This window comes from Glycine soja, chromosome 1, assembly GCF_004193775.1.
Source record: "Glycine soja cultivar W05 chromosome 1, ASM419377v2, whole genome shotgun sequence".
NCBI lineage: Eukaryota > Viridiplantae > Streptophyta > Magnoliopsida > Fabales > Fabaceae > Glycine > Glycine soja.
Genome location: NC_041002.1, coordinates 44,243,649 through 44,315,737, shown reverse-complemented (window position 1 = coordinate 44,315,737; position 72,089 = coordinate 44,243,649). Strand labels below are relative to the sequence as shown.

The 72,089-nt window shown below is 35.8% G+C and overlaps 2 protein-coding genes, 1 long non-coding RNA gene, 1 other non-coding gene and 1 pseudogene across 5 annotated transcripts; 2 read left to right on the top strand and 3 right to left on the bottom strand.

The window, feature by feature from the left end:
* The first annotated feature begins 1,462 nt into the window (after positions 1–1,462).
* Positions 1,463–1,569, top strand: LOC114369006. Its single transcript, XR_003657474.1, has one exon. It is a non-coding gene; the product is annotated as a small nucleolar RNA R71 (small nucleolar RNA).
* Positions 1,570–5,802: 4,233 nt separating this feature from the next.
* LOC114416589 lies at positions 5,803–11,186 on the bottom strand. Of its 2 annotated transcripts, none has more exons than XR_003667486.1 (6): positions 11,062–11,186; positions 10,856–10,952; positions 9,701–9,782; positions 6,259–6,851; positions 6,031–6,177; positions 5,803–5,936 (listed from the first exon to the last, which is right to left on the bottom strand). It is a non-coding gene; the product is annotated as an uncharacterized LOC114416589 (long non-coding RNA). The 2 variants fall into 2 exon arrangements; XR_003667491.1 differs by having other exon boundaries at positions 6,259–6,837.
* A 9,064-nt stretch (positions 11,187–20,250) lies between these two features.
* Positions 20,251–21,181, bottom strand: LOC114416583 (dirigent protein 22-like). Its single transcript, XM_028381503.1, has one exon. It carries the CDS (start codon positions 20,987–20,989, stop codon positions 20,423–20,425), a length of 567 nt encoding a protein of 188 aa, XP_028237304.1. The 5' UTR covers positions 20,990–21,181; the 3' UTR covers positions 20,251–20,422.
* Positions 21,182–36,794: 15,613 nt separating this feature from the next.
* LOC114381380 lies at positions 36,795–44,060 on the top strand (the record flags this gene model as incomplete). Its single annotated transcript, XM_028340657.1, has 4 exons — positions 36,795–38,033; positions 38,307–39,776; positions 43,261–43,437; positions 43,839–44,060. Coding segments are annotated over 4 exons (3,108 nt in total), but the record flags the coding sequence as incomplete, so codon positions are not given.
* Positions 44,061–51,346: 7,286 nt separating this feature from the next.
* LOC114405236 lies at positions 51,347–51,862 on the bottom strand (annotated as a pseudogene).
* Between the last annotated feature and the right edge of the window lie 20,227 nt (positions 51,863–72,089).

The window sequence follows — 72,089 nt, the reverse complement described above, 5'->3', positions numbered from 1 at the left end:
CTTATATTTTCCAAATGAATCACCACAGTTGTAGATTGCAAAGGTCCAAGAGATAAAGAATTGAAAATGGACAGAGGCATGACACTAACTGATGCTCCTAGATCTAGCATGGCATTCTCAAATTTATTGTTCCCAATAATGCAAGGTATACAGAAAGTACCTAGGTCCTTACATTTCTCAGGAATGTGAGGAACAAATTTACCTATCAATGTTAATACATTTCTGCCCATGCTAATCCTTTCATTGCCTTTGAGCTTCCTTTTATGGGTGCACAGCTCCTTTAGAAACTTGGCATATCTTGGAATCTGCTTGATGGCATCTAGAAGAGGTATGTTCACCTCTACTTTCCTGAAGGTCTCCAAGATCTCCTTTTCCGCTTCTTCCATATTTTTGTTTGGAATTGCTCTAGGTGGGAATGGAATAGGGATAGGAGGCTGCTGTAAGTTAGAATTACTAGAAGAAGGTCCTCCTACATGAAAATTTTTGTTAGGAAGCTTCTCTTTTGTGCAACTATCTCATCCTCTTTTTCAGGTGTAGAATGAAGCTTAACAGGTTCAAGTGCAGGTGCTGCTACTGATGGAGGCACTTGAATTTGGTTACCAAATCTCAAGTTGATGGCACTCACATTTTTCGGATTCTGTACAGTTTGTGAAGGCAATTTGTCAGAATTTTAGGACTGAGCTTGGTTCAACTGAGTAGCCATCTGCCCCATCTGATTTGTCAGACTCTGAATGGAGGCTCTTGTCTCTTGCTAAAATTGCATATTCTGGATGGTCATTTGCCTCACTAACTCTTCTAAGAAGGTTGAGGAGGAGCCTCAGTTGCTTGTTGTCTTTGTTGTGACTACTGTTGTTGCTGCATTGGAGGAGGAACATAAGACTTGCTTGGACCAGCAACATTCTGGAAAGGAGCGACAGACTGTTGTTATTGTGGAGGACTTGCCCATCTTAGATTTGGATGATTCCTCCAACCTGGATTGTATCTATTGCTTGAAAGGTCATAATTATTCTGTTGTTGTTGGTTTTGCTGCTGAGGGGGTCTATTATAAATGTTTGCAGCATAAGCTTCAGATTGCTCATTGACTCCAGATTGCTGCAAAGAAGGACAAAGATCTGTATGGTGATCTGCAAAAGAACATAGACCACAGACTCTTGCAACAGGTGCAGATTTCTGATTTATGGCAAGCTGAGTTACTAGGTTGACCAAGGCATCAAGTTTTCCCTCAAGCTTTTTATTTTCAGCAGATGAAGATGAATCCGTGGCCACCTCATGGACTCCTCTAAGGACAATAGCATCATTTCTTGCACTGAATTGTTGGGAGTTGGAAGCCATCTTCTCAATCAAATTCCTAGCCTCAGCAGGGGTTATATCACCAAGAGCTCCACCACTGGTAGCATTAATCATACTCCTCTCCATGTTGCTAAGCCCCTCATAGAAATATTGAAGAAGAAGTTGCTTAGAAATCTGGTGGTGAGGACAGCTTGCACACAATTTCTTGAATCTTTCCCAATATTCATACAAGCTCTCTCCACTAAGTTGCCTAATGCCTGAAATGTCTTTTCTGATGGCAGTGGTCCTAGATGCAGGGAAGAATTTCTCCAAGAACACCCTCTTAAGGTCATCCCAGCTGAAAATGGACCTGGGAGCAAGGTAGTATAGCCAATCTTTTGCCACTCCCTCCAGAGAATGAGGAAAAGCCTTTAGAAAGATATGATCTTCTTAGACATTAGGGGGCTTCATGGTGGAACAAACAATATGGAACTCCTTAAGATATGATCTTCTTAGACATTAGGGGGCTTCATTGGGTAGCAAATGTATTAGTCCAGTCTTGAGAACATATGGAACACCCTAATCAGGATATTGAATGCACAAGCTTTCATAAGTGAAATCAGGTGCAACCATCTCCCTAAGAGTCCTCTCATGAGGTGGAGGTTGAGCCATGTTCTCAGTATGAAAGTTAGTAGTGGAATGTTCAAAATCAGAATATTCAGAATCACCCTCAACGGAATGCATAGAATGACCAGGATGCACACTATGCCTCACTAATCTATGAAAGGTTCTATCTATTTCAGGATCAAAGGGTTGTAAATCACCTGGATTTCCCTTAGTCATGCACTATATGCAACAAATAATGTGTTTCTCAACAAGCACCTAACAAGGGGGTAAAACTACAGCTATACTCAAAGAATATCAAAATGAGCTGAAATTTTGTGAGGAGCACCCTAAAATCATGAAAAGATTGCAAAAAAAAATTTCAAACAAAAATTCAAAGTCTAACTATGAAAACTACCTAAGCAAAGTTTAGAAAAATAGGACAATAATACTTGAAAAATAAGAAATACTTAGTAAATGGCTGATTTTTGGAGCTTGGGAGACCCCAACCTGCTAAAGAAGGATAACATAGTATGGGAAATTTTTTTCTACCCCAAATGCATATATAATAATAGTCATTCTAATACCTGGAGCAAAAGTTATGGCTGTTTTAAGTTTTGTTAAAAACAAGTTCCCAAAATTTTTGTCTCTCTCAAATACTGCCACACCAAGTGCTCCTGATATTTTTCACACAAAATATGGATCAATAGAAGCTACCACACAAAAAATCATCCAAAAATAACAACTCTAACTATCAAAACAAAAATCGCTAATCAAATTGCAAAATCAGTCGCTAATCATTGTTCAGCACCGTTCACAGCAAAACACAAAGTTGAATCAGTCGCTAAAAACATTCACTAAACAGGGAATGCAACTGAAATGCAAAACAGAACGCTACACAAAATAAGATAACTAAACACTATTATGAACCTTTGGCCCACTGCTCCCCGGCAACGATGCCAAATTTGATCGAGGCCATACCTGAATCAAATAAACATTAAAAATGCAGTATCTAGGAAGTGATCCTAAGTCGTCTCCCAACGAGCAATGGTCAACCAAACGTTCATTACAAATAATAATAAGATAGGAGTGAATAGGCAATTTAGTCCCTGAGATTGTACCCATTTTGCATATTAGTCCCTAACTTAATATTAAATTCAAAATAGTCCCTATCTTTGCAAAAGTGTTGCAAAATAGTCCTTCCGTTAAATTTTAAAGTAACGCCGTTAATGAGGTCAATTTTAGTGCCACTTGGACTATCCAACGTGGCACTAAAAGATGACGTGGCATGACACATGGACGTGCCTCTTAAAAGATGCCACGTCATTTGATGATAACAAAACAAGTAAATAGGCAATTTAGTCCCTGACTTTGTACCCCTATTGCATATTAGTCCCTAACTTAATAAAAATTCAAAATAGTCCCTATCTTTTGTATAAGTATTGCAAAATAGTCCTTTCGTTAAATTTTAAAGTAATGTTGTTAGTGAGGTCAATTTTAGTGCCACATCATTTGATGATGATAGAATGAGTGGCTTCTTCAAATTTGATGGTTCTGAACCAATTGAGGCATATATACGAAAAAGAACCCAAACACACTTGCACAAATAAAAAGAACCAAATATCTACAGCAACAACCTTATCTCTGTAGCCGTCAACACCAATGGGCGAGGTCTGCATAACCATTCTCTTTTCCTTTTTTCTTTCTTCAATTACCATCAATATATCATTCTGGGTTCTGATTTTTTTGTGTGTGTTTTGAATAGGAAGAGAAGAAACCAGAGGAAAACAAAGTGGAGGAGAAAAAAGCAAATGAAGAAGAAAAGAAAGAAGAAGAGAAAAAACCAGAGGAATCAAAAGATGACAAGGAATCCAAGGAGGAATCTGCGCCGCCAGAAATCATGCTAGGCACAACCTTTGCAATGCATGGACACTTTAAGCACGATTTCCGGCATCTTTTAAGTTAGGTACTATTTTGCAACACTTATGCAAAAGATAGGGACTATTTTGAATTTTTCATTAAGTTAGGGACTAATATGCAATAGGGGTACAAAATCAGGGACTAAATTGCTTATTTACTCGTTTTGTTATCATCAAATGACGTGGCATCTTTTAGGAGGCACGTCCACGTGTTATGCCACGTCATCCTTTAGTGTCACGTTGGATAGTCCACGTGGCACTAAAATTGACCTCACTAACGGCGTTACTTTAAAATTTAACGGAAGGACTATTTTGCAACACTTTTGCAAAGATAGGGACTATTTTGAATTTAATATTAAGTTAGGGACTAATATGAAAAATGGGTACAATCTCAGGGACTAAATTGCCTATTCACTCAATAAAATAGTAATGAATTGGGGGGGGGGGTTGTTTGTTTTTGTAATTTAAACAGGAAGCAAATTTTAATTAGAAAATAATAGAATTAAAACATGTTGTTTTCCCTTGATTCACACGCAAGTCTCTTATCCTAGGTTACGAGGATTTATCCCTAACCAGTTCAACCACTTAATCCAACCCTAAATTAAATTACTAGGTGAAAATTAACATAAGGCTGTCATTATGTGATTAAGCAGCACATACACCAATTAATCATGAACGAAACTGATCATTAAGCATGAACGTAAATTAAGCGCAGAGACAACTAATCAAGCACTAAGCATGCATGGATTAATAACAACAAATACAGAGTAATTGGTGAAGGGGAAAAACTGATCAGTATTCAATAGTAATAACAAAACCTCAAAGAGAGTTGTGCTTAATCCTCAAGAGAAAATAACGTTGGAGACTTAGCCTTCCATTAATCAGCAGAAAACGAAATTATAGATTGAAGTAGAAACGAAATTGCAGAAAACAAATTTTATTCTACGTGAATAGTGTGCATGAACAGTAAAAACTGGAATTCTAAAATCCTAGAATTAGTTTCCTCTTCCAAAAAACGAAAAAAAAATCCTAAAACTAAAACCTTGGTGCTGTTATATAGATTCTCAGCCCCAAAGCTTACAAATCTGTTTTAAGTCCAAGCCCATAAATAAAATAAAATCTGGACAAGATAAGATAAGATTTGATAAAATAAAATCTAGATGAAATAAAATCTAGATAAGATAAGATAAGATTGGATGAAATAATATCTAGATGAGATAAAATCTGGATAAGATAAGATTTGATAAAATAAAATTGTCTGCTCTCTTCAAGTCCAAGCCCAATTTCGGATTCAAGCCCAATTGCTTATAATTCTCCTGAAATTAAATTAAAAACACAAAATTAGTCTAATAGGCCCAAATGATAAAATTGCACAATTAATTTGACAATTAAGGCTAATCAGTAATTAAAATGGTGACAAAAAGGGTTAAGAAATAGGAGAAAATGATAATACATCACCAACACCCAACTCTAATAGAAGTGGTAATATATGTTGAAGTGAAGGGCAAATGTGCAGTGAACCAATTCTAGGAAGCTGATTACTAAAGAAAACAAAGACAGACTTAAGGTTAACAAATAGAATCAAGTTCAACAAATTTGACATGATTCTTATTTGTTCTTGATATATAGTCTCAATGGTCCAGTACAGATTCTATCATTCTATAGTTATTTATCTCCATCCCCTTATAGTTATATCATTATATGAAAACCGTGCAGCTTGAGACCAATGGGATTGTTCTATAATATAAAAACCTATCTCATGCAAACAACGAGAGAGAGAAACTCACTTGGTATATTAGGAATCATCAGGTTTTTCTTTGCTAACAATGAGAGAGAGAAAGAGAGAGAGAGAGAGGTAAACCACTAAACTAGTAACAAATCAAGTTAAAAGTAAAATAGCATAGGTAACTAAGGAGTTAGCAACAAATTTCACTTCTCTTATTTTCTGCATTTACTTGTTCCATCTTAAAAATCATAACATCAAAATTACTTATTCTTTACACATAAAGAGTTTAAACTTTTAACTACTATATATTATATGGATATAAATTTCCTCAACAAGAAATATCCCAATTGCTAAGCCATAAAGAAAATAAATGTTTGCCTCAATAAATAGATGATCTACTGCTTCTACTCTAGAGTGAGCTGGCAAATACATATATTGTGTTTTACAATGATGCTTCAGTAGAACAAAGACATCAAAATCAGAAAATTAAGAATGAAAAAAATATAGGCTTACCGTTTCCCCAGGTTCAAGAACATTTGCAATGCGCCTCTTCATGATTCCAATATCTTTAGAGGAAAGGTCTGGGGGGCTCTCATCTTCATCATTTGTTGCTACAGCAGCATATTATGGATCAACTTCAACATTATCAAGCCACGCATCCTATAAGGCTCCTTAATTTATTAATAGAACTCAAATGAAATAGTCACAAATCAAAAATGAAAAACAATATAAATCCCTCACCTTAATCTCGTTCTCTCTTATATATTCAACAAAATTTCCTGTAGCATCAAAATAACCTTCTTCCCTTTCTTTCTCTATGTTGAAAGGCTCAATTTGAATTCCATCATCAACAAAATTGTCATTATCCTACCACATGATATCACCTATCGCTGCCTACTGCCAACCTATCCTTTATGTGGACCCAATAATAGATCATTGCGCCAATACCTTTACTATAAAAATTGCTGCCGATTTAGGAATGAATCACGCTACAAAAATACATTTGAACAACAACCAACATATGACAAGATTTACCAGGCATACAATTGACGCTACTAGAATCTATAAAAAAAAAAGCATCCAACAGAAATGATAAAGATTAATTTAATGACTGAAAGGTTCATCCGAGTCCATAAGTAAGGACAAACTTCAAAACAAACCTCATATGCCACTTGGTTTACCTCTTTCTCTCTCTCTCTCTCAAGGAGGCAGGAATTGAACCAGCAAGGTTGTTATGAGAAAGAGAAACTCACTTGGTTTTGTAGCAGTAGGTAAACAAAGCCGAAGGTATCTCCACAGTGAAGCCATTCTTGGACAAATCTACAAAGCAAATGCTAGGAAAATCACCAATGAAGTCAGGGATTGAACCAGATAAAGCATTGGAACTCAAATTAATCTTGGACAACGACTGAAGTTCACCAATGACAATACTAATTAGAGACATAATGCTGACTTGATCTTTGATGATGATATCCCCAACTCTTAAATTATGTTGGCTAATGAAACCAGGAATGTGTCCACGGCCATAAGGGATCTTTGAAAAGTGATGGTTTCTCTACTGCCAATGGACTAGCATATCTAGAATAACAAGTGATATTTGTTTCTTGTGTTGGATTGACTACCTTGTAGCTTAATTCTACATATATTTCTTCTGTTTTTAATATTTTTGTGTGAGAATGAGAATAAATGTATTTGGTTAGAATTGTGTACAAAATGAAACTGAACATCATTCAAAAACTCATAATAACAAACAATTCTAGGAATGTACAAACCAGATGGTGTCAGGAAGCAAACACAGGTAATTATGCACTGACCACTAACAACAAAAGAATAGAGTGGATGGCCAATGACGGAGAGATGCCAAAGCACAGCTCAGCAGACGACCAGAGTGAGTGAGGGCGTAAGGGAGGCCAACGAGTGGTTGACGGAGGGGAACTTGGAGAAAGCTCGAAGGAGAGAGTGTTCAAGGGAGGGACAAGAATGAGGTATGTAGTGCTTTTGGGAATGAAAACAAAGACGGTTTTATGAAAACCGTTGTCATTTTCGTTCCCCCTAATTATAGGATTGCCACTAAGACACATTCTAAGAGTTTTTGATAACCGTCTTAGAATGTGCGTCATAAAAAACATTTTTCATTCTCCTAATTACAAAATTGCCACTGCGCCATATTCTAAGACGATTCCACATAACTATTTTAGAATCAATGTCGTAGAAAAACAGTTTTCTAGTAGTGCTGGGTCAAAAACTCACAGGTGGTTGAACCATAAACATAGGTCACAATGGTTTCCATCAGGCTATTTTCATAAGCAAAATTTTCATGATGAGAAAAAAGTGTATATTTCTAATTTTGTCTAATTCTAATTAGTCTTTCCATAATACTAGCTACACCTAGCCCTTTCTACAAGAAAGGTTCAATACATCAATAGGATTTCCAAATAATTTGAAATTTGTACTTGGCTTTCTAAACTAAAAAATATATTTGTAATTGAGTCTTTAATCTTTTACAATATTTGTAATTGTTCTAAAGTTAGTAAAACCAACACAAATTGTTAATTTTTTTATAGCTAAAGGACCTAATTAAAACTTTCCAAAAGAAACTATTAATCTACTGATGTATTAAACCTATAAGAAAAGGATGATCAACATATTTATTTCTTCCTAATTATAGAAAATAGATTCATTGTCAAACATACTAATGGTTAATTTTCTTTATACTTTTAATTTAGGCTATAAAATACACAGATAGTCTTTTATGTTTTAGATTATATCCAATTTAGTTGTTTATGTTGTAAAAGGTTCAGTTTAATCCATTATATTTCTAAAAGTGAGTAAAAAAGATCCTTTCAAAATAATGATTGTTTTCAGTTTTGGGACATAACTTTGAACCTTTTTTTTTAATAATTCGAGATATAAAACTTGTTTCGTTAGATTCACTTACATTAAAACCATCACATTCAATTAATGTTTGAATAAAAAAGGTGACAAACATAGTAAAAATTATGTGAAAAATAAGTGTCATGAGTAATTGGAAAAGAATTTAATATAAGATTTTTCATTTCTTTAGTTGTTCGTTAGATTTACTTTTAATGCTATTGATTTGCACTATGTTTATTGTCTTCTTTTTTCAAACATCAGTTGGATTCTACAATTTTTATATATATGTGAATCTCATGGGACAAATTTCACGTTTCAAATTAGTTACAATACGATTTAAAACTATATCCCAAAATCGAGAATGGTCATTGTTTTGAAATTATCATTTTGACTCACTTTAAAAACATAGAGGACTAAATTAAACCTTTTAAAACATAAATGATGATAAAGTTGAATATAATCTAAAACATAAAGGACTAAAAGTGTATTTTAGCCTTAATTTATTGTGAATGCTATTAGAACAAAGGACAAATGATGCACATCACTTAGGGATGACAATGATTATAGAACCTATACTACTAGAAAATAGACTTTTAATATTGGTTGTTTTTTTACTTTTAACATTGATTTTTAACCAATGTTAAAGCCACCGACGTTAACATTATCAATGTTAATATTGGTTTTCAAAAAATTGATGTTAACATACAATACACGACAACATTTTTACAAAAACCGATGTCGTATAATAAGAAATATACAAAAAAAACTACAAAAACAACATCGGTTTTGGTTAAAACAAATGTTGTAAGGTGCATAATAACACTGGTTATGAAAAAACTGGTGTTGAATTGTGTATTTTGAAGTGTTTTCTACATCGGTTCGGAAAAAACCGATGTAGAAAATGTTTTTACTTCGATTTTTGGCAAAAACAATGTTGAATGTGCTTACGATATCGGTTTTGGCCAAAATTGATAACACTTTCTACATCGATTTTAGACCAACTGATGTTGTTTTTTGCAATTTTTTTATTGTTGTCTATTTTTACAATAAACCAACTGGAACCAATTTATAAAAAATATTAATTTTAATTAAAATATTTAAAAATATTATTTTCATTACGATATCACATTACTTACAATCTCATAATAGTAATCTAGAAACAAATTTAAATGATAGTTATCAAACTGTAAGGTATAAATATTACTCATTTTCAACTTATTCACATATATATTCTACCAAAAAATAAGTAAAAATTAGATTTTTTTTTTGTATTTTAAAAACAAACAATTGTTTTTCTTTGTTAAGTTACCAGCAATGTAGAGAATGTAGATTTGTCACAACCACTAGTGCCACACAGTAACACTATCACAAACTCTTTTCTTTCAAGGATCCTGTAACCAAAGAAAATCATCATAAATATAAAAGGGTAAGTTGCACCATATTTTGAAGAAAAAAACTTGTCATTCTACAACTAGTTAATTCTAAAAAGTAGTATTATTCAATGATAATGCAAACTAGCAATTGGATAACACTAACCGAGTTAAGCACTGGTATAGAATAGAAGACGGATAATCTCAGTGTGTATGTAATCATACATGTAGTAATACTACCATGTGTAGGGTCAAAATTTAGTAAACTATGTATTAATTATTACAATTTCCCTCAAGAGAACAAAATAAAAAAGTCAACTATTGCATTGGTTGAACATAGCTGATAAACTAAAACAATAATTTAGATCAATCTCCACCACCCCCACCCTTTTGGTTCCATTACCTTATGTTATCCTTCCAGACATTCATTAACATACCAACCATAGTCTCCAACCTAATTTACTGCATTTGTGTAGTAATCATTTTCATATCATTACCAAAGTTATCTTATAATGTCGTTATATACATTATATGTGTGTTTGGTTTATTATTTGCACACATCCCAAGTCCACTGAACGGAAAAGCTTATGAGAGGAAGGATTGAATTGAACATCCATTAGAGGGTTTCTAACTTAAATTCAAACACATTATACGTGGTTTACAGTATCAATGTGGTTCCCAATTTTTAACCGCCATTTTCTACACATGCCAAACTACTGATAAAATTTCTCCCAGGGTTAAAATCCTAACTTCAGTACTATATGCTTCTTCTAAGGAGGTAGAGAAGAAAAAAATTCAATCATGATGCTACTAATGGATTTGTAAAATTTATTTTAACAAAGCAAGATAAGTTCTCTAAAGGTCAATTGTCTCCATGAAAAAATAAGACTGTACGATATCCTAAAATGTCTAGCTACAAAGCTCTTATATATACATAGGAGAGACAAGAAATTATGAATATAAAAGCTAATAGAATAAATATAAATGTATAAATATGTATTACATAGGAAGGACAATACCAATTAATTAATAAATAAAAAGAACTCTAGTTCCAAATTAAAAATAGATAGAAAAGTTCTAAAGAACGAAATTACCTCTACAAGAGCAACAAAGGATGCCATCATCATGGCAAAGGCTTCACTTGCATCAAATGTAGGTGCTCCCCATTGAAATGGATATGGAACTCGTATCCTGCAAACACAAAATACATGTTGAATACTTCTTGATAAGTTTCATGCACTAAAATAAGTCACGCTTCATTGTTTTACAAAATAATGTAAAGGTGAAAATGAATACAAACTTGTAAAACATTGTTTGCTACTGGAGCTTCTTGTGGATGGACAAGTTCAAGGTATGATACTTCACCGGTAGCTCCCAAGATGAAAATCTCACTCTTTGCGGCATATGGTATTAATTTCTCTAAAATATCCTGAAATAAACAAAGACATAAAAGTTTTTATAAAATATATTAGCTTGTTTGAATTAGACGGTAAAAAAGTAGTTGAGAAGATAAATATTACATGTGAGAATATGATAGAATTGAGAAATATTGTTGTTGAGTCTAAAAAAAAATAGTTATTCATCCATACTATGAAATAAGATTTTTTAAGAGAAAAATTAATGGAATTACTCATGAGTTAGCAAGAATGGCTTTATTATTTCTTAACTTTTACTCTATTGATCATGTAATTTCTTATTGAAATTTTGATTTATAATGAAATGAGATAAGTATTATTTAATAAAAAAAATTAACTTAAAACAAAAATGATTTTTTATCATCAAAGTGGGTGATCCAGTCCGTTTCCATACTTGTTGTAAAAGTCATAGTAAGAGATAAATGACAGTTCAACAAATATGAATGAATTTGAGTAGTTGTTAACCAATGTATTTGTTTTCATTGATAATGTTTATGGCCTCTTCAAAGCTATTCGTTTAACGTTAAAATGTAAAAATGAAAAATTGTGTCAGCATAACATTATATTGAGCCAAAATAATAACAGATAAAATAATTCCAAATTAGAGGATGCCAAGTATGATACAAATAAAATGCACCTCCATGAGAAGAAGAACTGGTCCAAAGATCTCCTCTTCCATAGGCCATGATAGAGATATCAAGTTTAGCTTTAAGTATAAAACTCATGTGTTTTCTACTTTCTAGAATTCTTTAGTAAACATCAACAAATGGTCCAAAGATCTTTTGCACTAAGTCCGTCTTTACTTTCCTGAATTAGTCTGCTTTCCTTAATTAGTCATGCTTTTCTTAATTATTCTGCTTTCCTTAATAAGTTTGATTTTCTTAATTAGCTCACTTTCCTTAATTATTCATGTCTTCTTGAATTATCCTGCTTTTTTGGGCTTTATTTTACTCACTAAGCATCATAAATTCATTACTTTTAATATTCTCTGCACAAAAACTTAAATGATGTTAATTTAACAATTATTTGCTCAAAAAAGGAAAAATTAGGAGAGAAAAATTAAAAATTCCTATATAATTTAACCCCAAAATATACTCATAATTAGTCATTATCATAATGTGGACAAGGAGGAAAGGTCTCACCTTGCTGCTTGTTGAAGCCTTCTAGTTTTTTGTTCCTTTATTTGTTATTCTTCTTGTGTTTGCCACCTCTTGAATTTTGTGCTTTACTATGAAAAGCACCTTGTACCGCCTCCTCTTGTGTCATCATTCTTCTCTACTTCTGTGTCTGTAGAGCATTTATCAGTTCTCCCACAGTGATGATTGACAGGTCTTTTGACTCCTCCAATGTTGATATCTTTGATTCATACTTTTCGAGTACAATGAGCAGGATTTTTTGCACTATTCTTTCATCAGGAAAGTCCTTCCCAAGAAGCTTCACTCTATTTGCTTTAGTCTTTAATTGTTTTAGTCTTTTTCATGCTCTGCATCTCGAATTCTCTACCCAAGTTGAGTACTTGCATTCCTTGGTTCTTTCATAACCTTAATATTCTGATTTGAGATAATCCCAAATTTGTTTGGCAGACTTGAAGTTTACCCCTTTTTTGTCTTCCTCTCTTTGTGATTCTTCATCTGAGCCGCTGTTGGATTTAAAGGTAGTTCAGGGAGATCATAGTTTTCTTCTATTGTCCCCCAAAGATCCAATGCTTCAAGATGAGCAGTCATCCTTGCATCCCATAATTCGAACTCCTCACCATCGAAAATTGGTGGTGGACATGTTGTGTATGATATTTCTCCCTCCATTATGGTTTCTCTCAACTCACAGATCCCTCAAAGATAAGAGCTCCTGATACCAATTTGTTGTTTTTTGTTAATAACAACAGATATAAAGTATTAAAGAATGAAAGAGAACGTAAAGGAAATTAAGACTGCAAAGGTTTATATTTATTCAGATATGAAGCAACATATTTATAAACATAATAAAAAATAACAACTAACAGAGAGAGAAAATCACTAACAAGTCATGCCTAAAGAATAGGACTAAAACAATGTTATCCTATCAGTCAACATGACTTTTATTTTTCCTAAAAAAATAACATAAAAATTTGATCTACTATAGTTTGTTAGACAATTCCAACGATCACATCTTCAACAAATACAACTTTAAATCATTAAAACCAAAATTAAGAACACCCCATATTTCTTCTCAGTCTTTTCGAACCTCTACCCCTTTTTTCCTTTTTGAGCATCCTTCCTAATAAAGCAATTTTTATTTTTCTAAAGTTGAGTAGCACTTCCACTTAAAATTGCATTACATATATACACTCCAACTAAATACTTGAACTCCTTTATAATAAATCAAATCAACTCAAGGTATTACTCCTCTTGTACCTACTAAAACTTAAAATCATGCCTTTTGTGAAGCTCGTTGGTCCCACTGAAATGAATATAGGGAAGATCTTTCATCATGGCCATCAAGATGGAAATTTGACACCATTCATAGCAAAATGAAAACCACATGTAAAGCATGTTATTTAGAGGTGTATTGAGTTTTGTTTTTATCTCTTCCCTTTATAGATTTCATGATAGTATAAAGCTTCAATAATTATAGATATAAGAATCAATTATAAATCTTGTGGGATAAACTACAGGTCTATTGAGCCTGGTTGTAATGCATTTTTTAAATAAAAATATACCTTAAGAACTATGAAAGCATTGTTTTGACCCTTTAAGCCTCACCTTAAAGATCACATTTGACCCTATTATTCCAACATCAAGACCTTGTTGATTTTATTCTAGCATCAATGTCTGGTAAATATTAGCACAGGGAAGATAGTTTCTTAAGATGAGATTTTTCCAACCAAGACAACTCTGAAGTAATTTGCCAAACACAACATCCATTATGAGAAACAAATAAGAGATATGGAAATCAGTCAACAAAATGATAGACATTTCATCATGACTATCAAAACAATTGAGAAAACATAGGTTTAGAAGCAAGATATAAAGAGTTGTTTGATGAGATGTTGAAAGATGCACAGGCAAAGATAAAATAAAAGGTTTAAATAATAGAAAATTCCACTCTTAAAAATAAGAGCAGACATACATTTTTCTAAAGATTTGCAGCATTACTATTATTGTTTGGAGAATTAGGGAATGAGTTATCATCCCCTTATCCTCTCAAGAGACGATTTTGCTTCAAAGTTTCATTCATTGCCCATACAACCTTACAATAAAGAGATTTTGGGTTATCACAGTATTTCAAACAACTGGCATATCAGCACACAATTAAACAAATAAAATAACAAACAACTATAAAGTTTGGAGATTGGAATAGAAGGATGACATAGGTACATATCACAATCACACATTAGTTGGGTTACTTATTTAGCTTAAAGCAGGAACCAGACAAAGTAGTCAAGTCTCCACTCATAACAATATATCAAATTAATTCATTTTGAAGTTAGAACAAAAGCAACGATTAACTGGTCAAAGGTTTAACCTCCACTATCTCCCTCCCCTATGATTTATTTGTGTCCTTGCACATTCAATGTACTAGAACAAAGTCTCTTCCATAAAAGAGGAATTAAACATCTGAAACTAAATTTTTTTGCATTACATTCAAGTCAAATGCACCATACTACAAAAAAAGAGCATATCCCAACAAAGTAAGGTAGTGTTTGGCCTAGCTTTTTTAGGTTTCTCATCTCGTAAAAAGAAAAAGTTCTGTCAATTAGCTTCATTAGAAGCTCTATTTTAAGAGGTTTTCTAAAATTTTCTTTTGACCCAACTTATCCTTTTAAAGAAAAATAAAGAGAAGCCATACAATACAAGCCAAACCAAATATTACCAAAAAATGGCAGCCCAGTGCAAAAGGCTCCCACCATTTAAAAGTCTGCAGGTCATATGACCAAGCAACCCTCCCCCAAATTAGAGATATTGTTTCAATTGTAAGAACCCACCTACACAAGGCTCAACCTCTAACAGGATAAGATAAAATATTGAGATCACAACATGTTTCATTTACCTTTGGATTGAATAATATGAATATGAAAGTAAAGACATAGAAAGGCAACCTAAAAAAGCCACAAATGAAATGAATAAAATCCAACTCCAAATGTGGTAAAAGATGTTAACTTTGCTCCATAGATAAATCACATCCAACTTCAAATGCCAAAAAATGTCACATGTGTTTGATGTTTTGTTATGTGTATTTTTTGTGTATCCTATGCTTTTACAAATGCTAAAAAAGTGTAGGATACACAAAAAATACACATAACAACAAAATATCAAACACATGGAGCGCAAAGAAAAGGGTCATGGCATGGGAAATACATTTTTGTCACAGTCGAGGATGGAAATGTTAGCATCATACCACTGTGCGGCCATGACGATCAAGATGTTGTCAGCGATGAGGTCCTTGGACTACAGGTTGTAGCACATGCTTTGGGTGCCAATAGAGATGGTGTTGCTGACGCCGACAGTGTTGAAGTGGAAGGGAACCATGCCGGTGGTGGCGACGCCGTCACAAACGGCCTCAGAGAGGCGTAGAGACGTAGGAGGTGCATGTTGTAGGTGTTGCCCTTGTACCACACCGAGGAGACACCAACTTGCGGCTTGGCCATGTCGTCCTCAAAGAGACCCACGCCATAGAGCACGACCTGGGAAGTGACTTGCGACTTGGGCTCCATGATAGGGGAGTTGTACTTGTTGAGATTCACCAGCACCTCCGTGGGGGTCTCCATGGTGATGGAGGTGCAAACAAATAGAGAGCGAGGAGGAGAATTGGATCTAAGAGAAGTGGGAGAAAAGTGTGGACTGCATTGTGAGTGCGGATGCAATAGGGGTAGGGCCGAGGGAGGAATTTAGGATTTTCTAAAACTGAGGGAGAAAGAGATTAAAAAGAAGATAAAAATAAGGAGTGAGAGAGAGCCAATTCGCATTCACTTTGAAGACATTGTATTCTCACATTCTGCGTCGATTTTTCAAGAACCGATGTCATAATGTGTTTTTAAAGAAAACTGTCTTTAAAAATTTGAATTATTTACAAAAATGTTAATGTTTTACTTACGACATCGATTTTTGTAAAATCGTTATAAAACCAGTGTCGTAGAAGATAATTTTTGTAGTTGTGTTAATTCAAAAAAGAAGTTGTTCAAGGATGGATCATGTTCCTTAATTCAACAAAAGAATTTCTTATTTGTTATAAGATTATGTTTTGTAAAAAGAATATTTGATTAGGATTTTAACAATTGTGATGCTTTATTATTATGATTATGCAGTTTTATTATTATGATTATGCTGTTTAAAAGATCTTTGAATAATATTTTTATTTAATTATTATTACATTTTTAATCAATATGATTTATTTATTAACTTTTTATATTAATTAAAATGCGAGTAACAAATATATGTATGAATATTTTTAGATATTCAACCGGGAACAACACGTATATTCAAGTACCTATGTGGGCCGGGTATAGGTACTACCTATGTGGGTATGGATCTAAGTATATACTTTTTTTAAAGCACGGTACGTGAACGAGTATTATAATATTATGTCTGATCCGTACTCATTATCATTTCTACCATGAACTGTTTTGATTTAACAAATAAGTAGTCTTAGAACAAGCTAACCTTTTTTATGTATATACTTAAAGTATAACCTTTTTTTACAAGAAGTTTTGAAATCAAACGCACATCAGACAAAGCCATTTGTCTTATGATCAGCCGAAGTACTTGCATTTTTACATATGAACTAGTCAATTAGCCATGTATATGCACATGTTGTTCCGCATCGCTTTGTTATTTTTTTTTAATACTAAAATTATACTTAGATTAAAAAGTAAAATATGTCAAAAAATATAAAAATTATAATAAAAAGCATAGAAAATCAAACTACTTTTTGGTGAATAAAAGGAGTTATGAATATCTCTATTTTATTTTTTTTTCACTTAACACCTGACTACGGGATACATCTTGTTTCATGTATTTATCTTGTTGTTATCTTCTTTTTTTCAGTTCTTAAAATTCTCATTTTGTACCTGTTTAAGCGATATGCCAACAATAAAGGATTACTAGAGCCATATAATTGGACCAATAATTTATTTATTAAAAAATGAATGAAAATGACTTATAAATTTTGATAATTTTATCCTCTCCAACTATAATTTAACAAATGAATAATATGTGCATAAACTATATTGTTATTTAATTACAAAATTATCATATATGATAAATTTATTAATTTTTATAATAATTATTTTGTAAGTTATACTGAAAAAAATTTATGATTGATTAATGATATAAAAACTTTGATAAGAAATCAAACTTTTGAATAAACTTTCATATAAAACTTCTTATACTACTAAAACTGTTGTATCTATTATTATATTTAGTCTTTGTATTTGGATAAAGAGGTCATCTTGTGGCATTAAAAGGTCCCATGGTATTAGAAGGTCCTAGCAAACTATACTCTTTTATATACTTTATATATTCTTTTAGAATGAATGAAAAATGACTTATAAACTACTAAAATTGTTGTATCTATTATTATATTATATTTAGTCTATAGGTTTGGATAAAGAGGTCATCCCGTGGTACTTGGTATTAGAAGGTCTGGTGTTGTTAGAAGGTCTCAACAAACTATACTATTTTATATATTCTTTTAAAATGAATGAAAATGACTTATAAACTAAAATTGTTATATCTACTATTATATTTCGTCTCTAAGTTAGGATAAGGAGACTATCCTGTGGTATTAGAAGGTCTCAACAAACTATACTCTTTTATATATTTATATATCTTTTAAAATGAATGAAAATGACTTATAAACTACTAAAACGGTTATATATGTTATATAAAATTTCTTATACTACTAAAATTATTGTATCTATTATTATATTTATTTTTGGGTTTGGATAAGGAGGTCATCCCATGGTATTAGAAGGTCTGAGCAAATTATACTCTTTTATATATTTATATATTTTTTTAAAATGAATAAAAATGACCTATAAACTACTAAATTGTTATATTTATTATATAAAATTTCTTATACTACTAAAACATCTATTATTATATTTTGTTTTTGAGTTTGGATAAGAAAGTCATCTCGTGATATTAGTCCCGTAATATTAGAAGGTCTCAACAAATTATACTCTTTTATATATTAATGACTTGTAAACTGATAATTTTATCCTCTCTAACTATAATTTAATAGATGAATAATATGTGTACAAATTATATTATTATTTAATCATAAAGTTATCATAAATATGATAAATTTATTAAATTTTATAATAATTATTTTGTAAGTTATACTAAAAAAAGATTTCAATTGACTAATGATATAAATTCTTTTATAAAAATTAAACTTTTAAATAAATTTTAATATAAAATTTTTTATATTATTAAAAATTGTTGTATCTATTATTCTATTTTAAAACAAAATTAAGCATAATTTTTATTCAATATATTTTAAAAGCGAAAAAATTGATAGAGTGCAGAGTGTTTGTAAGGAAAAAGAGAGTGTGGTGTGGAGACTGCATAGAGACGGCAAAGAGTAGATTATGACAGAAGAAGTAAAAAGAAGGGTTGGTTTCGCCTTATAACAGAAGAAGCATTCAATGCGACAATATAAAAGTGCCTCATCATCATTACTCATATATTTCCAAATACCAGAGCCACATCCCCAAAGAAAGCTTTAGTTAGACAAATCCAATACAACATTACTGTACCATATCATCTCTCTTTCTTGATACTTGTTTGATTTAGAAATACAAATAAAAAATAAAAGATGAAAAATACTTTTTTATGGAAATTTTCATTTTATCCTTCATAAGTAACATGTGTCTATTTTGATCATTTTACCGACCTATTCTTTTATATATGAAATATTTTTTTATCAAAATTTTTATTTTATCCCTTGTTCAAGTCACTGTCCATAATATAGAATATTTATTTTAATCATTTCACGGGTCTATTCTTTTATATATGTACATATATAGATATATGTTTGTTGTATAGCCTGACTTAAACATGCCATATATGTATGAAGCATATAATATAATCTGTTATGATTCCAAGATCTTCACAAGAAAGATAAAAAAAAAGTCAACAAAAGCTAACTACGTCTCCAAAGGTGTGCCTGATTTTGGGAAAAGTATGAAGACTTTTTGTTTCAAAGAATATTTGGATTCTTTACTTGAAGAGATGTGTGTAAAAGTTATTTGAATTTAAGGCAGAAGTGACTGAAAAAATAATATTTGTAATTTTGTATATGTTAAAGTATAACTCGATATTTTATAAAAAATTGAGTGTAATCTATCTAAAGATGAATTAATATAAAATTATATTATGTTTTATTTTATTGTTTTTATCATATTTAATTGGCCTTGTATTTCAAACAATTTTATTTATCTTGTTTCTACAAGACCACAATTGATATCTTTCTACATCGATTCAAAACTTGAATCAATTTAGAAAGTTAAAGTTTCACTTTTTATTTCAGCTACATTTATATCAATTTATGAATATAATCAATGTAGAGAGCTTCAATTAACTTATATAGAAAGTCCCAACTCAATTCTTGTTCACTCCTAAACATAATTATTATTTATAATTAATAAAAAGTAGAAAAAATAATTTAAAATAACAATAAAATTCTCAGTAAAATTTAGTTTAAATAATCTTTTGATTCTTATAAAATAAGATGTTTTTTTAATTCTTTAATTAATTTTTTTGTTTTAATCTTGGTAGATTTTTTTTTAGTTATTAACCGATGAGATAATAATGATGTTCGTAATCCATTAACTTTATTTCATCCCTAAAATGAAGACAAAAATCTTTAAATTAATGATTAAAATGAAGAGTGCAAAAGGTTATTTAAGTCAAAATTTCCAAATTTAGTGAATTGAGTCAGAAGAAGTTGAACATCCACTTCAATTTTGGAGTATATAGGTAGAGGAAAGAAAAAGATGAGAAGTAAAAGAATTAAAAAGAAAAGAGAGAAACTGAAACGTATAATAAGTAATGGGATGAAAACAAAAAAAAGAGCAAGAGATAAAGCAGGGAGAATACGAAAGTGAAAATGAATGGATAATATTTATCATGATCAAACTTAATTTGCCCAAAGATGACTTTATTCCATGACACCACATGCCCTCAAAAGAGGAAACTTATGTAGAAACTAGGTGAGACAGACCAAAGCGATAACGCATCAACATGAAAAAAACACATTCAATAATCATCAATAGTAAATATACACGTCGAACTGAACCGTGTTATTCCTTGTTTGGGGATCAAAACTTAGCGTCCTAGACTCAACATACCCAGTGGCAAATTTGAAGACCCCACTACCACCAACAATGGGCAGCTCCCTCACCTTCTCCGAGAGGGGGCTCCTCCCCGTGAACGTGATGGTGCTGCCGTTGTACTTCCCTTGGGTCAACGCGAAGTTGTAAATCAGTAACAGGTCAAACTGCGTTTGTGACGTGGAGGCAAACAAGCCCTCGGCTTTTCCGACAACCTTGGAGTACACCTCAGGTCCCACGGTTAAAGGGGTGTCAAAGATTCCAACGGAGCCGAAGGTTGTGGTTGCGTTGTATTTGGGGAGTGAGGGAATGATTCTAACCGATGTGGGGTTTTCTCCGCTGAAGACTTCGTGCCAGTAGAACCTGAAGTGGCTTAGGGTTTTCTTGTGGTGTATGCCTATGGACTTTGGGTCTAGTGTTCCCACGAAGCCTGTGTATTCTGCTGAGATGGTGAGGGCATAGGTGGAGAGGAGAAGGAGGGATTTGAGGAAGTGGGAAGCCATGGTTTAGGTGGGTGTCAATTAGAGGAAGTGGATTGGGTGATGAAAGTGGTAAATTAATGCAAGAATTTATAAGGTGGGGGAAGCATCGAAGTAGGTGAATTTGGGTTTGAGCATCTCTTGCTATGAGAGATTCAACCTAACCAACACCTTTGCTGGGAGAGTTGATTGGAGACGTTATACTATGATAATGTTTTGAAGTTTGAATGAATGATACTACTCGATTATAGTTTCTTTTTTATTTTTATTATGAAGTTATCTATACAAAGTATTTGATTATTTTTGTTGGAGCATAAATATGATGAAGTCTTACAAGTGAAAAAATATAAGTGAAAAGAATATCCATAAATTTAAATATTAATATTTTGAGTTAAAGTATAATATAAAGTTTTTTATGTAATTGTTTATTACTCATTAGTATAAATTTTTTCGCCCAGAATTTTCATTAGATTTTTATTAGAATTTAATGTTTCAATCATATATATATTTTATCTACAAATTAATGTTTGGAAGTTTGAATAAATTGTACTATTAGTATAAATTTTTATTATCATATTATTAATATAAAATATATATTTAATAATTAATTTTACATATAATTAATATTTATTGAGAATCTCACTTGTCATTTTTTTGGAATTTTTTTTTATTATGTTTTTTCATTTACAAATTAAGTAAGTTTAAATATGATATTTTATTTTTAAAGAAAAAAACAAAAAAGACTGAGTGAGCATCGTTGGACCAACCATTTGGTATTACTTAAGTAGAATATATATACCTCAGTAAAATATTTCCCAATATTAAAAACTTTTTTTGTTTTGTTTGACGGGGCTTAATGAGTGATCGAATAGTCAGAGAAACCAGCAGGGGTAAGACTTTTCTGAAGTATGAATTGTCGTTGCGATGATCATTGACCAGAAGCGCGTACCTCATGTTTGATTCTTTATTATTATGGGAAAATGATGGCTGAACAGCCATATATACTACTTGACACTAATGGTCAATTTCTTGAGAGAAAGTTAGAAAAAATAAAATAAAAAAGATATAAAATATGATTTACAAAATATTTTTTTTCTGTTTGATTTGAGAGATAATGAAAAAAAAGTTAATTTCTAAGAGCAAAAATTAAATTATTTATTTATTTTTTTAATTCAAATTTCAAAATTTTTCTTTTTTTTCTTCCATCCAACCAAATGGATCCTAAAATGAGATAAACTTATTTTTTTCCATCTAACCAAACGGACCCTAAAACAAAATAAAGAAAGAAGAAAAAAAATATAAATATGATAAATTAATATAAAAAAAGAGAAATACAAAGAAATAATGCATTAGTTTGTGTTTATAGTAAGACTATGTTGACATATCATTACTTCAGCTTCTAATGACGTCATGTTTGGTTGTTGCAGTGTCATTAAAATTTTCATTTCTTCTAAACTAATGCGAAATTCTGACTATATCAACTATGAGTGTTGACTATCAATTAATTTATTAAATTATGGATGGACCACTTGATTGATATAAGTTCGATTATTATAATGACCACCGGGCCCCACTTAAAAAGATGGAGTACCGTATTTTAATACGGAAAAAACTAAATCCATTGTAAAGCATTACATGCAACTTTATATTAGTATTATCTAGATGTAAATGTATGTGGTATTTGTTGTCATAAAATTGTAAAAGCCATATAAATTTTAAATATAAAGTAAGTGATTTACTAATGTTTCAATAAGTATAAAATGAAAAGTAAATTTTAAATATATAGCAAGTGATTTACTAATGTCTCAAATAATCACATAATCACATGATTAAGTGTAGAGTTACGCGTATGTATATTAAAAATTGGATTTTTATCAGTAAGGTTTAGGTGGCTTAAATGCAAAGTGGAAGATTACATTTTACTAGATGAACCTTAGTTGAATGGATGTATTGAGAATTATTTTTGTTTCAATTTTCAAGAGAGTTTATTTATTATAATTTGTGACAATCTTCACTATAAATAGAAAAGAGAAATAATGGAGAAACATAACACATGAAGAGAGAGTGCGTGAAAAGAGAGATTGTGAACTAAAGTCACTTTGTTGAGAGAAAAATATTTTTGTGTGAGAGTGTTATCATTTCTTGTAACCATTGAGTGTGGTACTTAGGTTTGTAGAGTGATACAGTATTTGGGGTGAGTTACAATCTTGTAATCATTTTTGTGATAATAAAATACTTTTTGAGTCACATTAAATTTTTGCGTTTGTTATTATTATTATTTTTCCGATGATATAATATTTGTGTGTGTTCTCACGATCCTTTGTGGGTGTGGATAATTTTGTTTGTGGGAGCATTGATTACCCAACACTACTTTCCATAACTAATCGCATGATTTGATCCTAATATGTAGGAATACAATCTTATTCTTATTTTATGAACAAATTTTAAATTTATAAAATAATATTATTTGTTTATAATAATTATATTCTTGATGCTAACAAATAATTTAATAATACTCCACTAAAATATTTATTTGATTAAATTAAATTTTCTAGTTTAATTATCAAATAAATTATTTTCTTTTGCAAATATTGAAACACTCGTTTATGTGTAACCACATAGGTTCAATACTAAACCGGTAGTAAATTAATCATAATTAATTTACTAATCAAGTAGGTGGAGTTTAACAACACTCATTAACATCTGGATAATATGAAGTAACATCTTTTACCTTCAAGAACCAACAGAAGAATAATGCAATATTTCATTTCGTCATTTATAACTCAAGGTTAATTCTAGAGTATAGTATTACTGTCAAAATCTAATAAGTTAACATATTATATTTAATCAATCACTACCGCAAAAAAGTGATTTAACAACGATTAAAAACAGCTTTCAACGACAGTTATGAACCGTCTTTATAGCCAACGTTGTTGAAAGTGGACACTATCGACGACAATTTCTATAAAAACCGTCTTAAAAAAATTGACCATTCTAAGACGGTTGTTATACAATACCCGTCTTAGAAATCATGTTTTCTAAGACGGGTATTGTATAACAATGTTTTCTAAGACGATTTTTATACAACAATTGTGTTAGAATGCATGCTTTCTAAGAAGATTTTTATACAATAAATGTCTTAGAAAAAATTTTCTAAGGTTCCTTAAATCCTAGTCTTGCTGAACATGATTCTACATCCTTTTTATCCAATTTCATTTTTAGATCGGTTCAAAAATTAGTTAAGATCCATGAAAGAAATGTTTATAAAACCCTACTATTAGTGCTTCTTTGAAGATTTTATTAGAAAGATTTAGAATCCCTATCTAATTCAATCTACATAAAGAATAATTAGTAATTGTTATAACACAAAAATCCAAAGAATGCAGCAAACAAGTAACTGGAATAAGTAGCAGCTAGAGTGTTGCCCTGTGTCCTCTGGTATTCTATGCCAGTATGTGCAGTCTATGTTGGAAATTCTACATACTTTTCAAATTGCAGATGTCCAATGATTATAAACAACAACAAATCAAGCCTTACTGAAGCATAAGTCTTTCCCTGAAACTTTTTAACCTCCGCCTCTCAAATCAAGATCTCGCATTGTAGCATTTATCTGAAGCTCAAGAACGGAAACTTTAGCCCAAGATTCTTCTCGAGCTGCCTACTAACAACATCAACAAATATCTCGACTTCAAATAAGGAAACTCGACCCCCGGAAAAAAAAAGATTAAAAAATGAGGATAAGATATAGAACAAAAAGAGAAAAAAAAAACTAATTAGAAAGCCAAGCAGCATATAAACTATAAGTTTTTCTTCATTCTTTGGACCAAGAGCATTAGTCAGTTAAAGTCATGACATTTGTCATATCAATAACTTATTCTGCAGTCTTGTCAAAATAACATTAGCATGGCACCTGGATGTAAAGCAGACAACATTCCTATAAAAACACCTTTGTATAAAAAAAATTGTATTCAATGACATGAGATTCTCATATCTACCTTTTCGCTCTCAAGCTCTTTCCTTAATCTTCTTGTTTCCTGTTGTTCAAGTTCTACTTTCTCCTCTATGAGTTAGAATTTATTTTTAGATAGATATCAAGCAAAATATGATAAAGGAATATGATACTCCATATAAAATTATCTGATTACCTTTATTTCATTTTCATTGGCAAGCTTGTCTTCATGTACTTGGTGGGTCTCTAATTAGCGAACCTTATTATTAGATTCAACCAATTTTTGCTTGGTATCTTCCTACCTGGTATCTTCCTACACAAAATTCCTTAAAATTCAATTTATATACCAAAATAGAACCATGTCCCCTTCCCAATCCCATTAACACAAACCTTCCTTATTTTGTAATGCTTTTTTATAAAATAGGGAGGTAATGTGGGGTCAAAAAATGGAAGGGTCTCAAGTGCAATATTGGTAAAGTTAGAGGTGTAATTTGACCAAACAAATTTAAGTGTTTTGTAAATTTTACATAGAAAGACAAGTTCTTAAAATTCGAGCTTAAGGCATAACTCAACCTTCCAAGAAGTTGTAAGGTAAGGACTGCCTGAACCTTATAAGTACTTCTTAGGCTATATAACTAGGCAATGTGGGACTAAACACCCTATCGCATAATAGATTACCATGACAGGAATAACTGAGGGAAACCATTTCTATACTGTGTATTCTCTTGGCAACATAAACATCTATCAACAAAGGCTGAAACTACATCAATATGAATCACTTAAGTCTACAATACTTAAAAGAAATATTGAAACAAAATGATATTACTAAGTACAAAAGTATTGAAGATTGAAGAATTAAACCATAAGAATTAAATAATTCATAGTTTCATACCTACTTATTGTAGAATTTGCTTCAGCACATGACTGTATAGAAGCACTTAAGCCTCTCATCAAGGTCTTCAATGGCATGTTTTTGTTTTGCAGATGCTCTATTAAGATCCCCTAATTCCTTATGTTTGAGATCCACCATTTGCTGTAATTCTTTTAATTGATCAAGGTAACATTTTGCAACCGACTCTTTGACTGATTTTAATTCCTACATAATGGATCATAAATTAGGTAAGACATTGTCAATTACAAACTATATGAATAACTAAGATGAAATCTAGACAAACATTTCTTTGAGAGTCAACAAAATTGAAGAGATAGTTGTTGTACATCAAATCTGCATTTTTTTTGTGAGAAAAGTGTCAAACCCTAATATCGTCTGGGGAATATCGTTTGATATGATATTTTGATTATTGCTAGTCGAATTACAATATTTGGCGCCTGTTATAGTGCGAAGCAAGGAATCACTTAGTGTTTTGATCAAGAAGACAAAAAGATACCAAGGAAGGGGGTAAAAGGGTCTTTTTTTGGATTTTTCTAGACCCTAGCTTGCCCAGGCTAGCATCTGGCTCGCCTGGGCCATGAAATAGCTTCATGCCTAGGCAACTAGCTCACCTGGGTGAGCTTATTCCTTCAGGGCTAAGCATCAGCTCGCCTAGGTGAGCTCCAGCTCGATTGGGCGAGCTTCCCCTGCCCGAAAATGGATTTTCCCTATAAATAGCCATGATGGGGGGGGGGTTTAAGGGGTTCCAAGGTTTAGAAGTTAGAAAAGAGAGAGAGAGAGAGAGAGAGAGAGAGAGAGATAGAGAGAGAGAGAGAAAGAAGAGGAAGAAGGAAGAAAAGCGAAGCCGAGGCGCTACCAAATTGTGATCGTGATCATTCCCTACATCGTTCTCTTGTTCTATGTCCCTCGTGCAACAGTCGGTTAGTTTTTTCCAAGAGTTGAATGTAATCTATGTACCCTTAGGGGTCCCCTCTATTATAATATTTATCATCTCCATCTATCATCAGTGATCTCATTTTTATTTTTAAAGTTTAATCCTAACCGATCACTAGTGCCGTAAAATTGTCTTTAAAAAGATTGAAAGTTAACAAACAAAACCAAAATAAAGAAACCAACTTACAACCAAACTTATTTTTATCAAATATCACTTGAGATCATTTCATGGTCCAACGCCTTAACGACTCTTTGTTCGCAAATAAAATAAATCTTTCAATAAAAAACAAAATCAATTTAACACACAAACATTTAGACTTAAAGAACTACATAGGTCTGAATTCCTCATCGCACCTGAGGATACGTATGAGCAAGGGCAACACCCTTGTCAACCCCCACAAAATAAATAAAAAATAAAAAGGAAAAATAAATGATTCTGAAGTCACATTGCACAGTCCCTTATGACGGACGTGTGGGGTGCTAATACCTTTCCCATGCGTAAACAACTCCCAAACCCTTATTTTCAAAATTCATAGACCTCTTTTTGGTTTTTCTAACGTTTTCCTCGAATAAACGTTGGTGGCAACTCCACTCGTTTTCTCCCTAGGAGATGAACGCTTTGGCTTATCTATTTTGCTTTTGCCATCCCGTCGTGATGTAGGTTGCGACAGATGGTGACTCCACTGGGGACTTGTTAGAGAGTTAAGTCATTCGATCAGTGTGCAAATTTTATTGTAACTTTTTCTTTATTTATGTCTTCTTTTCTCTTTATCCCTTGTTCTGTTCATATTTTTATAACCTTTGCCATGTTATTGCCTTTTGGTGTGTATCTATCTATCTATTACTTTCATAGTTAGAAATAATTTGTGCCATTGAATCCTGGGATAGACAACATGTGACATATTTATTGCATCTACCTAGGAATTGTCTGTTTGCTTGGCAAGTAAGGTGGGGTAATTCTTAGATTGCAACTTACAAGCCAAAGCAGAAGACCTTGGTTGGCTTTGTGTCTACCTTCGACGGGAACCTTATTAGGTCAGCTGATGTGCAAAATGCTACTGATTCTGCCAAGGTCTTTCTCCAAAGGAGTTTGGCAATTTTGGAGGAGAATGGATTGCGACACCAAGAGACTGTGTAGAAGGTGGCCTCCTTGGAGGCAGAGGTTGCTAAGTGGAGGGCTACTGCTCGTACTCTTTAGCGAGTGGAGCGTCCTAGGTGGCCAATGCCATTATTGCTTTTGCTGAGACAGTAAGGTCAAACCGCCAACTGTCTACCAAAGTTAGTGGTGTATTGGCCAATTTGCTATGCACCCGATTAGATGGTGATGAATTGTTTATATGCTACAAAGACTTGCAGGCTGAGAAGATGGACCTAGGTGGCAATGTGGAGAGCTTGGCGGCTGAGAAGGATAGGCTTGCTAAGGTAGTTGCCGATTTAGAGGCTCGACTTAAGGAGTCAATGTCCAGACTAGAGGAGTCCGAGTTGTGGGCTACCAAGGAGAGGGAGACTAGCAGGGAGCTTGAGGAATAGTTGATTCTGTACAAGAAAGAGGTCGTGGAGCAGCATGAAAAAGGGTTTCAGAAGGTCGTCAGGCAAACTGATTTCTTAGTGAAGGACCTCGACTTAGATATCTTCGATCCCTTCAAGGATGTGAAGGATGGTGTCCAGCTCGATGAGGAAGACATTGTTGTTGCGGAGGAGGAGGCTGCTGATGAAGGACAAGGTGCTGCGGAGCATGGCGATGATACCTGTGACTAGGCTACCTTTGTCTTTATCTTTTTCTCTTCTTTGCTGGAATTTGGCCGTTTAGGCCTTGTAATCATGACAATTTTTTTTCTGCAATACATATGCTTTCCTTCGATGATGAATTTTGAACTGTTTATGTATGTCCTGTGTGTATGTATGTATGTTGCCTTTATCTTTGCAATGCTCCGTACTTGTGGTCGTATGAATAGACCGTCATAATATAGGCATCATAGGAAGCAAGACCTTGTCGATGTATAGGTAGGACCGTGGTGGTCTTGCAAAGAGTAGAATGACACGAAGTCAGCTCAAGTTTTATTTAAACCTAATTAAAGGTCTTGTCACCCATCTGGTGGGGCTTCCTTCTGTTTTGTGGAGCTTCTCCCCTAATGGTTGTGAGGAATTATGTTTGAGTTACCCCTGGTTAAATGTCTTGCCTAATCAGTGTGGGGATAGGTTGCTTGACCTGTTGAGTTTCTCCTCTGATGGTTATGAGGAGTAAGCGTGAGCTGCACTTGATTGAAGGTATTGTCATGCAATTGGGTGGTGGATCATCTTGACCTACAGAAGTACTCCTCTGACGGTTGTGAGGAGTAAATACGAGCTTCGGCCTGATTAAAGATCTTACTAAATAGTGGGGTGGCAGTTCGTTTGGTTGAACTTGAACCCTTGACGGTGGTCATCATAGTTGCTGCATGTGAGTAGACCAAGGGGATACCTTGGGTTTTATAGAAGTATGTACCAAGGGTGAAACTTGCTTAGTAATGGAAAGGGCTTCACCAAAGGTGGACCTTGGGTTTGTCGAGCCTTGGACCAGGAACGTGTTTGCCCTGGGTTTTGTCAAACCTACGGAGCTGTGTCAAGGCTTACCAAGGACGGGCCATGGATTTTGTGGACCTGTAAGGATCAGCAAGTGCAAAGCTTGGGTTTGATGAGTCTTGTGTGCATTGTAAGTATTGTGCTCTTGCAGACATGTCACTCACTATGGGTGGAATGTATTGGAGACAAAATGGCTTTCTCTTACATATGCGCCTCTTACGAAGTAGCAGGTACTGTAGACATGGTGTGAATCAGTAGGACTCACCAAGGGCGGACCTTGGGTTTGTCGAGCCCTTTGGAGGATTGACAAGGGAATTGTCCAACCTAGGTTTGGACACTGTGTTCTTGCATACATGCCGCTCACCATGGGTGGCACGCACTAAAGACGTGGTGATATGCTTCTGCATATATGTCACTTGCCTTAGGTGGTACATACTGGAGTCATGGTAGTATGCTAGTGCACACATGTCGTAGGTGGTCGTACTGGAGGCTTGATAATGATACGCTCTTGCATTATGCCACTCGCCGCGGGTGCTATACACTAGAGACATAGTAGTACACTTTTGCATACATGTCTTTTACGAAGTGGCATGTACTGGAGACATAATGTTGTGCTTTTGCATGTTTTCCACTCGCCGTGGGTAGCACACACTAGATGATTATTAGGGTGCTCGTGTGCACATGTCACTCGCCGTGGGTGACATGTATTGTAGTCATAGGGATAATACGTTTTTACATGTGTGTCACTTGTCGTGGGTAGCACACACTGAAGACTTTGTAGGGTGCTCGTGCGTACATGTCACTTAATATGGGTGACATGTACTGGAGTCATAATGCTAGAAGAAGGGCTCACCAAGGGCAGACCTAGGGTTTTGAGAGCCTCGGAGGTATGACTATGGATGTTGTTGTCTTGATAAGAGAAATGTGAAAGGGAAGGGATGCAGAATTTTATTCAATGTATTTAATTGAGTACAAATTCCCTTCATTACCCTAGATGTGCCTTGTTAAAAACCCTTCAAGCCAAAACCTTGATTTTTTTATTTTTGGGACAAAAGACTTGAGTAGGGAAAAGAGTACAACATTGGGTTTGGAGTGTAGGTTAGCTAAAGTATAACTTCAGATGAGTGGCATTCCACGTTCGTGGGATTGCTTTTCCATCTAGCTTGGTAAGCTCCATTGTCAAGGTTGGTTGTGACCCTGAAGGGACCTTCCTAGTTGGGGCCAAGCTTTTCCATCTAGCTATATGTGAGTCGATAAGGAGTTTCATTGGTTGCTATCTGGAGTGTACAGTGGTACGCCCAGGGTATGTTGTAGAGTTCTTCTTTCCATAGGCCCTTAGACTTATCGAGTCTAGTACGCAGGGCCCTGAGGATGACTCTGTTAGCTGCCTCTGCTTAGCTGTTAGTATGAGGATGTTCGACAGAGGTGACTAGGTCCTTGATGCCTAGCCTTGTTAGGAAGTCTTCATAAGTGTGAGCTTTGAATTGAGGTTGTTGTCGGTGACAATGGTGTATGTGAGGTCGTACCTGCATATGAGGGGTTTCTAGGTGACTATTTCCACCTCGTTGGCTGTAATTTTACGAAGTGATCTTGCTTTTATCCACTTGGTAAAGTAGTCGATGGCTACTAGTAAGTATTTGACAGCTCTTGGGGATTATGGCAGTGGTCCCAGTATGTCCATTCCACACATGGCTAAAGGCCAAGGGAAGCTCAGACTATGAAGGTTGTTAGGAGGGGTGCGTGGCACGTTTGCAAACTCTTGGCATTGTCTACATCTCTTCGTAAAGTCGAGGGCATTTACCCTGAGTGTTGGCTAGTAGTAGCCAGCTCGCACCTCTTTGTAGCTAGGGAGCGTCCTCCGATATGGAGACCGTAGATTCCTTCATGAAGTTCTCTCATGACGTAATCTGTCTGTTCATCGTTTAGGCATTTAAGTAAGGGCGTACTAGCTAGCCTTCCATTTGAGGCATCGAGCTTCGTCCTCGTTGGGTGGCAGGACCCCCCAAATTAGGAATTTCTTGTAAGGGGTCATCCAATTTGGTTCTTCTTGTTCTCCGACCATAATTTCCTCAACATCTATGGTGGGAGTTTGGAGCATCTCTTGGATGATGGTCTTAAGGTGCCCGACCTTCTTGGTACTGGCCAGCTTGAAGAGTAGGTCTGCTTGGATATTGCTTTCCCTAGGGATGTAATACATTTTGAAACATTCAAAATTGTTGATGAGAGACTTCGCTATGTGATAGTACTTGAGCATCATTGTTTCCTTGGTCTGGTATGTGTTGGCAACTTGTCCTTCAACTAGCTGCGAGTCTATGTAGCATCGTAGCCTCTTGGCTTCGACTTCTCTTGCTAGTTTTAGACCTACAATGAGCGCCTCGTACTTTGCCTGGTTGTTTGAGGCTCTGAAGTTGAGCTTGAGGGCTTGCTCTTAAAGTGATATTGTCAGGGCCTTTGAGAATGATCCCTGCCTCACTTCCTTTCACGTTGGATGCACCATCAATGTAAAGGGTCCACCAGTCTGGGTTGGTTGTGCCGTTTCCAGCAAATTCTGCCAGAATGTTAGCCATGAACTGTGTCTTCATGGGGTCACGTGGTTCATACTGAATGTCAAACTCTGAAAGTTTAATGGACCTGGCCACCATCCTTCCTGTGGGTTCAAGCTTTCTCAAAACATGCATGATAGGGTAGTTCGTCTTGATTACCACTTGATGACTCTGGAAGTAGGGCCTAAGCAATCGAGCCGAGGTGATGAGTGCTAGCGCCACCTTTTCAATCATTTGGTAGCACTTCTTAGCATCATGGAGCATGTGGCTGGTAAAATAGATAGGGAGTTGGTGCTTCCCTTCCTCTTGTACGAGGGCTGAGCTGATAGCTTCGTCAGCTACCGAGAGATACAGGAGAAGGGGTGCTCCCGGCCTGGGTTGATTCAAAACTGCCGGTGTGGCTATGGTCTTCTTGAAAGCTAGGAAAGCTTGTTCACAAGTCTCATCCTATATGAAGGCTCAGTCTTTTTGAGTAGTTTGTAAAATGGATTTGCCTTTTCGACGAGCTTTAGGAAGAGCCTAAACATGGATGCTAGCCTACCGTTGAGCTCTAGACTTCTCGAATGTTGGTGAAGCTACGCATCTCCAGTATGGCAGTGCATTTGTCAGGGTTGACTTTAATTTCCTAGTGTGTGATCATGAAGTTGAGGAACTTGTCGCCGTCTATCCCAAAAGTACATTTTTCAGGGTTGAGGTGCATGTTGTAGTTGCGTAGTTTCCCAAATACTTCTTCTAGGTCCACCACATGTTGGGGTATGCTTTAAGACTTGACAACCATGTCGTCCATATATACCTCAACGTTTTGTCTGATTTATTGTTTGAAGACTCAGTCCATTAGTTGTTGGTATGTTGTGCCTGCATTTTTTAGGCCAAATGGCATGACCTTGTAGCAAAAATTGGCATCTTCAGTGATGAATGTCATTTTCTCTTCATCTAGAGGATGCATTATTATCTAGTTGTATCCGGAGTAGGCGTCCAGGAAGCTTAGCACATGGAATCCAGACGGTCCATCGACCAACTTGTCAATGCTGGGGAAGAAGGTACATGTCTTTGGGGTATGCCATGTTTAGATCAGTGTAGTCGGTGCACATTCGCCATTTGCAGTAGGCCTTTTTAACCATGACGATGTTGGTGAGCCAGGTAGAAAACTTAACTTCTTTGATGAAGTTTGCATGGAGGAGCTTGTCGACTTCTTCTTGGACGACACTACACCACTTTTCTCCCATCTTCCTTTTCTTCTGTGATATAGGTTTGGCCTGGGGACAGATAGCCAATTTGTGACAGATTATGCTAGGATGCATTCCTAGCATGTCAGATGGTTGTTAGACAAATAAATTTTTGTTTCTACATAGCATGTTGGCAATGCGCCGATGCTCATGACTGGTGAGGTCCCTACTAAACCGCGTGCACTACCCCGGTTTTGGTTCGAGTTGCAACTGGACAAGCTCTTCGATGGGTTTCAGACCTCTGTCAGAGGTTTTGTCTCGCGAATCTATGTCAAATTCATAGTCCAGGCTAAATTGGTGGATGGTTAGGGCTCGAATTTGAGGCCTTTTGTCCACTGTTATGACTTGAGTGCCTTTAGCCATTATGGAGAGAGGCATGATCGGCTCCCCGATGGGAGGATATGGTGTTACCTTCAGGCTTTCTACATAGCACTGTTGTGCTTGCTTTTGGTCATCCTTGACGGTTACAATCTCCTCTATCAATGTAGGGAATTTCATTGTCAGATGGGGCGTGGAGACTCTGCCTCCAATCTCCTTGAGTGTCTTTTTGTCGATAAAGGCAAAGTATGATGTGTCTACGTCAACTAGTAGATATCTGATGGTGAAGCTCTTGGAGAGCTTTCCCTGAATGAAGGTGGTCATCAAGTCCACGCAGCCTCTGGTCTCGACTCTCTCACCTGTAAATCCGAGGAGTGGACCAACATGAGGACGAATAGTGTTGGGTGAGATCTTGAGTCTTTGGAAGGTTTTCTAGTATAGGATATTAGCATAACTGCCCTTGTTGATGAGGACCTTGGACACCATGAAGTTCACTATGTAGATGCAATTGGTTTTGATGTTTTGATGATGATCATGATGATGTGTTGCAATTGATGCAAATGGGCTTTTCAAGATTAAAATTCAAGACAATACTTCAAGATTACAAGTCACAACATCAAGATGATCACTAGAATATTAGGAAGGGAATTCCTAATTGAATTAGCAAAGGTTTGGCCAAGTGATTTAAAATAAAAAGTGTTTTTCAAAGGTTTTACTCTCTGGTAATCGATTACCAGAGGATGTAATCGATTACCAGTGGCCAAATACATTTTATAACAGCTATAAAAATTTGAATTCGAAATTTTAGACTGTGTAATCGATTACACAATTTTGGTAATCGATTACCAGCAGTTAGTAAACGTTTTAATTCAAATTTTAAAAGCTGTAATCGATTACACAACTACTGTAATCGATTACCAGATAGGAATTTCAGAAAAATAATTTCAAGAGTCACAACTTTTCAAAGGCTTTACTCATGACCACCAATGGTCTATATATATATGACTTAAACACGAAATTGCTCAGAGATTTTCAGAACAACAAAGTGTTTATCCTCTCAAAAAGCAATTTCATTTTATCCTCTTAAGAATTCCTTGGCCAATTCAATTGCAATTCATTAAGGAATTAATTGAGTGCTCAATCTGTAAAATCCATCTCTTTCTAAAGAGATTTGTTCCTCTTCTTCTTCTCATTCTCTAAGGGATTAAGAGACTGTGAGTCTCTTGTTGTAAAGGATCTCTAAACACAAAGGAAGGATTGTCCTTGTGTGTTTAGAACTTGTAAAAGGAATTTACAAGATAGTGGAACTCTCAAGCGGGTTGCTTGGGGACTGGACGTAGGCACAAGGGTGTGGCCGAACCAGTATAAAACTGAGTTTGCATTTTCTCTTCCCTTAATCTCCTTTATTTATTATTGCTTTATATTCATATTCAAGTTGCTTCGTTTGAATTAATATTTAAGAAGATTGTCATTAAGGGAATTCATAACTTGAGTAAAAAGTGAAATAGATTTTTAATTAGGGGAAACAGTTTGGAATATCTTAATTCAACCCCCCCTTCTTAAGATATCTGAGGCCACTTGTCTAACAAGTGGTATCAGAGCTTCATTCTTGTACAAGGTTTAGAAGCTTCAAGAAAAAGATGGCCTCAGCAAATTCCTTATTTCCAGAAGGAAATTCTATCAACAGACCTCCAATCTTTAATGGAGAGGGTTACCACTACTGGAAAACCCGAATGCAAATTTTTATCGAGGCAATAGATCTAAATATCTGGGAAGCCATAGAAATAGGGCCTTATATACCCACCACAGTAGAAAGAGTTTCAATAGATGGTAGTTCATCAAGTGAAAGCATAACCATAGAAAAACCTAGAGATAGATGGTCTGAAGAGGATAGAAAACGAGTACAATACAACCTAAAAGCCAAGAACATAATAACATCTGCCCTAGGAATGGATGAATATTTCAGAGTTTCAAATTGCAAGAGTGCTAAGGAAATGTGGGACACTCTTCGATTAACACATGAAGGAACTACAGATGTTAAAAGATCTAGGATAAATGCACTAACTCATGAGTATGAATTATTTAGAATGAATACAAATGAAAATATTCAGAGTATGCAAAAGAGATTTACACATATAGTAAATCATCTAGCAGCCTTAGGCAAAGAATTTCAAAATGAAGATCTTATAAACAAGGTGCTAAGATGTTTAAGTAGAGAATGGCAACCCAAAGTAACGGCTATTTCTGAATCAAGAGATTTGTCTAACATGTCTCTTGCCACTTTATTTGGTAAGTTGCAGGAACACGAGATGGAACTATTGAGATTGCACCAAAATGAAGAAAATGACAAGAAAAAGAAAGGGATTGCTCTTAAAGCATCATCCTCAATTCAAGAAGAAAGTGATCAGGATAATGATGCAGATGATGATGATGATCTAAGTTTCTTTGTAAAAAGATTCAACAAATTTCTTAAAGTAAGAGGAAATCAGAGGCGACCAAATTTTAAATCAAAGAGAAGGACAGAAAATTCATCCTCTAATCTAAAATGCTTTGAATGCAATCAACCTGGACATCTGAGGGTTGATTGTCCCATCTTCAAGAAAAAGATGGAAAAATCTGAAAAGAAAAATCATAGTGAGAAGAAACTAAAGAAAGCATACATCACATGGGATGAAAATGATTTGGAATCCTCTGATGATTCTGAAAATGAAGAGATAAATCTTTGCCTTATGGCAAAAAGTTACGAAAGTGATGAAGAGGTAACATCTTCAAACAACTTATCTATTTCTTTTGATGAATTGCAAGATGCATTTGCTGATTTGCATAAAGAATCAATTAAACTTGCAAAATTAGTTTCATCATCAAAGAAAACAATTTCAAAATTAGAAAATGAAATTTCAAAATTAAACAAAGAATTAGATCTTCTTAGAAATGAAGTTTCAATCTCTAAAACAAATGAAAAAGTTAATATCTCCACTATTAATGACAAGAAAATAACAGATTCTTGTAGTTGTTGTGATAAATATGTAAAAGAAATTAAAGAGTTAAAAAATTCACTTGCAAAATTTTCATATAGTAGAAATAATTTAGATGTTATATTAAGTAAACAAAGATATGTGTCAAATAAAAATGGACTAGGGTATAAATCTGAAAAACTACAAAAGGTTCATAAAAACTTTTCCACTTCCACACAAAAATGTAATTCTAATTCTATCACTTGTTTTTACTGTGGAAGAAGAGGACATGGCATATCAACTTGCTACTTCAAGAAAAATTACAGTAATATTAAAATGATATGGGTCCCAAAAGGATCCTCAGTTTATACTAACATGCAAGGACCCAATAAAATTTGGGTACCTAAGTCAAAAACTTGATTATGCAGGTATCTTTGAGAAAGAAGTGGTACATAGATAGCGGATGCTCAAAACATATGACTGGAGATGCATCAAATTTTACACACATATCTCCAAAGAAAAGCGGGCATGTAACATATGGTGACAACAACAAAGGTAGAATTCTTGGAGTGGGTAAAATAGGTACAAATTCTTCAAACTCCATTGAAAATGTTCTACTTGTTGAAGGTCTTAAGCATAGCCTGCTTAGCGTTAGTCAACTATGTGACAAAGGCTATCTAGTATCATTTGATTCTCAGAAATGTCTTATAGAACATAAGCATGACATTAATATAAAGCATGTAGGACTTAGAGTCAATAATGTTTACATGATAGACTTAAGCATAAAACAAGAAAACAATCATTGCTTTCTTAGTAAAGATGATGATCCATGGTTATGGCATAAAAGAATTGCTCACATAAACATGGATCACTTAAATAAATTAATTTCAAAAGATTTAGTAGTTGGTTTGCCTAAATTGAAATTTGAAAAAGATAAATTATGCGATGCATGTCAAAAGGGCAAACAAACAAGAGTCTCATTCAAATCTAAAAATGTTGTTTCAACCACTCGACCATTACAGTTATTGCATATGGATCTATTTGGTCCATCTAGAACCATGAGTTTTGGAGGAAATTACTATGCTTTAGTTATAGTTGATGATTTCTCTAGATATACTTGGACATTATTTATTACACATAAAAGTGATTCATTCCATGCATTTAGGAAACTTGCTAAAGTCATACAAAACAAGAAAAATCTCAAGATTGCATCCATTAGAAGTGATCATGGGGGTGAATTTGAAAATAAAGATTTTGAATTATTTTGTGATGAACATGGTATTGAACATAATTTTTCTGCACCAAGAACTCCTCAACAAAATGGAGTTGTTGAGAGGAAAAATAGGTCATTGGAAGAAATTGCAAGAACTTTATTAAATGATACTTCTCTTCCAAAGTATTTTTGGGCTGAAGCTGTCAATACTGCATGTTACATCATGAATAGAGCCTTGATAAGACCTATTTTAAAGAAAACCCCATATGAGTTATTTAACGGTAGAAAACCTAATATTTCTCATCTACATGTTTTTGGTTGCAAGTGCTTTGTACTTAATAATGGTAAAGATAATCTAGGAAAATTCGATGCAAAATCTGATGAAGGCATTTTTCTTGGATATTCTTTACAAAGCAAAGCATATAGAATATATAATAAGAGAACTATGAATATAGAGGAATCCATTCATGTTACCTTTGATGAATCTAATGCTATATTGTCAACAAAGAATATGCTAGATGACATTGCAGATTCTTTAGAACATATGAACATTCATGAACAAGATTCCAAAGGAAATGACAAAGGAAACAATGAAGATCCTCCAGAAGAAGGCAAATCCAATGATGCACTCCCAAAAGAATGGAAAACTTCAAGAGATCATCCCCTCGACAACATTATTGGTGATATTTCAAAAGGGGTAACAACTAGACATTCTCTTAAAGATTTATGCAATAATATGGCTTTTGTATCTATGATTGAACCTAAAAATATAAAAGAAGCCATAGTAGATGATAATTGGATCATTGCCATGCAAGAAGAACTAAACCAATTTGAAAGAAACAATGTATGGAAATTAGTAGAAAAACCTGAAAATTATCCTGTCATTGGAACAAAATGGGTTTTTAGAAATAAATTAGATGAACATGGTATAATTATTAGAAATAAAGCCAGGTTAGTAGCAAAAGGGTATAATCAAGAAGAGGGGATAGACTATGAAGAAACATATGCTCCTGTTGCAAGATTAGAAGCCATTAGAATGCTTTTGGCATATGCATCCATAATGAACTTTAAACTTTATCAAATGGATGTTAAGAGTGCCTTTCTAAATGGATTAATTCAAGAAGAGGTATATGTTGAACAACCCCCTGGTTTTGAAATTGCTGATAAACCAAACCATGTTTATAAATTACAAAAGGCTCTTTATGGTTTGAAACAAGCCCCTAGGGCATGGTATGAACGATTAAGTAATTTTCTTCTTGAAAAAGAATTCTCCAGAGGTAAAGTGGATACCACATTATTCATAAAGAGAAAGCATAATGATATTTTGTTGGTTCAAATATATGTTGATGATATAATTTTTGGATCCACTAATGATTCATTGTGCAAGGAGTTTTCCCTTGATATGCAAAGTGAATTTGAAATGTCAATGATGGGAGAACTAAAGTACTTTCTGGGATTACAAATCAAGCAAACTCAAGAAGGTATATTCATCAATCAATCCAAATACTGCAAGGAATTGATCAAAAGATTTGGGATGGATAGTGCAAAACACATGTCTACACCGATGAGCACTAATTGTTACTTAGATAAAGATGAATCTGGTCAGTCTATAGACATAAAACAATATCGAGGTATGATCGGATCTCTTCTTTATTTATCTGCTAGTAGACCTGATATTATGTTTAGTGTATGCATGTGTGCTAGGTTTCAATCCAACCCCAAACAATCACATCTAAGTGCAGTAAAGAGAATCATGAGATATCTATTAGGAACAATCAATTTAGGATTATGGTATCCTAAGAATTCAACATGTAACTTAATAGGATATTCTGATTCTGATTTTGCCGGATCTAAAACTGATAGAAAAAGTACAAGTGGAACTTGTCAATTTATTGGATCGGCTCTTGTCTCATGGCATAGTAAGAAACAAAACAGTGTTGCTTTATCTACTGCTGAAGCGGAGTATATCTCTGCCGGTAGTTGTTGTGCACAAATTTTATGGATGAAGCAACAATTATCTGACTATGGTATCATTCTTGATCGCATACCTATTAAGTGTGATAATACTAGTGCCATAAATCTATCCAAAAACCCAGTTCAACATTCAAGAACTAAACATATAGAGATTAGACACCACTTTCTTAGAGATCATGTCTTAAAGGGAGATTGTGTATTAGAATTTGTTGATACTAAGAATCAACTTGCTGATATTTTCACTAAACCTCTCCCCAAGGAAGTGTTTTTCTCTATTAGAAGAGAATTAGGTCTCTTAGATGTAAGAGATTTAGAAAAATAGGAATTGATTGGTTGATTGATTGGTTGATTTACTTTTTACCTTTTGATTGTAGATTATTTTGTTTGATCTTGTTTGAATTCTTGTTTTTATGATAGAATTTATGATTTCTTGTGTATATAGTAATTGAATGATTGAATTTAGTGTATTAGTAGTGAAAATTAGTCATATAGGATGTATTTGAGCATAAATATAGATATTCTCTTAGAAACTAGCCTAGGATAGGCTCTGGTAATCGATTACCATCCAGTGTAATCGATTACACATGAACAGGCAGCCTGTAATCGATTACAACATCCTGTAATCGATTACCAGAAGGCTTATTGGGCCTGTAATCGATTACCAATACCTGTAATCAATTACAATGCGTCATCTTCTATAAATACTCACGAAATCAGAGCTGCTGCGCAGCCAAAGCTTCCTCCACGTTTTCCTCCATACCTAGAACTTCAAACCTTCGATTCTCACTCATTTCTTCACCAAATCACGTCCCGTAAAGCCCAATCTTCCTCTTTTTCACTCCTCTTTCACTTCCACCGATCAAAATCCAGAAAAACTTCATCAAATGGCAGAGCCATCAAAGAAGAGAAAGGGATCATCTTCCACCGCCACCGCTGCTGCCCATCGCCGTCACGGCCCATCCGGAGCACCCACAGCACCTATTCCTCCTTCTTTGTCATCTCCAAGATCATCAACACTGTTTTCATCCGATGATCAACGTCTACGGTACCTTTCTCAGTTTTCTTCTAGAATAATCTTAGACCCTAAGTACCTAGACGTAGAGTTCTTTAATGATGAAACGTTTGATTGCTATCAAGTGTTTCAAAATTCTGGTCTTGTTGATTTCATGTCATTTAAATTGTCATATTATCCTGAACTTGTAAAGGTCTTCTACTGCAATTTAAAAATTCAGGATGGTATTATTATGTCTGAGGTGCATGGTACTTCTATGATCATTGATCAGTCACTTTTCTTTTCTTTGACTCATTTACCCAGTCAAGGTGCACCTTTTGAGGGCACCATTGTTGATGACTGGAAATTCGATTATTCGAGTCATGATGCTCGTCGCATGGTCTGCAATGATCAAGCTGACATGACCGGTAGATTGTTGGCCGGGTCATTAACTTTTGATAATCGCATCATGCATTATATCATTGTTAGAATTTTGCTTCCTCGGTCTTCAAATTTAGCACAAGCCTCTGAGGAGGATTTGATTCTTATGTGGGCTTTTCTAACCGGTCGTCAGATCGACTGGGCCCATTTGGTTCGGTACCGAATGCATAAGGCATTACGGGCCAATGCACCTCTTCCTTATCCACATTTGATTACTCTGTTTTTGCGTCATTTTCAAATTCCGCTTGATGATGAACCCTTTGTTCAAGTCAAGCGTTCCTTTGCAATTGGTGCTGGAGCAGTGACCTCCTTTGGGTATCGTAAAGATCGGAATGGACAATGGCTGAAGAAGGATGCACTCCCTCCTCAAGATGAACGTACTCCTTCACCTCCTCCTCAACGTGAAGATTCCGCACTCATGAATGAAGTCCTCTCCGAATTACGGGGTCTTCGTTCGTATGTTGGTGACTGCTTTGACTCGTTAGATTCACGCTTTGCCGGTATGGACATTCGTCTTACACAGCTTGAAGAGGATGTCGGATACATTCGTCAGAGTTTCGATCTTCCACCACCTCCTCCGTCTTCTTAGCTTTTAGATTCTGATTATTTATCTTTTATAAGCCGTGTATTTTGGCTTTTAGTTTCTTAGAATTTACATTATTATGCTAAGTACTTTGCTTATTTATCTTGTGTTCTTAAATTTCAGTCTTGGATATTTTGTGGTTGTTGACATTTTATGATCTTTGAATTTTGGTTTGATTATTTCTTGATTATGAGTTTGGCTTATTGTATTTAATACTCTGATACTTATATCTTGCTACTCCATTGTTATAACTGTGTTGATTTCCGAGTTCTTTGGCTTTTTGATGTTGCCAAAGGGGGAGAAAAAGGTTGTAGCAAAAGCTTAAGAAAAAGCTTAACAAACTTAGAAATCAAGTGATCATGTATTCCGAAATATAGGGGGAGAAAACGGATGCACACTTTATCTATATACAATTGTTTGTTGCTTGCTTGAATCTTGATTTCAGGTATTGTATTGTCATCATCAAAAAGGGGGAGATTGTAGATGCAATTGGTTTTGATGTTTTGATGATGATCATGATGATGTGTTGCAATTGATGCAAATGGGCTTTTCAAGATTAAAATTCAAGACAATACTTCAAGATTACAAGTCACAACATCAAGATGATCACTAGAATATTAGGAAGGGAATTCCTAATTGAATTAGCAAAGGTTTGGCCAAGTGATTTAAAATAAAAAGTGTTTTTCAAAGGTTTTACTCTCTGGTAATCGATTACCAGAGGATGTAATCGATTACCAGTGGCCAAATACATTTTATAACAGCTATAAAAATTTGAATTCGAAATTTTAGACTGTGTAATCGATTACACAATTTTGGTAATCGATTACCAGCAGTTAGTAAACGTTTTAATTCAAATTTTAAAAGCTGTAATCGATTACACAACTACTGTAATCGATTACCAGATAGGAATTTCAGAAAAATAATTTCAAGAGTCACAACTTTTCAAAGGCTTTACTCATGACCACCAATGGTCTATATATATGTGACTTAAACACGAAATTGCTCAGAGATTTTCAGAACAACAAAGTGTTTATCCTCTCAAAAAGCAATTTCATTTTATCCTCTTAAGAATTCCTTGGCCAATTCAATTGCAATTCATTAAGGAATTAATTGAGTGCTCAATCTGTAAAATCCATCTCTTTCTAGAGAGATTTGTTCCTCTTCTTCTTCTCATTCTCTAAGGGATTAAGAGACTGTGAGTCTCTTGTTGTAAAGGATCTCTAAACACAAAGGAAGGATTGTCCTTGTGTGTTTAGAACTTGTAAAAGGAATTTACAAGATAGTGGAACTCTCAAGCGGGTTGCTTGGGGACTGGACGTAGGCACAAGGGTGTGGCCGAACCAGTATAAAACTGAGTTTGCATTTTCTCTTCCCTTAATCTCCTTTATTTATTATTGCTTTATATTCATATTCAAGTTGCTTCGTTTGAATTAATATTTAAGAAGATTGTCATTAAGGGAATTCATAACTTGAGTAAAAAGTGAAATAGATTTTTAATTAGGGGAAACAGTTTGGAATATCTTAATTCAACCCCCCCTTCTTAAGATATCTGAGGCCACTTGTCTAACACACTATGATGATGGAGACAACCACGAGGTCGTATTGGTTAAAGGGGTTGACGCCTTTAAAGTCCCTATCTGTAAAGGTGATCGGAGGGAGACTCTGCTGTAGGGGTGTGTCGACAAAATTAATGTTAATGTCTCAGATGGCATGTAGGTGCCATTTTCAGGACTGGCTGGACTGTCCTCCATAGGAAAAACCAACAGCAATGGTGTTGATTACACCTCTGATGTGTTAGGAGGGTTCCTGTTTGGGTGGAGGTTGTCGCTCACGCCGTCATGGCTGCTGTCTTTGTCTGCCTCGATCTTCTGCTCTTCTTCTATTTGCTTCCTGGTTCTTGTGCTGCTTCTCTAGATGTCCTCTAGGTCTTGCTCCTGCTTGGTGGTTGTCTGGTCTTTTAACAAACTAAGCTAAGTGCCTAGCTTGTATAAGTTCTTCTATCTTGTCCTTCAGGGCCCAATAGTTTTCGGTGTTGTGACCAATATCCAGTGATATTGCAGTATTTGGGTACCTCCTGGTTGAATGCTTCCTTGAGAATCATTGTACAATTGGTCGTTAGAGGTGTGTAGCACTCGTACTTAGGCCTTTTGGAGAGAGGTTGGCGCTTGTCTAGCCTGTGACTCTTGTCTGACTTATGCTAGTCGACTTTGGGGTGTGTTTCATGCTTGTCATGCTTCTGTCCAGCTTGGCGAACTTCATTCTAGAACTGAGACATTTCTTCCATCTTGATGTAGTCATTGGCTCGTTCACGTAGCTCATCCATGTTACTGGGTGATTTTTTGCATAGACTGTCTACGAACTTGCTGGGGCGTAAGGCGAAGAGCATGGAATGCATCATTACCTCGATTAAGATTTCAAATCTGGACAGCTGTGAGCCTAAATCTGTCCATGAACTTTCTGAGGGACTCATCGTCTTCTTGTCACAGATTGCCAAGGTGGCCAAGGTCATGCGATGAGACCTGCTGGTGGAGTATTGCATACTGAATCGTTCAATGAAGGTGTCGAAGATGTCTATGGACCTAGGTGGAAGTCCACCATACTAGGTCAATGTTGCACCCTTGAGGGATGTAGGCAAGACACGACATAGGATCGCGTCATCGTTGGTGTAGAGGTTCGCCTATGTTAGGAAGACATCCAAATGCTTGTCTGGATCTGTTGTCCTATCGTACCAGTCGAGGTTGAGTGGTTTCCACCCAAGGGTGTGTCTGCCTCCATAATGCGGTCAATAAAAGGATGTCGACGAACAGTCTGTGTTGCTGGACGGTGCATGTGGGCGAGACTTAAGTTGTCAAAAGTATTGCCTGTGCGTCGGGGGTGTGATTCCCCTTGGGTGCATTTAGGCAAGGTGTGGGTGGATTGCTCATCACCGTGGTGATGTCTGACATGAACCTCTAGCTGATCATGGTTAGCCTTTAGCTTTGTCAACTCTTCCTTGTGGCATCACTCTATCTCCGGGATGTGGTTTTGGAATTGTTGTAGAGTGTTTGTGTCTGTCATAGCTGCCAGACGAGGATGAGAGTCTGTGAGGGTAGTCTCACGTCTGAGGCAAGACGTGAGAAGATTGACGAGAGGCCACGTGGTATGTTTTACCGTGGCCCCACGGTGGGTGCCAAATGTTCTTACCAAAATCCAAAACCCTAACACGTCAGGGTTGACGTGGTTGAGTGAGGTCCCGAACTTCACATGTCGGCTAGGAGAGGTGTCTTTGACAGGAGGGGGAACATGCAAAACAAATGACTCTGACGCTCAAGTAAGAATATGAGTAGTTGAGCGTGGTTGTTGGTCCTTGTTTATAGGGGCTATTGTAGTATTGTAGATAACTCCCAGCTTGTAGATAACAGTCGGGAGTTTGTTGTTAAAGATAAACATTTGCTTATAGATAAAAAGGTAAAAGATAATTGTACTTTGTAAATAATGTGTGACGTTATAGATAATTAAATATCTGCCAATTGATAAGATATTTAAATACTTTTAAATATTAGTTAGGTTAGAGATAACCTGTTTGTTAGGAAGTCCGACTGCTTATGGTTAGACGTCCACGCTCCACTAGTAAGACTGATGTGGAGGGTTGACACGTGTCTCTAAGTGTCAAGTAGGATGCTACGTAGATTTTGTGAGTTCTGTACAGTACAAAAAAGAAATATTTATTTCTAGGTCTTCTTTGCCCCTGCTTGATTGGAAGAAATTAATCTTACGTAGCATCTAAAGAGAAATTTCAAAGTAGATAGTGATTTGGCTGACTAAAGGCAACGTACCCATCAATGTTTGGTACCAAAATTGATTAGCAAATTATAAAGCTGGTTGTAATTTCTGGTCCTTAAAGCACTACTTTGTGAACATTATTAATTTTGGAAGATTATTTTTTTAATTAATATACATTAACTTATTAATAATCAAGGGAACTATAATCTAAAAAGCAGTTAGAATTACACTTTCATAAAAGCCGTTTTGTTTTCTCTCTCCCTGGCTACAAATTAAGATTTTCAAATTAGAGGTTATTGGTTAATGTTTCACACTAAAATAACTTGTTTTTGTTTTTTAAAAATATATCAAATGAACCAGTCTTTGCAGATGAAAAAATAATGCTATTACGTCCAAAGTAACCCAATTATAATTTAAATTAACTTATTGATTTATTCATGAAGTCCGACTATTACGTATACCTACCAACTTAATATTCTTTTCCTCGTATTTCTTTGAAACCAAAGATGTTTATTTGTCCATTGCTGAGCACCTCCAAATGGATATTCTAATTTTGAGTCAAGTGCACATTATTCTATCACTAAATGTGTAGATTAACTAACATAAATTATTCATTCTTAATCAAAGATCTTGTATTTAAATTTTAAATATATAATTATATTAAATATTTGAAGACAAAATTTTTTATTGTTGATAATAATCTTTCTAAGTTCCGAGTTCCAACAGGATTACATCCTATAAAAAAATACTCATTATTCTAGAAGCACTGCTTTCTAGCTAGACCGTCCAGAGCCAGAGCAATATTTCCACGAAATGAACATATTACAAGTGAAAATGACCTTCAAGACCGAGAATGTCACATTTCTAATGCATTGACTTGGAAATTAAAGATGTATTGCGAACGAAGAGACGTGCAGGCGGTGCAGCATGGGCAAGTACCGGAGTAATATTTTTATCTGTAGAGATAAATTAATTAATTATCAATTATTAAAGCAAAAGAAATAGATGTGTGATCGATGGGCTAATTATCAAAGTGGACTATAATTTTCAGTTGGGCTTCAGGATGTTGGATAGTCGGGCTTTGCTACGCGCACCCAGCATATTTTCTGGTACACCCACCAAACCAATGCAATTCCCATTTTGTCCTTCTATAAAACTGATACGGATTAGACTTATAGATTGACCAATCCGTAAGTGACCAAAACAATTTTTAAATTTTTTTTTTCAAAAATATATTTTATGAATTAATTTAAAATTAATGACCCAAGCAAAATTTAGAATTAATGACCTAAGTAAAAATCAAACCCATGACTTTTGCATTATTAACACAATGCTCTAACCAACTAAGTTAATAAATCAATTATATTATAAAATAATTAATGTCGCTATATGTAACACTAAAATTTTTAATGTATATTTAATGCACATGTAAATTTAGATAATAAATTTTGTGATAATTAATTTTGATATAATAATTAATTTGTTTGCATATATAAATTTTAAATAAAAATAACAGGTTTCATAAAAATTCATATATGTAAACATATTAATTATTATATAAAATTAATTATCACAAAATTTATTATCTAAATTTACATGCGCATTAAATATACATTAGAAATTTTAGTGTTATATATAGCGACACTAATTATTTTGTAACATAATTGGTTGATTAGCTTAGTTGGTTAGAACATCGTGCTAATAACTTGAAAGTCACAAGTTCAATTCCATAAGTTTCATACGGATTAGTCAATTCGTATGAGTTTTACGGAAGGGCAAAAAGGGCATTGCACTTATTTGTTGGGTGTATCAGCAATTTTGCTGGATGCATGTAGCAAAGCCTTGGATAGTTAGGGCTTTGCTATTAGCAGTCCTCCAACTGCTCTTGGTACTCTCCTTGAATGTTGTTATTTAATGTAATGACGAAAATGCCCAGCACAACGGAAATTAGTTTCTATTGGATATATTAATCACTTACACCATGGTAACTTATTTTTATTTGTATGAACTCAACGGATTAAGACAACCGGATTTTCATTGTGTTACTTTTTTTACACCTCCTATTACACAACAAAAACTAATTTGTGCAAATTTTTCAACTACACAATGCAAATAAGTTTTTGGTGAGTAAGTGGTTGACATACACAGAGAAAACTTATTTCTGTTGTGATAAACATTTTTGTCATTACATTGATAACAACATTAGAGGGTGCCAAGACAAATTGGGGAGTGTCAATATAAAACCCTCTAATTCATCATTTATCATATTATTAAAGGGAGTTGCTATTGGTACCATGATAATTGCTCTTGACCTCTACCTAGGGGCTGAGACTTTTATTATTCCTAAAACACTCTGCCCATGGAATCATGATTCTGTTGTACAAAATACACAATGGAATCATGATTTTGTTACAAATCAGTTTTCACCCCCCCTCCTTATACACAACAAAATTATGATTTCATTGTATTCAATACAACAAATCATGATTCCATTGTATTTCTTTTTTTTTTTTGTCCTTAACATAACAATGAAATTGTGATTCCGTTGTTATATTTTGCAGAACCACCCTAACAAAATGAAATCATGATTTCGTTATGTTGAAAAAATTATTCACAACGAAATCATGATTCTGTTTGGATAAAAAAATATCAACAATGGTATCTTGATTCAATTATAATGTTTTTTTTAAATAAAAAAAGAAGAAAAAACATATTTGTGTGAAACTTAAATGTGTTTTTTTATTAAACATTGCAATGCTGCATTTATTGATCATTTATTGATTGAGACTACCTTTTTCTAAAATGTATTGTCTGAACACTACTTTTCCAAGACATATTTATTGAACAATCATTTTTCCTAATATGCATACCAACCATATTAAATATAGATATAATCTAAATTGTTTATGTTTTTTGTGTCATCTGAACCATTGATATGATATGGGTCACGGGAGTATAGTAAACCATCTAATATAAATAACAGTAGGGGTTTGATGCAATTCAACACCTTTGCTTGATATTCAACATATTGCTTAAAACATGAAAAGTGTATCTACTCTTGTGTATTTTAATGGTGACATGATTCCATTATCTGAAGGAATATTGTTTGAATGTCCTAGTGGTCCTCAATTTGTTACAATAAGTGACCACATGTTGCTTGATGCCTTAAGGAAAACAATTATTGACACCATCAGAGGTTCAGAATATTACTTGATCTTTTTTATTGTCAACCAATTTTTCATTAGTGATGATTGTGTTGAATACAATTGTATGAAGGTTAAACGTAGCGATGATGTGGGGAAAATGTTTTTCATATTTTTGGAATTTAGTAGCAAATGTCCAATTGAGTTGAATGCAAATTTTAGTCGATCTTCAGATGAAATCCTTGCCCTGCTATGCAAACCAATGAAACAAAGATCGATCTGTTGATGATCATTGCTCTGATGAATGTTAAATATGTGTAATCATATTTTTACTTTATCAAAATCATACATTATTTATTTATTTTATTTTGAAAAAAAGTTTGTATTATCAATGTTTATTTAGTTGTTGTTTATCCAAATATTTGTTTTATGAATCAATCGAACAGTTGTTATTTATTACTATTAGACACATGTTGTTTAAATAGTCGACGAATACAAAAAATAAGTAAATGAAACACTCCATCAACTAAAAAAAAATATATATGTCAAAGCAATAAAAATTTGTATAAATAATAATAATTAAATAATCATCTATCTCTGTCACCCTTCTTCTTGCTGCCCTTGGCAGCCATCTTCCTTTGTCTCTCTAAGTTGCACCCAGTTTCGAAACCCTCCTATAGCAACAGAGCTTGTTATATGATTTGATAATGATTGGTGCCCTTTGACACAACTTTGAGATCCAACAAGCTTTGCATGACGCCTAACACCATTCGGAATCAATCTTACAAGAATAATTTCAATTAATAACTATTTTTAAAATGATAATTTAGAAAAAAAATTTAACAAAATCCATTTTGATTTATCTCCCAATCTCCACCTAATACATACTTCAGGCGGTAGCTGCGTTGGGATGGACTGTAAATATATAGTAGGTGCCTGCGTAAATTAGGATTGCCCGTGGCCTTCCTTTTAGCTTACGGTTGAAACAGTTTTTTTGGTGTTAAACTTTTCTATTATACCAATACCAAAATGCATAGTACATTTTAAGAACAAGCCGAATTTACAATAATTAGTGAAAATTAACGAAATGTTCATCATCCATAAAAAAAAAAAAAAACATTCATCATGCTAGAGAAAGCTCCTATTATTAGAGGTATCAGCGGTTTGATTTGATTTGCTTTTTAGAGAATTTTTTTTTTCAAATTAAACATAAAAATAATATAAATAATTAATATGTAATTTGGATTGGTTTGGTTGAATATAACACTATATTTATTGCAGTAAAAAATAACCCTATACTCGAATCAAATTAAACTATATTTTTTTTGTTTGCTTTAAATCGGTTTGGTAGTTTATTACATTTAAAAAAAAATAGTTTTACACCACTTTTAAAATTATTTTTAGCTTGTCAACTAATAAAATAAATTGAAAATATAAAATCTAAAAAGTAATAACTAATTGAATCATAATTAAGCCTTCAAAAGGACATTTACATAACTATAAGAAATGGAAAAAAAATACATATAATAATAACTGAATTAAAAATAAGAATTTATAGTAAATTAATCATGCAATATAACAATGTTATAAATTTATAGTCTATTATAACTTAAAATTGTTCAATACATACCATCATTATCGAAATTATGTTGTAGCTTTAGTTAGTATAAAGAGATTTTATATAAGATTATATATAAAATGTTAACATAAATATAATGTATGATTTGTTTGGATTTTCTTAAATAGGAATTGAAATCCAAATCGAATCACAATAATAAAAAATAGATGGAAATTCAATGAATATTCTTCTATTGAGAGCTAAAAACTTATTCCTTAAAATATATATTAAGATTCATTTAAGAAATTAATATCTTTCGATAGTAAAATAGCCCGATTGAGACTTGTATCGCTTATAGAACCAATTCCTAAAAGTAAGATGTCTTTACATACGCAACAACATCTAAGTTATAAAAGTTTAGTGATAAGTGTCCCTTATTCTTTTTTTCTTTTTTAAAAATTGTATGTGATTTTATTTATATGCATAATATAAAAAAATCCATAAAATAATAAGTAGTCTCGTAAGATATTTTTTTTTGTTAAAATGAATATAAGAAATAACAAAAGAATATAAATTGATACTAATTTTACTATTTTATCTTTTTAATTTTTAATGTTTTAGCTCTTCTAATAGACATTCACAATGACCTTAAGTATTGAATTTTTTTTTTTGTGTATTTTATAAAAAATATTGTGATATTTTTTTTGAAAATATTATAAACTATTTATTGTCTCACTAAAAAATTTTCTGAATTTCTCATTGTATACGGACCTAAGAGTGAACCCCAAATTACATGGTTATTTGTCAATTATGTCATCTCATGTTATTTGTTTTTCCTTCAATTATTGATCATTTTCATTATCCTTTAATCAGTTGTGATATTTTAAACGGTTTGTTTTGATTTTAAACAGCCTTACTGTAATGATAAGAGTGGAGTGAATGAATAGAAAAACATTATATTTCTTTTTACACTAACCATAAGGAATAAATTGTTGCTAGCTAATTCAAGTACGTACCTACTCCTCTAGAGATATTTTGGTGTTTATCATGCATCGTTAACTAAGTTGATTAAGCCTGATATGCGAGTTATTGCTTGCTAATTCAATTACCTAGTTCACTAAAAAAATTACGTAGTTCACTAATTCCAGCACCTAATAAAATATCTGTGGTAAATGTTTGAAAGTAGTTAAACCCATATACTCGTATGCTAAATGTTTGAAAAACCTGGTATTTCATATCCTTCGCCATGCATCATCGGCAATCATTATCAACCTTGTATACAGTTCTTGCAAATTGCAATCTTCATAACATGATTAAAAGCAAATAATGCAAAACCTGGTAAACTACTAATTAAACCTCCTCTCATAATCGCAGTAGAACATAGAAACCTGAAACATAGTGTGCCACACATAAACTTAAAGCAAAAATGCATTCAGCTAACTCCTCATCAGTAATGTGAAACATAAATATTGTAATCGTAGACCTAGTTTGTGGATCAAGAAAGACAGTATTAACTTCAGCATACCCCGTAGCAAATCTAAACACCCCACTGCCCCCAATAACAGGAATTTCTCTAAGCTTCTGAGAGATGCGGTTCCTCCCTAAGACTGTGATGGTGCTGCCATTGTACTTCCCTTCGGTTAACATGAAGTTGAAAACCACCAACAGGTTGAACCCCATCTGCGATGAAGGTCTCGTGGAAGTAGAACCGGAAATGGCTAACCTTGTGTTTTTTCTCTAGACCGAGTGTTTCGCGGTCTTGTGAACCGACGAAACGGGTGTCTTCAGCGACTTTGGTTGAAGTGAGGGCTTGGCATGAGATGAGAAGGGACAAGATGAGAAATTGAGTAGCCATGGTCTTGTGCTAGTATGACATGTTGGAATAATGAAAGTGTTTGGAGGGAAGAAATTAATAATCAGAGAGATGTCAGCAAAGTCTGGAGTTTTGCCAAGTGGGAATTATTTTTGAATGGCTGTTTTAGATTAGTATACGCACATCAATACAGGAGGTCTTTTTAACTTTTGTATCTTTCTCTCACGTTGACCAGAATTTAAGCCATACCCTCATCAGTCTTTAATGCAAATCCAATTACTCACATTTAAGGATTGTACTAGTCATTATTCAAGATTCATTAGTGGGCTAACAACATTAGCCACGATCAAGACAGGTAGCACTCAGGGCCGGCCAAACATATTTTTAGGCCTAAAATTAATTTTAAAGTGATATTTTTTTAAAATTAAAAATATTTTTTAACAAAAAGAATAAAACATTTTGTTAAAAGATATCTTTTTTAGTGAGATGAGTGATAAGTGGTAAGCAATTCAAGAATAGAAGAATACAGCGAGAAAATAATAAAGAAGTGATTTTTGGATTAATTTTGGTGAGACTTAGAATATTGAGGTGTTTTTGATATAATCAATTAAGAGATATCTTCATTAATTGTAATTAATCAATAATTAATGTTTCTTATTTTGATATTTAGAGTAATTACTCCCTGTCATATTATAATTTTTGTGTAAAAAAATTGTCTAAAAATAGTTAAGGTTAATTTTTCACTGATATATATATTCCTATGGTGGACAACAAAATCTACAAATGAATTAATGATGATATAAGGTTAGTTTTGTAAAATTATTACTCTCTTTCATCTATTTATTGTTTTTTCTTTATATGTGTAAAACAACCTACGATGACTACTATTTTGGGACAAAGTGAGTATTTTTAAGTGGTAATAAATAAATAAAATTTACCGGCCTTACAAAAATTATATAAAATACTACTCCCTCCATCCCAAAATAATTACAAATTTAACCTTTGAAAAAATTACAAATTAATTGATGTTCTCACTTTTCAAAGTTTTTTAAACCTCCATTTCAAATTTTCCCTATAATAAATAATGTTGTCTTAAAATACTTAATAATACATTTATTGAAAGTAAAAGAGAGAACAAGGGTATTTTAGTAAAATTGTTCCCTAATTAATGCTAATTCTCTTAAAATACTTGCTTTCTTGGTCTATGTGAAAAAACTTCAAACATCAGTCATTTTGGGACAGAGAGGGTAATGTTTGTTGAATCAAATATTGAAGACTTGAAAATTAGTCTTAGGTTTTTGTTTTTAATCATTTAACAATGCCAAACAAGTTTTAAAAGATGTGACCTTTGTATTGGATGCTTTTAGACTAGGCATGATGGGTGATTTAGTATTAGATTTCTTATATCCATGCTTAGTAGAAATCAAACATGGTAGATTAATGAATTGATTTCAAAGTTTCTTAGAAGTAATGAGTTCAACATAGTGTAATCGAGTACAGAGTTTAGTAATCAATTACAAAGGATAAGAATAAGTAACATAAATCACTTCTACTTGAAATTTGGCAAGAATCATCGAATTAATTGATTACCAATTTAAGTAATTGATTACATAAGCTAGTTTTAGTAGAAGGAAGAGTCTATATATGGCTCGAGATAATCGATTACCACATTTAGTAATCGATTAGATTGTGTCTAGAAACATTAGGAGCCCTCTTTGTGTCAAAATAATCGATTACCACATTTGATAATTGATTATTCCAAAACCATAAAAGCTTGAGAAACTCTTTGTGAAACAAGATAATTGATTACTACATTATGTAATCGAGTAGCACATTTTTGGAAATGAAGAAGGAAAAGGAATTTGAATGAATTAATCGATTACCATATTTGATAATCGATTAAATAATCTTTAGTTGTTAAAATTATAAATACCTTCACTTGTTCTTTCTAATTAGTGACCCTTGATACAATCTTATCCTTTAGAAAACACATTCTAAGAGTCATCTAAATGAATTATTCATTTATTCTGCATTTTTTCAAGAGATTCAAGTTGATCAAGATTTATTCATTCTTCATCATGAGTTGATAGTCAAAGGAAGAGCTTGAAGATGTTGTGATATGCACATCAAGGTGTATTCAATCTAATTTTGATTTCTTTGTATATTCTAATGGTTAGGGTTACCAAGGGTTTGTGTGAGTTGATAGGGTTTCAACTCTTGATCCTTCTCTTCTGGGTTCAAGGGAAGAGTAGAATTTTAGGGAATTGCATGTACATAGTGTTTGTACTTGATTCTCTTTTATTGAAAGTTCTAAGGGGTCTTTGAGCATTTGAATGTATGTCCTTTTGAGGACTGAACTAGTATAAATTTTGTGTATGATTCTCTCTTTCTCTAAACGTTAGTTTTGTGAATTAGTCTTGGTAATGGGATTGATGTGAAAGGGCCATAAAACTTTGTTCTTCATAAGTTCTTGTATTCATTGTTTTCATTGTTTGATAATCTTTCTTAAGAAAGTTTTTGAGAAAAACTTGATTACATGAAGGGGTATGTCTTAATTGAATCTAAATGATGATTATGTAAATTTTTTGAAAGAATCTATTTAACCCCCTTCTAGATTTTCAGTTATTCCAACAATGTTAAATGACTTTTTTTAGGAGGTCTAAAGTAAGAGCTTTGCTTGCTTTATATGCCAATTCTGACATTGGACTAGCCCTAAGCAGGAGAGTGTTGGAAAGTTTCTTTAACACCTTGGTTGTAGCAAGTAGTCTTAGACATAAGCTTTACGGGGTTTTATTACATTGTTTGTTTTTAATGTTGTAAAGATAACAATAATTGTATATAAGGTTAATAAGGTTTGCCCATGTTGTTCGGATACAAAAATGAAAAACATATTTTAATTTAAAATTTCAAACAAGGGATAGGACAACACAAGAATATTTGTTTAGCGTTTGATTTCAAAAAGGTTTGCATGATCGAACAAAAAAAGAAGAAGGGACAAAACAAAAACTTATTTTCTTGTTACTTGGTAAAACGTGGAACAACTTTTTGTCCATGAGTACATGATCTCAAAAGACAAAATTACCAACTTTCTCTCTTTTTTTCTCCCCCATTCTTCTTGCTACATCCCACTATTTTATTTGATAATTGATAAACAAAATAAAACACCTCAGTATGCGATTCTTGCTTTCCCACAATCGCCTCCTAGAACCAATTTCCCGCAACCCTCCTATCCCTCATAGTTAACTTCCTTGATGATACATGATTGTATTGCATGCGTAAGTGTTTGGTCATTTTGGGGGATTTGGCCTTTAACTTTTCCAGCACATGCAAGTGACCCATAAACCTTACCCATGCAACAAATATTCGAATTGAATATGCAAAGCACAATACATCAAATCTAGAATCAGAAGATGATCATTCAAAACTAACTCGCATATGATTATCTATTTATCTTTCTTCCTTTCACTTTATGCAACGGAATACGAGGATTTGGGATTATAATTTTGGGGATTTTTATTTTCTTGTTTTTTTATTGGGTTAAACAAAGGAATGTTTAGGATATGATGAAACAATGGCATTTGAGAAATGAGGTGAAATTAATTAGCAGACTTTGATTTGTGAGTTTGATGTTGTTGTTGGATGCGAAAGTGTTAGTTGATCCCGGTAAAGAGATGTTTGAGGGTGGGGGTTTGTTTCAATGTTGTTTATGATGGAAATTGCCTCAAACGAATGGTGGTCAACATAGGGATTTTGGGGAGAGAGATAATTTGGTAAAATGGATGTAGGATATGATCTATGAAATTAGATTAATCGGAGGGTTTAAAATTTTGGTTCATGACCCTAGCCTTCTTGAATAATATAAGTATTTTAAGATAATTAATATTAAAAAAGGTATTATGGTAAATTTTACTTGTGTTGTCCATTGCTCATCAAACAATCTACATGATAAAAATTTGTCCTGTAACTTGAATACATGTCCTGTGTTGTTGTACTTGTGTTGTACCTTGGTGTATATCAAATGCACCCTTAGAACACAAGATATGTTAATATAGATTTATAAGAGAGAATAGTTTTACAATTATGTATGTTTCAGAAGGGTAACAATACAATAACTTAAATCTAATAGATTTAAGAGATTAAAGTCAATTTTTAAAAAGATATTAAAGACTCAAATGAATTTTAGTATAACAATAAGGGATAAAAATGTGTTTTATTCTATAATAACCATACTACTCGGATTCAGCAAGCATACGTACTCAATGGCCAGTCGGGTGGTCTACTCAAAATATAGAGAATCTGGCGGATCTAATTAAGGCAAGAGAGAAACTCTATCTTTTACCAAAAAGATAGATATATCCCCAAATACTGATAATTACCTTTTGTTAGAGGAAAGATAAGACACAATCATATTTTTCCCTATTTACATTATCTTATGAGGGAAACTGAGATTTATCATCGAATTTCACCTCTCTAAAAGTGGTTCTCATGGTTCGGTTAAACCAACTCTAATCCAACCTACTTTAAGATACCTGCCATACCTCTCAGCCACTAACTTGAGTGTCGAAGTGTCTTCATAGCTACTCCCCACCATTGTTCATGGAGGAGCTCACGAATAAGAATCACCATGAGGAGGTTTTGCTAAATTCGGTAAGAACATTTGGCACCCATTGTGGGGCCAAACAAAAAATTTCCCTTCGACCACTACATAAACAATGACAATGAATGATGATGACACTAACAACGCTGACCAAGGAAAGTGACCATGTGAGTAGGAATCCACCATGCTGGGGATGCCTGGCATGGATGGCCCTGAAAAGGGGAACCCAACAAACGTGGCGAGTTCTCGCGTTAGGAGCTTGATGATCACTTGTTGATCATCTCCATGAAAAGAGAGATGAATACCTTGAAGCAAAGAAACTCGCATTAGATGGAGAATCTTCAAAAGAAGGACATCACTCTTAAAGAGAAGTACCCAAAGCTTTAAGAGGACCATAATGCAAATTTGATTGCAACAACTACAATCTAGCAGACCCATCTGGTCAGGATCGACGAGGCTGATACTATGTGGTGATAAGTGTCATATTTAAGTTATTTTTGGGATTAAAATGTTAGCACTTATCTTTTTATTGTAATAGTTTTCTTATTAACATCCCTTAAATGTAGTTGTTTTATATATATAGTGCATTTACTAATATTTTTGTTTAAATATGGAAGATTCATCCATGATTTTGTAGGTTTTGATGGTTGTTTGTTGGATCTAGAAACCAATTTAAAAGGAAGGGAAAAATGACCATTTTTCTAAGATTTCAGACAACCATTCACCCAGGCTAGCAACCAGATCGCCTAGGCTAATCAAGTTTCTTCAGGCCTAAGCAAACAACTCGCCTGGGCTAGCTATAGCTTGCTTAAGCGAGTGAGTACCTTGAGCATTAGGCAAGCAAATCACCTGGGCGAGTTTTGTCTGCACCTCATGGCTCAAATTCTATATAAACCGTGCAAACCAGAGGCAGAACACAGAACCAAAAGAAAAAACCAGGGGAAGCTCGCTGTAAGGAAGAAAGTGCGAGAAAGTGGAGTCAGGCGCTATAGAGTTATGACTGTGGATCGCATCCTTCGTCATTTCTCCTATTGATATTGTAGTATGTGCAATGATCGGCTACTTTCTTCAAAGGACCAGATGCAATCTTCGTACCCTTATGTATCTCTTTTGATATTTTATATATGTATGAATCTTTTCTACTCATTACTAGTGATTTCATTTTGTTCATAATGTTTGATTCTATTTGATCACTAGTTTTATGAAAATGGATTTTAAGTTTAACTGGAAAGTACTCTTAGAATTTGAAATAAATGAATTTACTCTTTACGTTACGTTACTAGGAATAGAGCATAACGTTTTGATTGCAAATAACACAAGATTATAATTGTAATGCTTGGATATTTATTTCATATGCGAGGGATCAATATTTGATAAATATCCTTAGGATTCTCGAGTGCGAGAGATCGATTCAGGGTAATTTAATGTGTGCATCAGTAATGTAAGAAAATGATTTATATATTTTAATTTTATTAAGCATGTTAAGGGTATGAACGATGAAATCCAATCCTATGGTTTTCTTATATTAATTAAATTTGTTATTATTGTTTTCATAATTTTATGTATTTTCGACGCACTAAATTCCATTATTTCCGTTATTCCATTACTTTAGTTATCTTTTGTTAGTTAGAAAAACTCACGATATTTCAATTGAATTAGTACATAAATATTAAATTGATAACCTTTTTCTGAAGGAATTGAGTAACTCGAGTCCCTATGGAGACGACCTCTTTTATAAATTTGTAACCTGCGATGACATTGGTACGCTTGCCAATAGTCTAACACGTGGCGAGAAGGGACTCCCTATATCATGCAACCAATTTAAAGAGCAGCAAACCTTGACTCTCGGCTACATCCCTTTGTTGATGGGATCATGGAGGCACATCTTCCGCTTAGATGGAAAATACTGACCATCATGGTTCATGGTTATCAAACTCTTGAGTCAACTCACTAACTCTTACAAGTTTATGAGTCCACTTGCATTTTTGCAAGTTGGCACATGTGTAAACTCTCTTTTTAGCAGAGTCAGTAGATTCTATGCAAGCTCGCTAGACTCTCGAGTTTACCACCGAGTCAGTAAGTTAAAAAAATTAGATCAAAACACATGTCATTTTGGGTTATTTTTTGCTCATTTAGGGTTCAAAATACCTCTATTTGGTATGTCATTCTTGAATTAAAGAATCCTCGCCTCTAACAACATCAAACCCTCAACGAGAATGTTCTACCACTTTTATCATCTCTGCAAGTTATTATTTAATAGTGATGCATTATTAGACTTAGTTATTTAAGTATTGTAGAATTTACAGTTTACTATTTTACTTTATTATGTTGTTGAAATATTAATTAGTATGTTATTTATAGTTATTTTGTTATTATTTTTATATGAAGTAGACTTCTACGAGTCAATTCTATAGATCACCCACGAGTCTACATAGACTTTCGAGTTTAGTAACCTCGTTGACCATCTTTCGATATGATGGGCTCTTAGACCCAAATAAGCACGTGGACACATATCACATAAATGAGTTTGTTTGTGAATGATGACACGATCATGTGTTGAGTGTTCCTAACCACACTGAAAGGAGCAACACGTCACTGGTATACTCGATTGTAAAGAAACTCCATTGACCCACTTGCAACTCTTAGGATGTGTTTCAAAGCATAGTACACAATGAGTAGACCACATCACTTAACAGTAGCGACACTCGTTAACATTCGCCAAGGCGAGGATGAATCCCTAAAAGAATTATGGAGAGGTTCTCACCAATTTTAGTTTGAATTTGAGACCTAAGTCCAAAAATAGCACTTACCTTGATGATCATGGCATTGATGTCTGGCCCCTTCTTGGACATCTTATGCAAAAAACCATTGGCAACATTGGACGAGTTGAGAGCAAGGTTTGCTAGATTCATCAAAATGGAGGAGATGACCAAATTCTGAGAAAAAGTGTGTGGAGAATCATCAAAGAAATTGGTGAAGCTAAAGGCTGGGATCGAGGGTAGTCGCAATTGAGGAAAGTCAGGATCAAGGACACTCCACTGACGGATAGTCGAGGTCGAGTATTAGAGGAAGCATGCAATGTAGAGCTGATCTAGTTGCTGGCTAAGAATCAACCTCCACTAAGGGAAAATAAGTCAAAATATTGTTGTTATCACTAGATTGCTGGTCACAACACCAAAGGATGCACTACCCTCAAGGAAAAGATAGAAAAATTGATCAAGAAAAGGGAGTTGCAAAGATTCATTAAGGACAAGGAACCTTCACGAGAGCAAGAAAGGGAGTGCAATAAGAGTTGAGAGCACAACAGGACACAAGAGACAAAAGAATTGTAATGCTAGGATGAGACTTCCCCAACCAAAACTTAGATTCTAGGAGTGATCAACACGATAACAGGAGGATTTGTAGGTGGTGGAAGCTCAAACTAGGAGCGCAAACACTATGTTTACAACCTTAAGACTATACTCTTAATCTTAGCTGAAAAGAAGGTCATGAAAAGCCTACCCCCCCCCCCCCCCACTTTCATGAATAAGGATTTTGAGGGGATAAAGAGAATGCACAATGATCCCATGGTAGTAAAAGTAGAGATTCCTAATTTCTTAGTGTGCAAAGTCTTGATTGACTAGGGAAGCTCAGTTGATATCCTCTAATAGTCTGCCTTCAAAATATTAGATATTCTAGAAAGTAAAATCAAACCATTCTCGGAACAACTCATAGGCTTCTTAGGAGGGATAAATGACACAATGGGGCATGTCAACTTGCTAACCACTTTCAAAGATGAGAAAGGTTCCAAGACCATCATGATCAGGTATATCCTAATTCATGCTCTCACTTCTTACAATATATTAATTGGGTGGCTTTCACTTAATGAATTGGGGCTATTATTTCAACTCCCTATTTGGCGATGAAATTCCTGAGTACGAGTGGGAAGATTATCACCGTTAAAGCCGACCAAGAGAAAACATGAGAATGTTATGCTACAAGTCTCAAGATTATCAAGGGGAAGAAGGTGGCAAAGCCTAAAGTACAACTAATAGCATACACCTCTCTCACCAACATTCCAAAAGCATAACTTGACCCTAGAGAAGTAGAGCTGAGGGAAGAACCCACTTAAGAAGTGAAACCCTTCTAGCCTGGAAAAGAACCATCTCGGTGCATGAAACTTGGATGCTAGATGAGTAAAGAAATAGAGGAATCCATAGCCTAAGTGCTAACAAAAAATGTCAACCTTTTTGCATGGTCATCATCAAACATGCCAAGAATCGACCCTAAGTTCCACTGTCATCGGCTAGCCATCTATCCTGAGGCTAGACTAGTTGCATAGAGGAAGAGAAAACTCGGCCCTAAAAGAGGAAAATTTGTGGATGAAAACACAAAAAAGCTCCTAAATGCAGGATTTATCAAAGAAGTGCAATATGCCACATGGTCAACGAATGTGGTAATGGTAAAAAATTATAACAGAAAATGGAGGATGTGCACTGGCTACACAGTTAAACAAAACCTACCCTAAAGACTCATATTTGCTTTTGAGTATAGATCACCTAGTTGATAGAACATCCAGATTTCCCATCCTTAGCTTTTTAGATGCATATTCTGGGTATAACCAAATACATATGTTCAAGTAGGATAAGGAGAAGACTACATTCATGACTAATATGACTAGTTATTGCTATTTTATGTCATTCGGTCTTAAGAATGAAAAAACCACATATCAAAGATTGATGGAAAAAATATTCGTCCACCAACTTGGGAGAAATCTAGAAGTCCATGTCTACATGGTGGTCAAAAGCATGAACACCACCTTTCATATAGAATACTTGCCAGAGATAAGAAAGCAATGCATGAGGTTAAATCTTGGGATGCACATTCAATGTACAAGGAGGAAAATTCTTTGGATTCATGCTTACCTATACAAGAATTAAGGCCAACCTAGAGAAGTGTGTGACCATCATTGAGATGAGAAGTCCAAACACTCTGAAAGAAGTACAAAGATTCACCAGCTGATTACCAGCACTATCCAAATTTATATCAAGAGCACTTGACATGGACAAGACTTTCTTCAAACTATTGAAGAAGCATGAGGGAACAAAGTGGAACGAGAAATGTGAAGCCAACTTTCAGAAGCTCAAAGAGTTCCTCACTTTACCACCTATCCTCATTAGCCTTTAACCAGGGAAAAACCTGATTTTGTACTTAACAATATCTGAACATGCCATAAGTTTAGTAGTCGAGGTAGAGGAAGGAAATAATTAGACTCATGTTTACAACATTTGTTGATTCCTCAAGGATACAAAGACTCGATATCAGATGATTAAGAAGTTAGGCTTAGCTCTAGTCACTTCTGCTAGAAGACTAAGGCCATGTTTCTAGAGTCACCATATAGTGGTTCAAACAGATTGATGCAATCCTACCTCGCAAGGGCATTGGATAGAAGACTCCAAGTAGATTGGGCCAGAGATGGAAGAGAAGGTCCTAGGGTTCTCATGAGCCTTAGGGTAGATTTCGGGCCCATGGGCTAAGTATGAGCCCACTTATCTTTGTACATATTAGATTAAAGTTTCATTATTTCTTGGGCATTGTATTTAGGGCTCCATAATGTAGGTAGGGTACCCTTGAAATGTAGGAATTTTCAGCCCTTGTATTTTAGGGCACCTAGACTAGTTTTTGTATTAGGGGCAGTTTTGTAATTTCACATGAATTAAGTGAATATTTGATGTGTGTGGTTGGAAATAATTTTAATTGAATTGGGATAAGCCCAATCCAATTAAATTTTAGAGGGGGAGGTGAGCATTTGCTTGCTACACCCCATTGCCACATCATATAGTCACACTTTGTGCATGTCCTTCATGCTTTACATGCCTCATGACACCTAAGTACACTTAGTGGAGAATCTTGGACTTGATCTTGGATTAGTGGGCTGAACCATAGCTAAAATTCACTAATCATAATTAGTGAAATTTTGGCTCCAAAATTTGGTTCCACAAATTCAATTTCAAATTCAAGTGAAATTTGAAAAGAAATTCAAATTTCCCTCCAATTTTGTGTGACACTTAAGCTATAAATAGAGGCCATGTGTGTACATTTTTTTCAACTTTGATCATTTGAGAATTAAACTTCAAAGTTCAGACTTCTTTAGAGGCACTAAATTTCGTGCTATTCTCTTCCTCTCCATTCATTCATCTTCTTCTACCTTCAAGCTCTTATCCATGGTTTCCTATGGTGGTGAGCTTCTTCTAGACTCATCTTTTCCTTGAAGTGGCATCTCCAATCATCATTCTCCTTCTCCATTCCGCTGCTATCAAACTTTAAGAAGCAAAGGACTCCATTGATGAATAAGATCCAAGGCCTACAAGCTCCAATGGAGCTACATCACAGATCACCCTATCTGAACAGTGTTGAAGAAACCAGAACTCGCAGGCTGAATGATAGCTTGGTTGGTTGAACTTTCGGAATTTAGAATCAAGTATAAACCAAAGGGGCCTATGAAGGCTTAGTGCCTAGCTGACTTCGCAGCCAAGTTGACAACCACTACAGAAGTAGAGTCATCATGGTGTAAGCTATATGTAGATGAATCGTCAAACCCCAAAGATAATGAAGCAAGAGTTATTTTAGAAAGCCTCGATGAGGTAATCTTAGAGCAATCCTTTCAGTTTGAGTTCGAAACAACAAACAACCAAGTCTAGTATGAAGCCTTCTGTCATACCCTAATTTCGTCTAGGGATTATTACTTGATGATATGCAACCTTTGATCGGCCACTTTGGGATACTTGGCATCCTTTGTTTCACAATATGTGAAGTCTCGAGACATGCCGGAAATCAAGAGGAAGCAGGCTTACGCGATCCGTGAAATTCTGTAATGTGGCGGAAACCAAAATGAGGTATTTTTGCGCAATCCGTGAGTTTCCGTAACTTCTTCGAAAGCTAAAAAAGAGTAAATAAGTGATCCGTGAGGATTCGTAACCTTACGGAAAGAAAATAGGTGTCGTTACGAAATTCGTAAAGTTTCGTAACGTTACAGAAAAAGAATTACCAAAAAAAGTAGAAGGGGGTGCATTTAGTAAAAAGGGGGCTACAAATAGCAATCAGGCCCACTTGGGCCTTCCAGTTTCTTCCTCCAGAAGGCGGTTGCTTCTGGAGGAAGCAACCTTGCTCGCCTAGGCGAGCTGGGTGGCAAGCTCCTCCCCTATTTTGCTATAGATAGGGGAAGGAGTGAAGAGGAAAGGGGTTCAACCTTTTTGGCACTTCTTATTCTCTCAAAATTGCTGAGGAAAATTGTTTCCGTGAAGAAAATCCAAGCCGAGGCGTTTCCGTAACGTTTCCGTGAGTAATTACGCGAAGATTTTCAACCGTTCTTCGATATTCATCGTTCGTTCTTCGTTTTCTTCAGTCTTCAACTGGTAAGTACCTCAAACCGAGCTTTTCAATTCATTCTATGTACCCGTGGTGGTCCACATTTTTTTTCATGTATTTTTATTCTCGTTTTCATTTACTTTTCGTACCCCCTTTTGACGTGCTTCAGTCATTTATCGCATAATCAAAAAATAAAATAAATTTCCATCGATCATTTGATTTGTAATATCCGTTAATTTCTGTTAAAATGAATTCCGACCGTTCGGTCGTGCCGTAACCACGTTGGAAATCAAAAAAGAGGTAAAATAATAATATAATAATAAAAAAATACCTTTTAGTAAAACAAAGCGAAAAATCAATCGGACATTTTCTCTTTGGGATTTCTCATTCTTAATCGAATTGACTAATAACTAAAGTGAAACTAAGGCTAAAATCAACTCGCCTAGTCAAGCTCGTCCACAAAAAAGGTCACTAAATGGGGTTTGAAAGTTTATCATTTCAGTTTTCCTTATCAAGTAAATGGATCATTTTTAAGGTCCAACGCCTTAAAATGATCACTTTTCAAGTAAAAAGAATCACTTGATTCACTCTTAAGAAAGAACTGCGTAGGTCTGATTTCCTCTTCGATGGAGGGTACGTAGGAGCAAAAGTCCCGCTTTTGTCGACCTCAAAAAATAAAAAGAAATAAAAGTTAAGGTAATGCAATTTCCACAATTCTAAAAAATAGGTTGTTGTTCTTTGAGACAAACGTGAGAGGTGCTAATACCTTCCTCAAACGTAAATACAACTCCCGAACTTAGAATTTTCATTTTGACCGGTTTCCTTCGGTTTTTCTGACGTTTCCCACAAATAAACGTTGGTGGCGACTCCGCGCATCTTTCCTCCTTTGGAAAGCGCACCCATGAGCCTCGCCTCGCTCGCCCGCAAAAGGGCATGTTGCGACAGTTGGCGACTCTACTGGGGATCATTTTGTGAGTTAGGCCTATTTTAAAGAATTGTGGAATTGTGAAACCTTGTGTGTGCGTTTATTAAACTGTGTAAAATGTAATAATTGCTGTCTTTTCCACATTTTTACACTAAGCACCCACGGGTTTGAGTAAAAAAAAAGGGGGGCCCTACACCCGGGTTCATGGGAATTTAAGGAGTGGAGGTGAATCTATCATCATGCTAGGTCTCCGACTTGCTTGATAATAGTGAAACCTCGTCTAGAGCTTTTTCTCTTTATAATGTGTTGTCGCTGGTATTCCATACCGCCACAATATTATTATCTTGAGTGATGATACCTCTAGAAAACAGTCGTGTGAGTCATGAATTGTTGGGGAGTAGTTATTAGAGACCCCTAGATATTGTCCTATAGGTTCCCAAATAGGGGCAAAGAGCAAACACGCTCCGTGCCATTCGTTCTCATGAATTTTTTGGTAAATAGCACTAGTTTATAGTTTTGCTAGTGATGTTTGGTTTCTTTAGAGTAATACGTAACTTTTTTAATACTACGTTGAGGTGCCATCATGCCCAAAACGTAGCATTAAAATTGGATCTCTGCGGTCTCGTATGTGTGAATTACCCCTTTGTTTTGTTTTCTTTCCGTTTCATGCATACGCATTGCATCATTCATGTCAGAGTCTTGATCCACCCTTTTTTAGGTAAATGATGGGGACAAATCAAAACGGCAAAAGGTTTTATCAAGTCAAGGTTAAGAGTCTAGATGCCACCAGCCTCAAGGAATTGGGACGATTGATGGGACCTCTCCAAAGGCAAGCCTTCCGCAAAGTGTATGGAAAGATTCTAGATTTGACCGCAGCGGAGGTGTTTACGGAAGCTGTCGTATCCCTCGCCCAATACTATGACCAGCCGTTGAGGTGCTTCACGTTTGGGGACTTCCAAATGGTACCGACTATTGAAGAGTTTGAGGAAATACTAGGATGCCCTCTTGAGGGAAGAAAACCGTATCTTTTCTCCGGGTTTCTTCCCTCCTTGAGCAAGATTGCAGCTGTGGTTGGGGATTCGGCAAAAGAGTTGGATCGCATGAAGCAAACTCGCAACGGCGTCGTAGGCCTGCCACGGAAATACTTGGAAGGCAAGGCAAGGGATATGGCGAGCCAAGAGAAGTGGGGCCCGTTTGCGGATATACTAGTTTTGTTGATTTTTGGGGTTGTCATCTTTCCGAACGTGGACGGTTTGGTGGACTTAGCCGCGATTGATGCTTTCCTCGCATATCACCATAGCAAGGAGAGTCCAGTGGTGGCTATCTTGGTGGATTTGTTTGACACCTTTGACCGGAGGTGTGAGAAAAATAGTGCACGGATTGTCTGTTGTTTACCCGCTCTCTGTGTGTGGTTGGTTTCACACCTATTTCAACAAGACACAAGACACCCGTGTCCGCTTCAAAGTTATCACTTATACGCCAAAAAAGGAAGAGTCGATTGGGACCAACATTTGGTAGGGATAGGGGGTAGCGCAATCAATTGGTTTCCTCGATGGAAGGAAGGCAAGGAGGGAGTCCTTTTCTCATGTGGGGACTACCCTAATGTTCCGTTGGTAGGGACAAGGGGTTGCATTAACTATAATCCCGCACTTGCCATAAGACAGTTAGGGTACCCCATAAGGGGAGCGCCAACAGAGGAGAGTCTCTCGCCTCTCCGTGTGAGGGATCTAGGCGCGCAAAGTCTCAAGGTTATACAAAGAGTCCACAAGGCGTGGAGAAGTCCGTTGAGGAAAGACAAGGAGCTTAGGGGCATCCGTAATGGCGTCATCGGTGGTTATCATGGATGGCTAAGAGTTCACACGCGAGGGTTAGATTGGCTCTCCAAGTTGAAAGTTATCGATGAGGAGAACTTCGAAGCTCCGGAGGAAGATGAAGAAGTCCAAGCTCTAAAATTAGAGCTAGGAAGGCAAGACTCGCCAAGGAGAAGTTCAAATCAGCTGCTACACACATCAGGAAAGAGTGCACCGAGTTACAAGAGGAAAACGCGGCCACTGCAAGAGCCCTTGAACAAGAAACCAAAAGGGCCCGCAAGGAGGAGCATGGCCGAGAGAAATTCCGAGGAGCATTGTGGGGTAGCAACAATGAGCTCAGGCTCCGAAGAGAGGAAAGAGACCAGTCACGGGTGCATGGCATGATCTTAAAAGAAGAGTTAACTGCTTGCGCAAGGTCCAAGAGGAGTTTGGCTCAACACTTGGAAGCCATGGAGCAAAGCATGCTAGCTATCATAGGGCAGTACAAGGAAGAGTTGAACCAGTCTGTGACCCATGAACAAAAGCTAGTGGAGGATTTTGCACAAGTGTACGCCGAAATAGAAGCAAGAGGGAGGGTGATTGATGCATTGCATCAAGAAGCGACTATGTGGATGGATAGGTTCGCCTTGACCTTGAATGGAAGTCAAGACCTCCCGCGTCTATTAGCCAAAGCAAAAGCCATGGCCGAAGTGTGTACGGCCCCCGAGGAGATTCATGGGCTAATCAATTATTGTCAACACATGATAGATTTGATGGCCCATATAATTAGAAATCGTTAGGTTCTCTTGTAACACCTTTGTATAATCTTGGCTAGATGAAAGCTTTGTTCTTTTTATAAAATGAGAAGTTCTGAACTCATCACGTTATCTAAAAAAACTTGGGGTGGATCCAAGTGCTCCGATCATTCATTTGCATATTCATGTTTTGGTGGCATACTCACCGTTGTTTATTTCTTTAGGGATTTCATCATAACTAAGAAAGCACAAAGGCACCCCTATAACACTCGATCCATAAAAATGGATAATGAAGAGGGCGTGCAGGAACAGATGAAGGCCGATCTATCGGCCTTAAAAGATCAAATGGCTTCCATCTCAGAGGTCATGCTAAAACTCCAGAAAACCATAGAGGATAAAGCCACAACAACCGCCTCCAGTACATCTAGGGAAGCGGAGCCGGTGCTATAGCCCGCCTTAAATCTGGGCCAAGACAGAAACACGGCAGTGTTTGGTCGGAGGTATAGTCCGCAAGCTTACCCCTATGGCTTGCCTCTGGACTTCACTCCCCGTGCCGCTCCGGAAGATGTAAGCCAAGCCCCTACCTTCGAGGGGCAACTTCCTCCTTATGCCGATTATCCTGTGCAAGACGATGAGGAAGGAGATACCCATCTCGGCCCCCTGCTCCACCTCAAAGATCCATCCCCCCATGAACTACCCCAACCAAACATAGTCCGCCACGTCCCATCTTCACCCGCACCCGTAATCGAATCCGTTCCCTTCGCAGAGGATAAGGGAAAGATTGATGCGCTTGAGGAGAGGCTGAGAGCGGTAGAGGGCCTCGGCAATTACCCATTCTCGGATCTAGCGGACCTATGTCTCGTGCCCAACATCGTCATCCCTCCCAAGTTCAAAGTACCGGACTTTGATAAGTACAAAGGGACGACATGTCCGAAAGGGCATCTTCGGATGTATTGCCGAAAGATGAGGGCGTATTCTGCGGACGAAAAGCTGTTGGTCCATTTCTTTCAAGACAGCTTGGCCAGAGCGGCTGTAGCATGGTATACCAATCTGGAAGCTTCCCAGATCCGATCATGGAAAGACTTGGCAACTGCCTTCATTAGGCAGTACCAGTACAATACGGATATGGCTCCCGATCGAAACCAGCTTCAGAGTATGACTAAGCGAGAGCATCAATCCATTAAGGAATATGCCCAAAGATGGAGAGATCTCGTAGCCCAAGTCGTACCACCCATGACGGAGAAGGAGATGATCACAATTATGGTGGATACGTTGCCTACGTTCTACTATGAAAAGCTCATAGGTTACATGCCAGCTAACTTTGCGGACCTCGTCTTCGCCGGAGAAAGAATTGAATCAGGACTGAGAAAAGGCAAGTTCGAATATGCCTCCAACACGGCCCCCAATAACAATAGAAGAGCCCCAGTGGTGGGCACAAGGAGAAAAGAAGGAGATACCCACGCGGTCACCACCGCCCCAACATGGATGAAAGCACCCCAAAATATCCAAAGCTCATACCAGCCTAACCCCCCGAACTTTTCAATCCGAGCCAGGAATTCCCTCCCGACTCAAGTAAAAGGACCACCCGCAGCAGAAAGAGCGCCGGCCCAACGCACAGCTCCAGCCGCTCCCCGGCTAGTCAATAATACAGCCCCCGGCGCGAGCTATAAATATGCACAACACCCGCCCCCGAAAGATAACTTCTCTCCTATTCCCATGGCATACTCCGAATTATGGCCTTCATTATTGGAGAATCATTTGGTGGTGGCCATACTCGGAAGGGTCTTCCAGCCACCCTACCCCAAGTGGTACGACCCGGGTGCCAAGTGTGCGTACCATAGTGGAGCTCCCGGACACAACATTGACTCCTGCATCCCATTCAAGTATAAGGTGCAGCACCTGATTAGTGCCAGCTGGCTATTGTTTCAAGAGGAAGGCCCAAATGTTAAAACTAATCCGCTAGTTAGTCATGGAGGGGCTAGCGTGAACGCCATCGAAGAGGATGGGCCATCGCGGGCAAAGAGTTTAGGAGAGGTAGCTACTTCCAGACGCTTCATCTACCAATCGCTGCAAGCAGCGTGTATGGTCTCCCGTGGCGGAGGCGAAAGGGACGAGTGTTTGTTTCACCTCAGGGAGTCACACGACATGGAAACCTGTCCCGCGGTAGAAGAATTACTTCAACGGCTCATGGACTGGGGGCAGCTTGAAGTGTCCAAAGGAGGGAAGGAGGAACCACATATTTGCATGCAGTCGGAAGAAAGGAAGGTTCCCCTAACCCCCAAGGCCCTAGTAATATGTTTTACTAGGAAAGAGACCGGCTCCACACCCATATACCCCCGGACAGCACCCAAGCCAACGCCTTTTGCATATCAAAGCAATAAGGCCGTTCCGTGGAAGTATACCCCTCCCACGTTCGGCGAAAGAGTTGCAACCGAAATTGACTCCCTGTCAGCCAAGGTGACCAACATCACCGGCCTCAGTGGCGTAACCCGCAGTGGTCGGGTGTTCGCTTCCCCTCACTCGACGGAGTTGCCCTCCAAGGGGAAAGCGCCCATTGTCCAAGAGCCCACAGACGTAGCCACCCCCTCGAAAGAAGTGGATTCTCCGGTGGTAAAAGGGGCTGAAAAGAAAGAGGGTCTTCAAGGAAAGAACGTGACTTTGGAAGAGGCCCATGAGTTCCTCCGCCTCATCCAACAAAGCGAGTTTAAGGTAGTCGAGCAATTGAATAAAACTCCAGCAAGAATCTCGTTGCTTGAACTACTCATAAACTCCGAGCCTCATCGTGCGCTGTTGATAAAAGTCCTTAACGATGCCCATATAGCACATGATATCTCAGTGGAGGGTTTCGAAGGCATCGTTAATCATATAACCACCAACAATTATATCGTGTTTGCGGAAGAAGAGATTCCCGTAGAGGGGAAAGGACACAACAAGGCTCTTCATGTGTTGGTGAGATGTATGGACCATGTTGTCGCAAAGGTACTTATCGACAATGGATCAAGTTTGAATGTGATGCCGAAGACCACTTTGGAAAAGCTTCCTTTTAGTGCGTCACGTTTAAAACCAAGCTCGATGGTGGTACGAGCCTTTGATGGTACTCGGCGGGAAGTGATGGGGGAAATCGACATTCCCATTCAGATAGGCCCCCACACTTGCAATGTGGTGTTTCAAGTGATGGACATAAATCCCACCTATAGCTGTCTCTTGGGGAGACCTTGGATTCATGCGCTAGGAGTGGTCCCTTCGACACTTCACCAAAAATTGAAGTTCGCAGTGGGCGGACTTTTAGTGATAGTATCGGGTGAAGAGGATATGTTGGTGAGTTGCCCCTCCTCCGCACCATACGTAGAAGCGGCGGAAGAATCATTGGAAACGGCTTTCCAATCCTTCGAGGTGGTGAGCTGCGCCTCTGTGGAACCAAGTCCATTGCTACCTTCTCTCTCCAACGCGGCAATAATGGTGGCACGAGTTATGCTCAGGAACGGATTTGAGCCCAGAATAGGTCTAGGCAAGGACGGCCTCGGGAATGCCGACGTAGTCGATATTAAGGGAAATCCGTACAAGTATGGATTGGGGTATGAACCCGGGATGCCGGGGAGGAGGAATGTGCCGTCAAGATTTCGGGCGGATAGAGTATGGCCCGGCCGTATTAGCCAGTGTTTTACTAGTGCCGAAATGGTGCCCGAGGAAGAAGTGGCCATAGTAGGAGAGGAGTTCCCTCAAGACCCACCAAATTTCGTGCAACCATGCCATCCTGATTCCCAAGTGGGGAACTGGCGCGTGATAAGCCAGTCAGAGGTCTATACCGCTGATTCAATGTAATTAGAGCCTATAGACTTCCATTCTCTTTTGTTTTGTGAAACCTACCTTAATTAAATAAACAAAGAGATCTTGTTTCATCTGTTCTTGCAGTTCCACCTTTTCTCATATCATTTTGCATGTTTTTGTTTATTTTGTCTTGTTTGGTATAGATATGAGGGTCGATTCTTTGAGGATCCTAACAACGAGGGTTTGACGATCGATTTCGACCGAGATGTAAGCCAAATGATGAACGAAGAAGAGGAAGAGGACGTCCTTTCACCAGAGTTGGAGAGGTAGATCGCTTAGGAAGAACGTGAAATGAAGCCTCACCAAGAAGAAACCGAACTGGTGAACTTAGGGATCGGAGAGGAAAGGAAAGAGGTAAAAGTAGGAACTAGTATGACCACACCTATCCGCCAAGGCTTGATAACCCTTCTTGAAGAATATCAAGACGTCTTTGCATGGTCATACCAAGACATGCCCGGTCTGGACTCCGACATTGTGCAGCATAAGTTGCCGTTGAATTCTGGGTCCTCCCCAGTTAAACAAAAGCTACGAAGGATGAGACCTGATATGTCTTTGAAGATCAAAGAAGAAGTAAGAAAGCAATTCGATGCGGGTTTCTTAGATGTGGCGCGGTACCCGGAGTGGGTGGCCAACATTGTCCCGGTCCCGAAAAAGGATAGCAAGGTTCGAATGTGTGTAGACTATCGGGACTTAAACCGAGCCAGTCCTAAAGACAATTTTCCTCTGCCACATATTGATGTATTGGTAGATAATACAGCTAAGTTCGCCTTTTTCTCATTTATGGATGGTTTCTCGGGGTATAATCAAATAAAAATGGCACCCGAAGATGTAGAGAAGACCACTTCCGTCACCCTATGGGGGACGTTCTGCTATAAAGTGATGGCCTTCGGGCTCAAAAATGCTGGGGCAACCTATCAGCGTGCCATGGTGGCATTGTTCCATGACATGATGCATAAGGAAATAGAGGTCTACGTAGATGACATGATTGCCAAATCTCGGACTGAGGACGAACACCTCGTCAATCTAC

What these genes read in the sequence shown, in the direction of transcription:
- LOC114416583 (XM_028381503.1), bottom strand. Translation starts at nt 20,989, where the DNA reads ATGGCTTCCCACTTCCTCAAATCCCTCCTTCTCCTCTCCACCTATGCC.